This window comes from Arachis hypogaea, chromosome 10 (genome assembly GCF_003086295.3).
Source record: "Arachis hypogaea cultivar Tifrunner chromosome 10, arahy.Tifrunner.gnm2.J5K5, whole genome shotgun sequence".
NCBI lineage: Eukaryota > Viridiplantae > Streptophyta > Magnoliopsida > Fabales > Fabaceae > Arachis > Arachis hypogaea.
The window spans coordinates 2,459,225-2,509,720 of NC_092045.1; the positions used below are offsets into that span (position 1 = coordinate 2,459,225).

General features: G+C 36.4%; 4 protein-coding genes and 1 non-coding gene across 7 annotated transcripts; 2 read left to right on the forward strand and 3 right to left on the reverse strand.

Moving 5' to 3' along the window:
* The first annotated feature begins 21,666 nt into the window (after window positions 1–21,666).
* LOC112714590 (probable ubiquitin-conjugating enzyme E2 24) lies at window positions 21,667–28,067 on the forward strand. 2 transcript variants are annotated; one of them, XM_025766208.3, is made up of 10 exons: window positions 21,667–22,153; window positions 22,686–23,550; window positions 23,740–23,804; window positions 23,911–25,367; window positions 25,705–25,842; window positions 26,037–26,471; window positions 26,556–26,619; window positions 26,865–27,004; window positions 27,135–27,446; window positions 27,554–28,067. In XM_025766208.3, exons 4-10 carry the CDS (start codon window positions 23,922–23,924, stop codon window positions 27,797–27,799), a joined length of 2,781 nt encoding a protein of 926 aa, XP_025621993.1. In that variant the 5' UTR covers window positions 21,667–22,153; window positions 22,686–23,550; window positions 23,740–23,804; window positions 23,911–23,921; the 3' UTR covers window positions 27,800–28,067. The 2 variants fall into 2 exon arrangements, with proteins under 2 accessions (XP_025621993.1, XP_025621994.1); XM_025766209.3 differs by lacking the exon at window positions 23,740–23,804 and having other exon boundaries at window positions 21,694–22,153.
* A 342-nt stretch (window positions 28,068–28,409) lies between these two features.
* Window positions 28,410–31,631, forward strand: LOC112714589 (uncharacterized). The gene is made up of 2 exons (XM_029289532.2): window positions 28,410–29,088; window positions 29,236–31,631. The coding sequence occupies exons 1-2, from the start codon at window positions 28,507–28,509 to the stop codon at window positions 31,366–31,368; spliced, it is 2,715 nt and encodes a 904-aa protein (XP_029145365.1). The 5' UTR covers window positions 28,410–28,506; the 3' UTR covers window positions 31,369–31,631.
* Window positions 31,632–31,824: 193 nt separating this feature from the next.
* Window positions 31,825–38,656, reverse strand: LOC112714588 (callose synthase 11). Of its 2 annotated transcripts, XR_003811951.2 has the most exons (3): window positions 32,971–38,555; window positions 32,465–32,669; window positions 31,825–32,083 (listed from the first exon to the last, which is right to left on the reverse strand). XR_003811951.2 is itself a non-coding variant. In XM_029289531.2 (2 exons), the coding sequence occupies exon 1, from the start codon at window positions 38,293–38,295 to the stop codon at window positions 32,974–32,976; it is 5,322 nt and encodes a 1,773-aa protein (XP_029145364.1). In that variant the 5' UTR covers window positions 38,296–38,656; the 3' UTR covers window positions 32,326–32,669; window positions 32,971–32,973. The 2 variants fall into 2 exon arrangements, 1 of the variants encoding a protein (XP_029145364.1); XM_029289531.2 differs by lacking the exon at window positions 31,825–32,083 and having other exon boundaries at window positions 32,326–32,669; window positions 32,971–38,656.
* LOC112719071 (small nucleolar RNA J33) lies at window positions 35,251–35,333 on the reverse strand. The gene has a single exon (XR_003161389.1). It is a non-coding gene; the product is annotated as a small nucleolar RNA J33 (small nucleolar RNA).
* A 3,559-nt stretch (window positions 38,657–42,215) lies between the features above and the next one.
* LOC112714591 (probable 2-carboxy-D-arabinitol-1-phosphatase) lies at window positions 42,216–44,339 on the reverse strand. Its single transcript, XM_025766210.3, has 7 exons — window positions 44,088–44,339; window positions 43,839–43,996; window positions 43,439–43,558; window positions 43,255–43,354; window positions 42,947–43,086; window positions 42,777–42,856; window positions 42,216–42,621 (listed from the first exon to the last, which is right to left on the reverse strand). The coding sequence occupies exons 1-7, from the start codon at window positions 44,221–44,223 to the stop codon at window positions 42,495–42,497; spliced, it is 861 nt and encodes a 286-aa protein (XP_025621995.1). The 5' UTR covers window positions 44,224–44,339; the 3' UTR covers window positions 42,216–42,494.
* Window positions 44,340–50,496: the final 6,157 nt, after the last annotated feature.

Sequence of the window (50,496 nt, forward strand, 5' to 3'; positions counted from 1 at the left end):
TCTTGCTGCAATATTTCAATCAATATATCTTCCCTTTTCTGAATTGCAATTTGCATGTCACAGATGCACTGATTTTTGTGGGAAAAAATGAAGGAAAAAAAAAATATGGTATAGAATAGTTAAGGTCTTATTATTGTTTATTACAACTATGTCTTCTCTTCTTTTCTTTTATCTTCTTAAATTAATGCAAAGGTTTCCAATATTGTAAGCTCTAACTAACTACTTTATTCTGTTAACACAGAAAAATGTGTGCTTTGCCTGAATGACATTATTGCTTCAAACTTCAAAGCATAATTAAAAAAAAATTCTAAGTTGTCTAATCATCTTTAAAAAAATTATGAAATATTTTTAAAAGAGAAGTGTTAGGAAACAGTAATTTTTGTGTTTTATAACCATCAATTAGCCATCAATAATATTTTTAATAGTGTAATTAAATACAGGCCAATTTTTCAAAAAATTGCTAGTCCTCGAACTTTTCTTTTTTAAAATACTAGTATTTCGGTCATAACAGTTAATTTTAATTAATATTAATAGCTAAAATTATTAGAACTTCAGTATTCTAGTAACATTTAAAATTCTTTATAAGCTATATTATGATCTCCAATCAGTGTTTACAATTTCAGAGTAACATGCCACTGTGGGAGCTGAGTATTATATTCAATTCGGCTGAAGCATAATAAATTATGAAATAAAATAAAGCTAGCTAGCTAGACATTATAATTTATTGACCTAAAATTCTCTCTCTCTCTTTCTCTCTCTCTCTCTCTCTCTCTCTCTCTCTATATATATATATATATATATATATATATATATATTATATTATATTTTTGAAATTTTAAATATATATATATTATTATTCATGACTTAGACGATCTTACCCTAAATTAAACCATTATATATCATTAGGGAGGAATGACATCAAAATTACATGTGAAATGTGATATTTAGAACTTTGAAGACAAAAAGGGTTTTCCAGGTCGCCAGGTAGGGTAGATTATAATGAATGTTTGATTTTATTACACTTTTTAATTTGGTGATGTTTCCCGCACCTAAATAAGCATTAATATATATAATAATGATATTAAAGCATCATGTATTAAGGAAAGCACTTACATAGAAATCGTTTTCTCTACTGCTAAAAATTTCCCAAAATTTTATAATAGAGATAATTTTGATGTGAAATATGTAAATATTTAATATTTTAGTATTTTATATTATTGTGGTAATAATATTGATGTTCTGTAATAAAAAAATTATTTAATTATAAAAATAAAATATCATTGACGTTTTCTACTAAAAAAATATTATTTTAATTAAAAAACACAAAGCATCATTGATGTTTTGTAAATATCTATAATAATATATAACACATAATTTGATTTATCGTTAGAGATTTCACACCTAAAAATTCAATATTAAAAAAAAAGTTCCGCTAACTATAGTTGCACTTTACAAATTTAATTATATTATTCAAAAGAGTGTTTTAATTACATTAATTTTACAACTTTGATTCTTGTTTCTAATAATATTAGTGTTATGATAAAATTATGAAAGAATAGGAAAAGCAAAGAAAGAATTTTTTATTGATTATTGATTGATTGAATTGAACATGTGTTGTAAACTATGAGGGTAAAACTAAATATATATAGAACATTATCCTATGAAAGATAAAAATAAAGATAAGATAAGAAGAGAAGATAACGTAAAGATAAGATAAGATAAAATAATAAAGACTAAAACTAGAACTGAATTTACGTATTCTGTTGGGCTGAATTTGTAAGGCACAAGACTTTTTTATTGTTGTCATGGGCTAATATAGAAGAGTAGTTTAATATGTTATATTAGCAATATAATAAAAAACATTGAGAAAACATATTTCAATTCTAATAAAATCATGCATTAATTAATAACGAATTTAGATCTACATATTAAACATTATTAGTGAATGACATGCATTGTAATGGCGGTGTAATGTTATTAATTAAATATTTTAACAGTAGAATTAGAGACTATATATATAGTTGGATATCCAACTTTCATTCATGGGTGGTTAATGTCTTTGGTGTGACAGAGAGATCGCACAAACACAAAAATGGCACAACTCAAAACAAACAAAACCGACACGTACACTTCCATTTCAGAAAATCTTAATCACTGATTAATGCTGCACACGTGGCTCAAACCACGTTCTTAAGTTTCAGTCATTGTGCCCTTTTACTATGTTCCTTTAAAATTTCCACAAGAATATTCCTCTCAAAGTTTCTATTCTCGTGTATTCTTTCTATATGTACTACTATTACTTTATTAGTATACTATAAATAAATATTTGAGTAAACGAACAAATAAATTTATGAAGATTTATATTTTGAATAAAATAATTTTTGAAAAAATTACAAAAAAAATTTTTTAGTATAAAAAATGTAGATACATTACGTAATTAACTCTTATAATTAGAATAAAAGATTTTAATTTAAATTAATTTATTTATATTTATTATTTTAAAAAATTTTATTAATATTTTTTAGAAATATTTAAAATATAAATTTTAAAAAATTTATTTATTATTTTATTCTAAATATTTATTAGTTATATTTATACTTTTTTTGGAAAGTTAAGAACAGATTTATTTTTGATAATATATCAACTAATTTAAAAAAAATAATGGCGTCAACTTTAAAATTACGGAAGAAATTTTAGTAAATTTTTAATTTCTAATTGATGAGCATTTTATTTTTTTTATTTTTCTTATTAAATTATTATATGATATTATTTTTATAGTAGAACGTTAAAAGTTCTTCATTTCTTTTACACTTAAATTATCTGACTTTGAAAAAAAAATTTAATGACAAAGTTAAAACAATGAATGACAATCATACATTGTGGATCCTTAGGAGCATTTTGATTTATAAAATTCTTGTGGAGTAGATGAATGTTGATGTCAAATCTCCACCCTGCCCAAAACAATTTAGAGATGACCCACCATAAAATCCTATGCAGATTTGACCTAATTTGCGAGCTTAGCTTATAGCATTTACACAAAAACATATTTTTGAAGAGTAGTAAAAGTTGAATTTGGTTTTCCAAATTTTAAGGATATTAGTGTATATTCTCGTACTTTTTATTGGATAATACATAAAATTATATTAAAAATTTTATTAAAAATTAAATAATATATAATAATTATTATTATAAATATTTTATAAAATTATAATTAAAATTAAATTCTTAAAATTTTTAATATTAAAATATTAAAAATAATTAGTATTTATCTTAATCAATTTGAGTTTGTTAAGTGATCATCTTACTCGTCCACTTAAATAACTATTAGGAGTTAGAATCTCGCCTTGTGTATATAACAATCCATTGGTTAGCGATAAACCCTTAATAAAAGGAGTATTAATACATGGTTAGACTTGGCAGGAGTTTTCGAATATGCAGGTACCCGACCCGTCTATACATGGATGAAAAGGATAATAACTTGACTCGAGTCGGGACAGATTTTGCTTAAGACAGGTATCATCGGGTTTAGGGTGTACCCGCCCCGAATATATACATATAAACACTTTTTAGTAATTAAGATTTGCCTCACATCACACATGATTCATAGCTTCAGTCTATATTCTATGGCCATGCAAGATAAACTCAATCCTCACCTAAAATCTTCTTCTCGACTTCTTCACAAAAAAACCACATAGCTCCTGTCATGTTGTTGCTGAGTCCATCGCCGCTTACCTATTCACAACTCCCATCTTCCTTCACAGCCAGAGACGAACCCACGTTTAATATAGAGGGGACATTTGCCCTCACAAATTTTTTTGAAAAAAATTAATACTTATATACATATATACCACTTATTATATTATATTTGTCTCAAAATAAAATATAAATAGTTCTTTTGTATTTTATGTTAAAAAATATTTTGTTAAACTTAACACATAATAATAATTATATTGTTAAATTTGATTTAGTATGAAAAATAAATAAATACACTAAAAAATTAGTGATAATTAATTATATTATATTAGTTAATTAATTAATAATTAAATTGAAATTTAGTTTTCTAATTAAATACAACTTAAATTATTAGTGATTTTTTAAAAATTGTTTAAGATAAAAAAATATATTATCTATGTATTAATATACTGTAATTATTTTGGTTAAAAAATTTATTTATATTATAAAAATTATAATAAATAAATTTGACAATTAAGTAAAATAATTGTTTAAAAATATATATAAAAAATAATATTTAATCACGTTAAAAATAAAAAAGTCCTTATAAATATTTTTTTGTTATTTTAAATATTATACTATGTGTATGAAATTATATTTTTATTATTTTAAATATTATAATAATGATTGTGTATATATTTCTAGTTCTTATCAATATGTATTAGATAGTTCTAATTTTAAATTTTGAATATATCTAAACCAATTTAGATTGATCAAGTGATCAACTTAGTAATCCACTTAAATAAGTATTGAGGGTTCAAATTCTGTCTCGTATGTATAGCAACTCGTTACCGGCTAATTGTAGATTCTTAAATGGAATTCAAATTCATGACGGATTAGTCCTTAACTTGTTGAATATCGTGGGAAGCAAAAAAAATATCTATACCTAAATTTTATTATATTTTTGTCCGCATTACTAAATTTTTCAGAGTCCATCACTATTCACAGTTTATGTTATCATCGCTGCTCATCCCGTTACCGTCGTTGTTGAGCCCGTCGCCACCATTCTTATGCCAAGTTTCTTTTCTCTATGTAAATTTTCCCCTCTCTCTCTCTCATTGTGAGTCTGTTAAGTTCTTCTATTCAAACATTGATATTTAAATTATAAAAAAATTGATTTTCATATTTTATAAAATATCATACTGGCGGTAATTGTAAATATAACGCTACCTAAAATTAAATAAAGTAACATAGATAAAACAAATAAAAAATAAAAAATTACTTAATCTTGTATAAAATTTACCTATAAAATTATGTACTAAAAAATGAATTTAATTTTAGTATATTAATAATATAAAATATTTTATATAATCATTCAATTCAATTAGATTTATCTATTTAGGTCATTATTGAAAATAAATTTAAGATACTAACATACAATTACTTTAAATTAAGCAACACTTATCAATACTATATAAAGGACACACTATTCTACTAAGAATGATTGCCATAAGGAATAATTTCCAATTTTCTATACTAATATTAGAAAGTTTATATAATACTATATAATAATATTATCATTATTAATACTATATGATATCAAGACAAAAAAAATCACCGTGTTAATATAATATTATTAATATTAGGGCAAAAAACCCTAATAAGCCAAGGATAGTTGGGATTTACCTAAATAAGCCAAAGTAAAATTCGTTTCAGCAATGAGCCAGGACTTATCTTTATGTAATTCGAACCAGCATGGTTCGAATTACAATCCTTAGTAAATCGAACCATACCAGCTCGAATTAGGTTGGGAGAACGATGCAAGTAATTCGAACCAATGAGGTTCGAACTCTAATCCTACATAGTTCGAACAAGGCTAGTTCGAATTATGGCTAAGAGTGCAATGTGAGTAAATCGAACCAACCTGGTTCGAACTTCCCTTTGTGTGGAGGCTTAATAATTCGAATCTACCTGGTTCGAATTAGTAGTGATACGGCTATTTAAGGAGTTCGAATCAGCCTCATTCGAACCATTCTTCCTTTCCCCTACCCCACCAAATCTCAGAGAAAACGACCCAGATTCTCTCCGACGAAGACCTGAACGGTATACTCTGCTAATGGGGGACGATCCGGCACGGTTATATCGCTTGGACGGAGTTTCTCATATAGCCGGAGTCATCAACGACGAGGTTAGTACGGAAATAAGTTCGAGCTAGTGGTATATGTGACTTAGTGGTTTTGCATGCGGGCTAGTTGGTGGTTTATCTAGGTGGTTTATGTTAGTGGTTTATGTTAGTGGTTTATCTAGGTGGTTTATGTTAGTGGTTTATGTTAGTGGTTTATGTTAGTGGTTTATGTAGGTGGTTTATCTAGGTGGTTTATGTTAGTGGTTTATGTTAGTGGTTTATCAAGGTGGTTTATGTTAGTGGTTTCATGTAAGTGGTTTCATGTAAGTGGTTTCATGTTAGCTGTTTTATGTTAGTGGTTTGTGGTAGTTGTTTTATGCTAGCCATTTTATGTTAATGGTTTTTCGTTAGCTGTTTTATGTTAGTGTTTCTATTTACGCTGTTTTATGTCAGCGGTTTAGTTGTGCGGTTTAGGAGTTTGTTTTGCATGTGGTTTTGTTCAATGATTTTAATGCGGTTTTATTTAGTACATTGTTTTGTTGATGATTTATCGTGCTGGTTAAACTTGTCGTTGGTTATTAAGCTGGTTCTAACTATGCGGTGCATTTCATGCGCAGCCCCAGCGATGCATCAGGAGCATGCGGCGGCAGCAGGGCATGCGACTCGATGACAGATACGTTCCGTACTTGCAGATGGCCGGTCTTTACCATCTTGCAAGGCTGAATGACAGATGGTTCCGGTTAGACGAGGCCCTTGTCAGTGCATTCGTGGAGCGATGGCGTCCGGAAATGCACACGTTTCACATGCCGTTCGGAGAGTGCACGATCACACTCCAGGACGTGGCATACCAGCTGGGTTTGCCAGTGGACGGGCGTTACGTGAGCGGGTGCCTATCAGAGTTCCATATATACATCCAGGATGGCCGTCCAGCCTGGGTCTAGTTCCAGGAGTTGCTCGGAGTGATACCACCTCCTAGCCAGGTTCAGAAGTACGCAGTGAACTGCAGCTGGTTTCAGGAGACTTTTGGTGAGTGCCCTGAGGATGCCGATGAGGAGATTGTGCGCCGATATGCCCGTGCGTACATCATGATGTTGTTCGGCACGCAGTTGTTTGCGGACAAGTCCGAGAACCGCATTCATATCAGATGGCTGCTGAACGTAGCTAGGCTGGAGGAGATGGGTACCTACAGCTGGGGTTCTGCAGCACTGGCATGGTTGTACCGGTGCATGTGCCGAGTGGCGAACAGACATGTCGTCAAGTTAGCGGGCCCACTTCAGCTACTTCAGTCTTGGATCTTTTGGCGATTTTCGCGGTTTAGGCCTGCAGGGTATGAGACGTTCATCTAGCCATTGGCCTCGAGGTACTCTACTAAGCCTTCTCTATTTCAATTTAACATACATAACTCCGTATTCATTAATAGTGTATCACATACTCTAAACACATATTTCAGTAGATGTAACACATGTGTATGGTGCAGATGGTCAGGTTACAACCCTTCCGGGAGCGAGAAGGGTCCTAGAGTGCAGATGTGGAGGCTCAGGATAGACCGGTTACAGGACAGTGAGGTGAGTATGCTAGTTAATAAGTTTCTTTTTATAATAAAACTTTTCGAGTTGCCCTGACAATGGAGAGTTCTTTGTGCAGTTTATATGGATGCCGTACAGTAGCCCTGATGTACTTCAGGTTGTGCATCCAGAGGTTTTGGAGCCTCGGCATATGGCGTTGTGGCGCTCTGTGACCGCGCTGATCTACTTTGCCGTCATAGAGTGGCATCAGATAGATCGGGTTCTTCCGCAGTTCGGAGGGGTGCAGCCCCCTCTACATCTCGCCCTGAACATCGACTTTCTGATGTCGAAGGACGGGAGAGGCGGCGATCGATGGTCATACAACGTCACCGTGAAGCACCTGGCCGACTTTAAGTTGGCCTCAATAGACTTCACCAAATGCTGACTGAATTGTTGTCCGGTTCCCATCTGGGCCTCAGCCTCTCTCCCCTTGCGAACAAAGAGTTCCGCAAGCCTACCATATGTTGCCTTCACCAGGGATGCTTGACGATTGGATTTTTGATGGTTTAGAATTTCACAAATGAATTCTCGTTGCAAGTATAGTTCCTAAACCAAACAAAAATCCAATCGTCAAAATGGCGCCGTTGTCAGGGAATTTGCAATGGTGTTATGTTATTGGTTATTGTACATATGTGAATATTGTGAATAGGTTTATCTTTTGTTTGTTTCTTAATTTTTGTTAGTTTTATTTTGTTTTTCCATAATGAGTTCTCACTTTGGCTATGAGTTTGGCTCTAATTGTGTTGTAGGGAATGTGAACTTCAATGCTAACATGTACCAAGGATGGAACACTCCAAGATGGGAGGAGCCTCAAGGAATTGATCACTCCCATTGGCATCAACCTCCGGACACTTATAGGTATAATTCTCATCCCAATGCATGTCAACTTAATGGCTATGGTGACTCCTTTTATGATAATCAAACACCACTATATGCCTATGAACCTTATCCTCAACATGAACCTCAACCATACTCACAAGCATCTCCATACCAAACACCTTCCTATAATCCATATCCACCATATGACCAATCGCCCATACCATATTCTTATGACCTTTATGAGCAAGAACTCTTAGAACCACCACAATCCTATCAAGATTACTCCCAAGAACCACCTCAATACTCACCATCTCCATACCTTTACCAAGAAGAACCACCTTTCTACTATGAACCCTCTCTCCAAAATAATGAACCTTCTTACTCACCCCAAGCCCCAATAGACGATTCTCTCACTTTGTTACTTCAAGGACAAGAGGCCATGAAGCGGGATACACTTGAGATTGTGACCAATTTGACCAAGGTGGTGCACACTTTAGCCCACCAATGTTTGAATACTCAAGGTGCTTCCGTAGCCCCATTTGAAAAGTCAAAAGAAGAACAAAGCATGAAGGAGAAATTGGAAAATCCGGTGGAGAAGGAGGAGTCGAATTTTGTGTTGGAACAACTAGAGAAAGCCATGATTGTTGAAGAAAAGGAAGAAGTGGTTGAAGATTTAGGAGATGTTGAAAGTCCAAGGGAATGTAGCATCATGGAGCACTCTTCCAAGAAGCTTGACATTGATGTTGAGGAGGGTGCGCAACCTCCAAGGCATATCATCGTTGGAGACTTGGAAGAGGTTTATCAAGAGATGGATTCAATCATAGATGGATTTTTCTCCATCATGGAATCCTCTCCCATTGGACACGAAGTTGAAATTACGAAAGAGTGTGCGCAACCTCCCAAGGAAAGCGAAAATGGCATGGTGTATATTGAAATTGAAGAGTATGAAGAGGTTGATCAAGAGATGAACTCACTCATCAATGAATTTCTATCCAAAATTGAATTACCTCTCATTAGACAAGATGAAGTTCTTGAAGACAACGCCAAGCCAAGTGGAAAAAGGGAAAAGGTTGAAATTGAAGAAGCTTGTAAAGAGGTGGAGACAACTAAAGAAGAGCACAAGGAGGTAGACCTTGCATTGTCTAAGTGTGGGGAAGCCTCCCTTCCTAAGTTACCATCCAACACAACATTTAAGTGGGTAAAATCTCTATCTCTAAGCTTTAATTTCTCACTTAAATATGGTTTGATTGAAAATGATGGTCAACTTAGAACTCTTTGTGGAATTAAAAGTAAGAATGAGTTGTGTAGTGGTTGGGAAGTTGGTGTTAAGCTTATCAAGGTCAAGGCTCCACGGTATAGGGATGATGATGGGACAAGAATCACTTCGTATGGGTCTAGAAGGAAGCTTTGGTGGAGTAAAGAGAATTCCATGTGTCAATCACCCTTAGGTCAACCACCCATCCGCCAAAATCGTGAAATTCAACTAACGGATGGATGTGAAGATAAGATATGGGATCCCGGTTCGCTATGTGAAGGCCAACTAGGGGAATTCATATCTTGGGTAGAACTTTGCCCAAGCTTAATAAAAATGGTTGGAAATTCTGTCAACCAATTGAGGAGCAAAGATCCTTGGAGATTCAAGGATGAGTACAAACATAGGCCACCATGACGACAAGCATCTCAAAATGTCCAACTTAAGGACTTAAACTAAAAGTGCTAGGTGGGAGACACCCCACCATGGTACACTCTTTCCATTCTCTTTTAAATTTACTTAATAAGTGATTTGAGTTACCATTGTAGATAGATGTTTCATACAAATTTGTTTGTACAACTTAATTGTTAGCTTAGTCACATGCATGTTGTGTTTAGTAGTAGATGAATAATATCAAAATTGTATTTTTGTGAATTGTGTGATGGTTGAATGAATAAGAGTTGTGAATACTATGGGGAACACCCAGCATAATTTTTCTGAAAAAAAAAAAGAGAGAGGGGATGGACGCGTGCGCACGAAGTACGCGCACGCGCCCCTGTGCGGATGCAACATTGCCTACATTACCCGAGAGTTGGGCCTCTCTTGGGCAAACATTATGCCCTGAGCCCAACCTGACCCACGCGGACGCGCTCTACGTGCGTGCGCGCCGTTGATGCGAAAGTGGTCATTTGCGCGACGCGCACACGCCGCGTGCGCGCCCGTATGCCAAAAATTGAACACGACGCGGACGCACATTTGCCCCGCGCGCGTCCTTGCGTGCTGCGACCAATCTAGGCCACGAACCCGCGAGTTGGGCGTGCCTCAAGCCGATTCTAAGCCTCAGGCCCAATCTAATGTACGCGTGCGCGCATTGCACGCGCACGCGCCTCTGCCTAATATGCCATCCCACGTTAGCGCGCACTGCACGCTCGCGCATGATTCCCCATTTTCCCCAATGAGCGCGGACGCGCACATGCCGCGTGCGCGCCGGTCTGGTAGCGCGACTTCTAGGCCAATCTCCAGAGAGTTAGGCCTGAGTTGGGCCAACTCTAAGCCCCTAGCCCAACTCCATGCACGCGCGCGCGCAGCGTACGCGCGCGCGTCCTTTTCCATTTTGCTCATCCACGCTTCAGCACGCTGTACGCGCACGCGTAGGTCCCAAGTTTTCTCGATGGGCGCGGACGCGCAGGGTGCGCGCGCGCGCCGATTCAAAAATAGGGATAACCCTAATGCGCGACGCACACTGCGCAGTCGCGCACTTTCCCTCCCCAACCTCCATTTCCGCTTCTTCTTCCTCTTCTCTCCCCCAACTTCCGTCGCAGCAGCAGCGCCGGCCGCCGCCGCACTACCTACCTCCGTCACCATCCTTGACCATCATTTCTCTTCCCCTCTCACCACCACCCGTTCTCTCCCCCCTCTCACTCCTCTCACCCATCTCACCGTGACCAACCCCTCCGCCGCTACCCCGTCATCACTGCCGGCGGCTCGCCCCCTCTCTTCCCTTCCTGCACATTCCCCTCTCATTCTCCTCTTTAACCATCACCGTCCCTCCTCCCCTCAGTTTCTCATTCTTCCGACCGAACCACCGCGCCGGCCGTCTTCACCGCCACCGTTCACGGCGGTGCCAGTTTCTGTCTCTGCTGCCCCTGCCCTATCCTAGTCCCCCTTACCATTCTCAGTTCTTCCCAGCTCCCAGGTTCCTGCCCCATTTCTATTATATTTTTTTTCTGTTTTCTGTTTTTCTTTTTTTTTTATTATTCGTTTATGTTAATTACTATAATTGCATGTTAGTTAGTTCAATTCAATTTTTGCATGTTAGGTTAGATAGAAATAACTGCGGTTAGGTAGCTAAGGCTGGATAGCGGATTCTAGGCCTGATAATTGCTCCGTATGTGCATATTTGCTGCTTGCTTCCTTAGGTACTGTATGTTGGTTTTGGGTTGCTATTTCATGCGATATGTGTTGCTCAATAATATCTGTTTGCTGCTGTGCGTAATTGATGTTGTTTTCTGTGCTGTTTGTGCTAATTTGCTATCCGGGAATGTCCGATTTTAAGCCGGAATGCTGCCCGATTTTCAAGGAAATTAGTTTTATTTTGATCTTTTCAGTTTTGGGCAAATTTCCATTTCCTTTTGACTTCCCGGACTTGCACAATCATTGTGAACATAAACCACAATTTCTCCTTTAATTGCGCCGAAATATCATCATATCACTAATCCACTTTTCTTACTCACTAATTTCTTTAACCATCTAACTTCCACTCACCTTTAACCCTCTTTAACAATTCTTTCAAAAATATGATGATATTATTGTCTTTTGAATATGAGTTGTTGACTTTAATGAAGCTTGCATTCTTGGTTTACTCGTTCACTTTTGCATATTCTTTGCAACATCATGATTGTTTTTTGTCATTTGTATCCTGAACATGCCTTCTTTGTTACATGCTAAATGTTCCATATATTCTGCCATATTTTTCAGGATGTCGGATAAAGGCAAAGCCATAGCCACTGCTTCCAAGAAAAGAAAACTCTCTACACCCTCCATTCCGGCCATCTACAAGCATTATGCCAAGAATCCTTTGAATGATGAGGAAAAAGAAAACCAATTATTGCCTTCCACCAACCCAGACAAATTCTCCAACCTCTACTGTGAGCTTCGGTTTTCTAGATATCGAACAACAAAGCTGAATACTGAGAAGAAGTTTCTCCTACCTAATGATGTGAGACGGTCCATTACCGGTTGGATCCTTGACTTGGGTATCGACTTTGTTGACCGAGAGTTGGGGGATATCAATATATCATGGGTGAAGGAATTCTACTGCAACTTCTTCCGCCCGACTTTGGATTCGGTTCAGGTGAGGGGTAGAGAGGTCACGGTTACTGAGACTGCTATTGAGGAGGTGCTACAGTGCCGACATGTCCCTGATGAGCTGTGTGCCCATCAGCATGCTGAGTTGGCCATACACAGCATGACTTTTGATTATGAGGCACTCAGGAGTGTCATTGGGTTACCAGATGCCACATGGGTTATGGATGCAAACAATACTAAGCCGAAATGGATGCTCTTTACTCATCTGACTCGTGAGGCCAAGACTTGGCAGATGATATTCGCATGCTATGTCTTACCCACCACCCACTTTTCTGAGATCCCTATGGAGATGCTCCTACTGATTGGATGCGTCATGGAGGGGAAGGATGTCTCTTTCCCTAGACTTATCAGACAGTGCATGTGGCGGGCGCATATTCGTGGCCTACTTCCATTTCCTACCTTGGTCACGAGTATGGCGGCCCTAGCTGAGGTCCCATGGCTGGATGATGATGTGCGACCACCGCCACCTGATGCAGATGACAGGGAGGTTACTATCCCCTGGGGTGGTTGGGTGCATGAAAGATCACCTGCTAGACGCCGCTCTCGGGCTAGAGCTGTCGTGGGGACACCTCCACCATCAGCCCCTACAGCTGCCCCATCATCCTCTACAGCCACAGCCCCCTCATCATCTATAGATCCTCCAGCAGCCCCTGAGCCGACCTATCTCCTGGTCCAGCGTCTTTTCCGGTTTTTAGAGCGCGAGCGACGCCACGTCAAACGCCATTTAGATCGGATGGACCAGACACTTATTTCTCTGGGTGCTGAGCTACCTCCGCTCCCCGATTCTCCAGCCTCCGATGAGCAGGATCATCAGGAGGAGGTTGCGGAGGCACCAGTTCAGCAGGATGCCCCTGACACTACAGAGCCACCACAGACTCATGAGGAGCCGGTCCCACAGCCACAGCCACAGCCAGAGCCTATCGTTGTACCTCCCACTGATCCTCCGGTTTAGCATCGAGGACGATGCTTGATTTTAAGTGTGGGGAGGGCACCGGTAGCATTATTTGGGAACCGGTGAACTTTTCGGCCTAGTATCTTATTTTGCACATCTTTGTATATATTTTGATGCATTTCTAGTTTGCTGTGGATACTTTTATTGCTTATTTTGGATTTTAGATATGCTTATTTTGGATTTTAGATATTTTGATGCTTTTGGATATTTTTAGATGATTTGGATGATAGACTCCGTACTTCTAGTTGGATTTATACATTTTTTGTTTATCTTTATTTTTAGTTGTGGTTGTGATTAGAAATTATACTTTGAATTGCAAATATTTAGTCACCCTTTTTGCATAATATATTGGTTTTACGTGAAAAAAAAAAAGAAAGGGTGAACTAAGAAAATTTTTGGATTTTTCAATCACAACAATGCTTAGTCAAATATTGAAATTTTCCAAGAAGTTTAAATATAGAGCATTAACCCAATTGATTGAAAGAAAATTTTTGGTGAAACTTGCTTGAATTTCATACCTTGTGAAGCATGTATTGAACTAAGAACACAAGCTTGTGAGACTTGAGCCATTGATGTGGTTACATTTTATAACCACTTATTTTCCATTCTTGTGTGAAATTGCTCTCTTTCTATGATTGTGACCCTTGACTTGCTTGATTCTATATATCCATTTAATTCTTGTATTTATGCATTTATATGATTGAGGCCATTACTTCATTAGCCCACTTACCCAAATAGCCAACCTTTTACTCTCCATTGTTAGCCAATTTTGAGCCTATGCTTAAACAACTTGTTCTTCTTTTAGCACATTACAAGCCAAGGCAAAAAACCAATGAAAAGTCCTTGTTGCAAATGAATTCTCGTTGCAAGTATAGTTCCTAAACCAAACAAAAATCCTTTCATACAAAAGATTGTTTGTCACAAGTAACAAACCCCTAATTTTATAAACCGAAGTATTCAAACCTCGGGTCGTTCTCCCTAGGAATTACAATAAAGTGTCTTGTTATTGGTTGTGATATGTTTTGGGGTTTTGGATAGGAAGCATGAAAAGTAAATGGCAATGAAAATAAACTAACAACTAACAAAGCTCTTGGCAAGATATGAGAACTAGAAGTTCTATCCTAGTTATCCTTCTCAATTGTGATGAGTATTGTTCATTGCTACCACTTAGTTAACCCTTACTAAAGAAAGGAAAGTCAAGTGGATGAATCAATTTGATTCCTCATGTTCTAATCAACTCCCAAGGAAAGACTAGCTTTAGTGCACCCCAAACCAATTAGCAATCTCTCCAATTATCAATCAACAAAGGAGTTAGATAACTCAAGAGTTACTAACTACTCTACCTAGGCCAAGAGGAACAAAACCTACACTAAAATCCAACCAAGCATTTCATCAAACACTTGGAAGGCATAAAAGAAAAGCATAGTAAATTGACAACAAGAATAGAATCTAACTACAATTATTGCAAAGATTTAACAACAACAATCAAGGAAATCACAATTATCATGAATTACCTCAAATTGCATTATTGACGGGGAACAAAGGAACAACAATCCATCCAAAACAAAATGAAGAATTACAATTATTAAAGCACATAACTAGAAAGAGAGAGATGAGAAGATTAAGAATTGATAAAGGAAAATTGAATCAAAGCATGAATTAAACCTAGATCTAAGAAGAGAGATTAACCTAAACCTAATCCTAATTCTAGAGAGAAGTGAGAGCTTCTCTCTCTAGAAACTAACTCTAAAACTAATCCTAGTGAGTGTGTATTATTGCCTCCTTGATTCTCTATTTCTCCCCCTTAATCCTTCATCCTTATATTCCTCCTCCTTAGCATTTGGCGCCAAAATGGGTTCAGAGACCCTCTCAAATCGCTAGGCACGTGTTGCATTAGAGAGGTCATGTGCCATCATCGGCGCGTGCGCGCACGGTATGCGTGCGCGTCCTTGGCCTGTTTCGCACTGTGCGCGCGAGCGCCTTGTGCGCGTACGTGTGCATGGCCTGGATCAATTCTTTGACTTTTTATGCTTATCTCCACTTGCATGCTTCCTTCCTTGCTTCCTTTGATCCATGCCTAGCCTATTCCAATCCTGGAATTACTAGCAAACACATCAAGGCATCTTGTGGAATCAAAGAGAAACTAGAATTCATCAAAATAAGGCTTAAAAAGCATGTTTTTACACTTAAGCACAAATATGGGAAAGATAACAAAACCATGCTAATTCATAGGCTAAATGTGAGAAAAGGTTATCAAAATACCCTAAATTCAATACAAAACAAACCGTCAAATTGGGGTTTGTCAATGCTACATGGAGATTTCTGACCCCCTTGAGGATTGAGTTCACACACTCGGAGATGTTCGTCGTCATGTGACCGAATCTCCGCCCCGCATCACGATGCTGAATCCACAACGAATAATCAATCCGGTTCGCCCACTCACACATCGCCGGGTCTTCAGACCGCAGAATATCAAACCAGTAATCAAATTCAACCTCGGTCTTTGCATACACCGCATTCACTAGAAGCCTCCTTGCGTCTTTGCCCTTGAACGTAAGGGCAAAATTAGCCGCTACGTGTCGAATGCAGAATGCACGGTACGCAGATGGAGGTAACCAACCTCCGTCACGGGCCTCAAGGGCAGCCTTGATGCCGTTATGCCTGTCCGATATAACCAGCAGACCCGGCTGGGGTGTCACGTGTTGTCGAAGGTGCAAGAGAAAGAATGTCCAGGACTCTGCATTCTCACGCTCTACTAGTGCAAATGCAACAGGTAGAATGTTGGAGTTTCCGTCCTGTGCAATCGCGATGAGCAATGTTCCCCCATACTTCCCATACAGATGTGTGCCGTCAATGCTGACTAGCGGCTTGCAATGACGAAATGCCTCGATGCACGGTGGAAAAGTCCAGAAAAGTATGTGAAAATACGCTTGAGACTCGTCCACCTGTCCTCCAACTCGAACGGGGCTCGTCCTTAGGACTTCAACAGTACCATGCATCGTCAGCTGGACACCCAACACCCACCTAGGTATCTCGTTGTATGACTCATCCCAGTCTCCGTAGATGACGGCAATAGCCTTCTGCTTTGCCATCCAGACCCTCCTGTAAGTCGGCCTAAACCCGAAGTGTGCTGCCGTGGCGTTCAGGAGCTCCTTTATGCTGACGGATGCATCAGCTCTAACCATTGGCATAATGAACGCCGAAATCACATGATAATCCAAACTCCCGTGGTCACTCGAGATGGATGTGGCCAGGCAAGTGTGAGGTCCATTATACCGTTTGACCTCCCAAATGCCCTTGCACTTCCGGAGACTCAGTCGAATCAACCATGTGCACCCATTCCCAAACTCGGAACACTTGCCCACATACCGGCGGTGATCGGACTCCACTACCTTGTACTGTACCCCTCGCCGGATGCTGTAAGTCTTCACACTTAGAAGGGCCTCATCTTTATCCTGGAATTGCTGACCAACCTGGAACTCTATCAGACCAGCAGTCCCTTCCGCATCTCTCGCTCCGAATCCAACAGAGTGCCCAGAAACCCCCTCCTGCCTCATGGCATCCAAGTTCAAGGAGGAAAAATGTGGTGGATACTGCTGTGTGCCAGTGCTAGAACCACCCGCCGCCAATGCAGGCTCACTCGCTCAAATATCATCGCCGCTGTCATCGTCAATCATATCCGGCTCGATGTCATCCTCATCTGGATCACCCAACACTCCGTCTCCAACGCCAAGCGGTGCAACGCCAAGTAAATCATCTGGCAGAGTTTCCCTTGAACGTACGTCGTCACCTACGCTGCCATTGAGATCAACAGCAAAAGACGGGGAGGCGACAGCTTGGACCACTGGCTGGTAAACAGGGACGAAGGAAGAAGCAACGGCAGGCCGGGAACTAGAACCGGCTGGTGTGGCTAAAGTGGTGGTATTCCGGTTCGAACCCCCTGAGCTGGATACCACATCAACCAGCTTTGCCAACAACTCTGGAGTCCTGACCTCCGGAAACTGCTGCCGACAAAGAAACATTACCTGCAAGTCTTCATCACTACTAATCGTGAAACAATCATACTTCACGGTATCCTGGAGTACCGTGACTGGAATGCGATAGAAAAACTTCTTCACCCGCTTCGCATCTTCCAGACCGAGCTTCATCAGTACAGATCTAACAAGGTCATCATAGCTCGTTCGAGGAGTAACGACAATACAGAGAAGATCTTTATCTGTGAACTTCACTCCGGAACGAGTTTTCCTCTTAATGGATCCTCTGTGGTGAACCAAAACAACAAAACTCTCCTCACTAGCCATCTTACTTCCTCTAATAAGACCAACTCACGTTTACACCGGTTAAATAGAGCTCTGACTGCCACTAATTCGAACCGGCCCGGTTCGATTTATGGTTTGTTTAATTCGAACCAGCCTGGTTCGAAATACTATGGCCGGCCTCTCTCTCTTTAATTCGAACCTCCCTGGTTCGAATTAGTTGCAATCGTAGTTCGAACCACCTTGGTTCGATTTATGAAGAAAAGTCAACTCGTAATTCGAACTGCTCTGTTTCGAATTACTCTCATATGCAGTTCGAACCATATCGGTTCGAATTATATAAAAATAGGATCCGGCGCATTACTGAAACGATTTTCAGTTTGGCTTATATACGTCAATTATAGATTGTATTGGCTTAAAATGGTTTTTTACCCTTAATATTATATAAATCATCTTCGTATTTATTTTTTTTGTGCGTATATAATATTTAATTAACACATTAAGACATATATAATATTTTATTAATACATATATAATATAAAGTGATTTACAAATTATTATTAATTCGTATATAATGTATAATTAAATTTAATGAATTCAATTAGAATAAACAATAAATTATTTATTTTATTTCAGATTTTATAAATAAATAAATTAATTAACTAATATAACAAATTATAATTAATGTAGTAAAATTAATTAAGTAATATATATTATAATAAATTATATTAATATTTAAATATCTAATCAAATCAATTAGCTGATATAATTAAGTCATGGTAATAAATTGTATTGAATGAGTTAAAATAATTAAATCGGAAAATACTCTCCAGAGCATGCCACATCAGCTCCATCATTAAGTGCAGACATCCAATTTTTATATAACAGAATAGATAGATTTCAATTTATTTTCTAAATTTTTTAAACTAAGAATTCAATATTTAAAATTATATTTTATATGTGATGCTAATTTTTAGTGAATAAATCTATCATTACTACTTTATCATCTTTTTGTACATTTTTAATTAATAATATTATATTCTACCTGGTACTAAATGATAATATGACACATTATAATATTGTATGCAATGGCATGTTAAATTATCATTTAAAATATTAAATTTGTAAAGTAATTAAGTATTTTGATTATTAAATATGATATACTCAAATTTTATAGAAACTAAAATAAGTATAAGTTGAGTCAGTTTGGTAGTTAGCTCATTAGTTTGTTTAAGTAAGTGTTTGGTGTTCGAATTTTGCCTTATATATGCAGTAGATCCTTAAATAGAGCTCTGATCCGTAACGGATTAGTATTTAACTTATCAGATTGAAAAATATCGTAAGAAAACAAAAAAAAATAGGTGAAAACTCAGGTGCAGTTGACTTCACGTGAAGTTAATAGTTGAGAGCCGTTAGATGAAAATTTAGTCAAATAAGTCAAATTATCTAACAGCTCTCAGTTATCAACTTCACGTGAAGTCGACTGCACCTAAGTTTCTATAAAAAAAAAATAAGTATATATTGTAGCTTAGAATGATAACAAATCAAGAACTTCTATGATGTTATATCTTAGAGAATGAAAAGAAACATGAATGATTGAGTTGAAACCAAGAAAGCTGATGAATGCTTCGCTTTCTTTCCTTTGGCATGGCAACTTTAGATGCATTCATTAGGGATAGAACCAAACTTGTGGATAAACTAGAACATCAAGAATCCAAAACATTTTCACCAAGTGTTACTTTTAAATGATTGTTTAATTTGTCCCATAGGAAAAAAAAGGGAAAGAACCCTTCATATCTCCCAAAAAAAAAAATGGTCATAAGTAATCATCAAAGGGTCATTGGAATTGTGAATGAAATCTAGGGCACATGGACAATAAAGGTACAAAAGGAATAGTTAAATCAGAAATCCACCCAACAAAAAGAGAAAAAAAGAAAAGAGTTTAATACTTCACATATGGTCATAGGAAGTGAAAAAAAGTTGTTAGGAAATTGTCATTTTCAATTAGTAGTGTCTTAGATAGTGCTGTTAGGGACAAGTCACATTCTTTTCAACATTGGCAACTTGTAAAGGAAAATGCTTATTCTAACATACACAATACAACCAAATTCATTGGTTCCTAATATCTTCTCTCTGTTTGTTATCTTTTATTAGGAATTAAAAAAGAGAATTAAGCACTTGCTTGTTTCTTCAAACATTCCTAAAGAGAGTGTGTTCCTTTGTCTTGTGGTCTTTTCTAATGCAAGCTTCATATAGCAGTTCATGTTAAATCATCCCACTTAGTTTTGGATAATCAAGAATATTCATTTTGGCCATAGAAAAGTAGCATGTGTTTAATAGGATATCCAAGGGAATAAACCTGAGATAATCTTTGCTTAATGGCTAACCAAAAATTGTTAATAACTCTTACTGTTGAGTAGTGCTTAATTATATCACTCAGTTTTATAAATAAACCTGAATGTTTTTGCTCTTGGTGTTAAGACCTCAAATGAAATAATAGACTTTAATTTCCTTTATTTTCATTTTTTCAATATCTCTTCATTTGAAGCTTAAGTTACTCAAATGTCACAATTGTTTGGAATAAAGTTACGATGCCCGGACCCTGACACGGGACGCAATATGATACGGGATATACAATATGATACGGGATATACAGACACACGAATTTTAAAATTATATAAGACACGGGGACATGACATATATATAAAATATAAGTATTTTTTAGATAAATTACAATGAATTTTTGATATTTTAATTGTTATTAAAATATAAAATAATTTTTTTAGTTATTTTTAATATTTTTTAACTATATAAAGATATCTAAAATATTTTTTGTTTTAATAAATAATAATATATATTATTTCTAAACTCATTTCAACAATACATGTTAAGAATAAGGATGGATATGCTGACACATGATAGTATTTAATTAGGTATGTCTAAGTATGTCGGATGAGTGTCAATGAATATTGTATCCAATACATAAATATGACAACTCAACGAAGTGATCGTACTTCATAAGAATAAAATGATAAATGAACTTTGTTCAGAGGAATAACACCAAGATAAAGCAGTTCTTAAATAGAGTTTAAAGACATTGATTTCCAAAAAGAACTTGTTAAGGGCCACTCTTTTTTCACAAAAGATCTTTACAAAAGAAGAAAATATAGAATATACTTGGTTAATTAATTTCTCTATTTTTTTTCTATATTGACTATATGTTAATTATAAAATTGTTTGTGAGCGTGTAATATTATCTATTGTAAAATAAAACTAAATATTTATTAAGTTTTTTGTTTGTTTCATTTTTATTAATTAGCATGCAATGCAAAATTATCTATAAAGATTTTCTCCCTATTATTAAAAAAAAAAACTAATTTCGTTTTTAATAAAAGTAAAATAAAAATTGAACTTTAGTGTCTCTTAAAACCGTTCATAGTGTATCTTTCACTTTTATAGCAGTATAGTAATATTGTTGATTATTATGATAGTATGATATTTTTTTTTTGGAATAGAAAATAGTTTAAGTTTGTATAGACATCAAACAAAATAAAAACTAAATTATAAAAATAAAAAAAATCAAAACTTAAAGATGATAACTTATTTGTACATTTGAAAATAAAAGATATTACATATACAATAAAAATCAGTTACCAAATTAATTAATACATATTTATGTTTATTTATATATATTGATTTAATATATTTTTTAATTAAATAATTAATCACCAAAAAGTTAAACACATTATAGTGGATGAATAATCAAATTTATTTACTGTCACAAAAAAAATTAAACTTACTTACAGTATTATAATTAAAAAATCTTATAAAAGATCAAAACTATATTTTTATATATATAATAACTGATTCATAAATATTATTTTTGATGAATAGATAACATAATTATTTTAAAGTGAAATTACTAAAAAGTATAGTTTAAAGTGGTTAAATAGGGTAAGTGTAGTGTCTAGTTGTAGAGCAACAGTATCTGTGTGTCTCATCCTGTTGGTTAGGTTTGGTGTATTCTAATTTCTTTCCCTGATTGGTTATTCAATAGGAAAAAAGGTCCCATCTTTGTATGAATTTTTAAGTGCAAACTCCAAACTAACCAAACAAAGAAACAAAGTTGCCAATTTGCCATATTCTCTCTGCATGTGTCTCTGAAAAATGAAAATGGTTCCAAAGTTGGGTGGTAGAGTTGAGGGTGGTGGAACTGGCTATGGAACCAGTCCTATCTGAATTTCAATATATAACTGCTTCAACGAAATTCATGGCTGCCAACAACTAACCAACAAACCAACCCTCTTCCAATCTTTGGTGAAGTTCATTCCTTTTTGAGTTATTACTATGGCCCTTTTTGTCTCTTGTGCTGTAACCGTCATGGCTTATATGGGTTCAACTTCAATCTTGTGGCTTCTTTCAATGGTACAGTTTCTTCTTCTTTCCCCTGCAAAGTTTCATCCTTTCTTATAGATTCCAGATTTTTCTATGTCTGAACTCTTTCGGATGGTTTTTGTATCTTATTCTGTGAAATTCAGTACCCAAAGGATTGTTTGTTTGTTTGTTTGTTTGTGTTGTTCTTTTCTTCCAGGTATATAGGAGCAGCTAGTTGTGGCTTATTCAATAATAAAAAAATTATAAATTGGTTCATGTATGATAAATATCACTCCTTTTCTGTGGATATTGTTGATCCCCTTCCAAAAAGAAATTGGAAATTGCGGCAGAATTTGTTTTATTTTTTATTATCAAAATTCAAAACACAGTGAGGTTGCATATCTTTGATGTGCAATTTAGAATATTGACTCATTGAAAATAGTTGATTAAATTAATCAATTCCCAGCCTGTTTCTAGGCTCCTGAATTAGATGTTATATTTTCAGATAATAAGATTAACTGTTTATCATTATTTTGTTGTTTCTCATATGCTTTTCATATTTGTCCTAATCATGGTGCTGCAGGTTTAAACGATATGATCTGGTGACAACCTCTTTTGACTTTCAGCAATGATGGATTGGCAATTATGGTTCAGTTTTGACTAAGTTCTTTCAGACGGGTCATCTGAGCAGATATTTGTATTCAATTTCACCTTATCTGTTGAATGTTCTAAACCCTTTCGTGCTTTAGAATCTGTAGTGTATGTGTTTTAGATAGTAATTGATATCCTTGGTTCTAAATAGACTTGTGGGGCAAATCTCCTTTGGCAATATAGCTTCCAATCTTGGAAAGAAGCAAACTTATTATCCTTCCAAAAGAAGTTGTTTATGTTTGAAGACTCTGCTCTGTTGGGCATTGGGCAAATCTCCTTTGGCAAAAGTTACTTAATTTCCTTTGGCTTGGAACAATTTCTGTCATCTCAAGAAAAAGATTACTATTCTGATGTAATTCCACTATCCACTAGGAACTATTTTCACTAGGGCAAATCTTCTTTGGCAACGTTTCGTTACCTTACCTGCTTCCTCTAATTTCCCAAGTAGTTTCTTCCCGAAAACCAGAAAAAAAAAAAGATACTTTCAGTCTTTGAAACTTCTTGAGTTTCTGTTTAAATTTCCAGTTCAAAAACTGGGCAAATCTCCTTTGGCATTTTGGGGTCCTTAGTTGACACAGGTTATCCTGTTAGGCTAAGCTCCTTTGGTATCTAATCATCAGTTCCAGACTTTCAGTGATCAAGATATTCCTTTTAAGAAACTGAGTTTCTATCTGAAAGAAATAGCAGTATCAATCAGGCATTATACACGGCTCTCCTTGAAGTCAAGATCAACGTAGCTGTTGTGAATTGCTATATATACAGACACTAGGGTTTGATGATTCTATTTGGTTGAGAAGGTAATGATCTTATTGAATTCCTACTTATTGTTAATTTTCCTATATGAATATGTAGAAAAATTGTCTGTCTAGTATGATCAATTGTCTGCTAAAGGCTTTGGTTAGTAAGGAAAGGAGACTACTATGCTTTGCTCTGTCAAAGAGAATAAATAAATAAATAATAAAGAAACTCTACATTTTCATTACCAGGTTGTGTTCCTTTCCACAAGATATTACTGATTGCAGATTACTTCTGAATCTTATATTTCTGAGTGGTGAGAACTCCTCTGCATTGACTACCAACTCTATCTTTTCCTATTGTTGTGTTATTATATTCTTGTGATTTTGCCATTGATGTTACAATGGACACATTTATGACAGACATCTGGTTGATGGATTCACACATTGCTGATTCGGACTGGGAGACCTCCAGTGACAGCAGCAGCAGCGATGATCAAGAGGATATTGATTTTTTATATGGTGGGAAAGCTTGCAGCATATTATCCAGTTTAGAAGAAAGCATTGAAAAAATTGATGATTTTCTCTCATTTGAGAGGGCATTTGCTCATGGGGATGTGGTCTGCTCGTTGTCAGATCCATCTGGACAGATGGGTAGGGTTGTAAGTGTTGATATGTCTGTCGATTTGGAAAATGTTCAGGGAAACATACTGAAAAATGTAAACTCCAAGAAACTTCTGAAGATTCGCTCCATTTCAGAAGGTGATTTTGTGGTCAAGGGACCATGGCTTGGTCAAGTTCAAAAGGTGGTGGATAGAGTGACTGTATTGTTTGATGATGGAGCAAAATGTGAGATTATCGCATTGGAAAAAGAGAAGATTTTACCAATCAGTCAAAGTTTTCTTGAGGATTCACAGTATCCATACTATCCAGGACAAAGAGTAAAGGTTAAGTCTTCCACTGTTTCTAAATCGGCTAGATGGCTTTGTGGCACTTGGAGAGACAATCAAGATGAAGGAACTGTATATGCTGTGGATGCTGGTCTTGTTTATGTTAAATGGATCGCTTCTGTTCTTGGATTCAATTCTAATGTCAATGTCAATGCTCCCACCTGCTGGCAAGATTCCAAAAACTTGACCTTGCTGTCGTGTTTTTCGCATGTAAACTGGCAGCTTGGTGATTGGTGCATGCTCCCTATCGCAGACCAAAAGAAAGAGATGTTTCAAGATTCTTCTACGAGTGATATTTCTGCTGAACATAGTATGGCAAGAGGATATAAGAGAAGAAACCTCAACTCTAGTATTGGGGAAATATTCATAGTTGGGAAGATAAAGACTAAAGTGGATGTTGTGTGGCAAAATGGGGAACATACTTTGGGATTAGACCCACAGAACTTAGTCCCAGTTAATGTCATAAACACTCATGAGTTTTGGCCTCAGCAGTTTGTAATGGAGAAAGGAGCTTCTGATGATCCTCTTAAGCCTAGCAGTCAAAGATGGGGTGTTGTTCAATCTGTCGATGCAAAAGAGCGTACGGTAACAGTACAATGGAAAACTGTTCCCATATCTGAGGTAGATAATCTGGCTGGAGAAACAATGATTGAAACTGTAAGTGCCTACGAACTTGTGGAGCACCCAGATTATTCCTGCTGTTTTGGTGATATTGTGTTCAAGGCTCAGAAACAGATTGATTCCCAAGCTGATGAGGATAATGCGAAGTCAGTGACTGACTTGAATGGAGATGATCCTCTGAGAGGCAAGGATGAAATCAGTGATCAGAATAAGTTCCCTGATGACTTCTACCTGTCTTGTTTTGGTAATGTTGTAGGTTTCGAAGATGGTGATGTTGAGGTGAAATGGGCTACTGGTTTAACAACCAAGGTATGAAATCAAACTTTTTGTTCTCAATATTTTGTAGTTAATGATGCTACTGGTCTGTGGTGAGATCAAACTTATGAAGTTTATGTTTATGCTTATCAAGATGAAAATTTCGTTGTGCTTCTTAGGTATCTAAGCTGAAGTCAGGGTAGAGTTTGGTGAGATTAGGATGATTATTTCAACTCTTTTGTGATAGAATAGATAAATTATTCCTTTCATTGTCAGAATCCTTATATTTGATGAGCCGTGGAACTGAGATGGAACCATGTTAGACTTCGTTATATTACTTCACTTTGTAGCCTTTCATCTACGGGAAGTCCTTATAATTTTCCCCTCACAGGTTGTACCTTATGAAATTTTTCGCATTGATAAACATGAAGATTCAACTGCAACCCCTGTTCCTAATGAAGTAAATGTTGAGGAGTTATCTCATGAGATGATTGTACATGAAAGTCTTCCTTCTGACCAGAAGGGAAAGGTAAGGGCAATAACTTCTCGAATTATGCTTCATATTACTATCACTTTTTTTTTGTGTGTGAGATGCTTAATTGGGACATCGAGATATAGAGGTCTCACGTTAGAAATCAATAATCGTAATCTTTTTATTAGATTGATTAAGTTTTCCAAGGTGATTGTCCAATCATGAGCTGAGTTTCATGTTTTCATTATCAGGACTTATTAAATTGTGATAGTGGTAGAGGGAATCATGAAAAGCATCCAGGAGAGTGCAGTTCCTTTTCTATTCCTCAAGCTGCAATTGAACTTTTTTCAAGCATTAAAACCAGCATATTCCAAACATTTGGTGTAACTTCACTTTATGGAGCAGTTTCCCGAGTCCCTACATTTGAAGAGGAAAAAGGAACCAATTTTCTTGAAAAGAAAGATTTCGAAACTTGTGGTCCCTTCCCCGAGTCAACTCCAGTGAGTGGGTTGGAGACAAATGAAGACAAACTTCCATATTTTGAGTTCGTTAAGATTCATGAGAGAAATGATTCTCCAGTTTCTTTAGATAGCAATAGTTCTGATCAGTTAAAGCAGTTTGATATGATAGATAATTGCTCAGACCACCACTTTTTTGATAAGGGAAAAGGGTTGGCGATATCTCAGGTTAGAAATTTGCATCAGCAATTACAGCGACATATAATTACAATGAAAACCTTAATTTTATTCATCCCTTTTGTTTCATTGTAGGTAAAAAGAGATTGGGTGAAAAAGGTTCAGCAAGAATGGAGCATCCTGGAGAAAAATCTTCCTGGTTTGCATTTCATCTCATTTGTTTTGAAAACATGTTTTATATTATACAGTGCTTAAACTCAGAATATAAGTTCATAGTGTTTCCAATTCCTTTGCACATTGTAATTAATAGAGAAGATTAAGTTTGAGACCAGCTTCATTTTTAGGAAGACCAGGACCATTAGATTTGGTGGTAGTTACTGAAAACTTTTACTTTAGAAATCAAAGTCTCTGCAAATTCACTTAGTATATTTTTTGGTCAAACAGAAACTATTTATGTCCGTGTTTTCGAAGAAAGAATGGATCTCATGAGAGCAGCCATTGTGGGTGCGTCTGGGACGCCTTATCATGATGGGCTCTTCTTCTTTGACATATGTTTTCCTCGAGAGTATCCCAGTGAACCACCTGTAAGCTTTCGGATTTAGGTTTGCTGTGCTTGTTGAATTATTTTCATGTTTATTCATGCATAGAAAAACTGCATATTGGTTTATGAATATGCTCTAATGCAGTCAATTTGGCCATGTAAACTCCATGCAGATGGTGCACTACCATTCTGGTGGGCTCAGATTAAATCCTAATTTGTACGAATCGGGGAAAGTGTGTCTGAGTCTCCTGAATACATGGACCGGCACGGCCAGCGAAGTGTGGAACCCTGCATCCTCCACAATCCTTCAAGTCCTTCTCTCCCTGCAGGCCCTTGTCCTTAATGAGAAACCTTATTTCAATGAGGCCGGATATGATCAACAAATTGGAAGAGCCGAAGGAGAGAAAAACTCGGTCAGTTACAATGAAAATGCTTTTCTTGTTACCTGCAAATCGATGTTGTATCTGTTGAGAAAGCCACCCAAGGTAAAATAAATACTACTTAGTACTTAAGCTTGGTTTTCCTTTATTATTGTGAAATAGTGTTGGACATTTATTCATGTAAAACATGCATGCAATGTTGCCTGTTGCAGCATTTTGAGGCACTGGTGGAAGAGCACTTTAGACAACGCTCGTGTCATATACTTTCTGCCTGTAAGGCATATCTCGAAGGCGCTCCCATCGGAGGAACTTTTGGTTCTGGAAAATCCGAGGATGAAAACCAGAAGGGGACTTCTACAGGATTCAAAATTATGCTGGCTAAGCTCTTCCCCAAGCTTGTTGAGGCATTTTCTGATAAGGGAATTGATTGCAGCCAGTATATTGAGCTGCAAAAATAAGCTAGTCCTAAGTAGTGAGTAATCCTGCTAGGACATTCCAACCTTATGTATAATTAATTTGTTTTCATGGGATCTGTAAAATATGTTAAAACACCCATCTATGCTATGTTCACTACAACCACGGTTTGGTATGAAATGTCAATGATGTACCCCAAAAAGAAAAAAAAAAAACTTATGGTGTCTGTGTATCATATTTGATTGCATATGTGAAATATAATGAAAATGAAATAAGAAGCATTGCATTGATTGCTTTGCTTTATGCCTTAAATGTGTCTTTTCATGTTTCATGCACAATGATTTGATGTTATATAGCAGCAACTAGCAAATTAGCAATATCTAAGTATGGTTCCTAATCAAAGTATTGCTTATCTTGGATAATCATGGTAAGAAACAAACATGTTGGGATCCTTGCATTCTAAATTATGACCAGTTTCAGAATAAAATGAAGCAAATGCAAACAATGCTTTGGTGAAGAACTGAAGATTGAGAACAAAACTACCATAAAAAAGGGTATAGACCTTAATTTATACCTTGCTGCAACTAATGAGAGAGTAAGTTTAAAAAACAAAAGAGATTGATCACCTTTTTTTATTAATAATTACATCATTACACAGAGTTCAGAAATAAAAAAAGGATTTGTTGACTTTTGTTTTAACCAAACGAACACAACGACCAACGGAAGGGAGCAAGAAACAGAAGTTTCAGCAATGGACTCCATTTCTTCTTCTTTTTCTTTTCTTCATCCATTGCTTCTAAACCCTTCAAAAACCCGCAATTCTCCATCGAACCCTAAATTTGTTATCTTTTTGTTCTTCTTTTTCTTCTTCTCCTTCTTCACGTTCTCCTTTTCAGCCTCAGATTCTCCGTTTCAATCCACTTACATTCGCCTCTGCGACAACCTAGTCACCGCATTCCCGATCCGCCCCAATGCCGCCGCAACCTCCTCCGCTGCAATCGCCGACTCCCTCCGCTTCCAAACTGGCTACTTCACCAGCGCCCACCGCCTCTTCAACCGATCCGCCGCCTCCGACTACTCCAAGCGCCTCAATTTCCGCGTCACCTCCATTCGCATTACCCAAAACGACGACGTTTTCGAGCTCCGAGGCCAAATCCTTCTTCAGCAGCGTCGGCCCAACATGAATTATAGAAGGTCGCTGAGGAAGGTTTACCGAGGTCACAGAGTTACGAATTGGGGAGTTTCACAGTGGATTCGAGCTACTCTCAGGGGGTTCTGGTCACGTTCTTCTGGTAAGCTTTGCATGCTTGGAACAGGATCTTATGGTTACAAGGTGACTGATGCTAATGTTGTTCTTAAGCTTAGTTACCCTTTGGATTTGAATGTTTTGGATCCTTTGGTTAGTGGAACCCTAGAAAGCTTTGATGACAAGAGTAGCTTGAATTACTTTGAACCTATTTCAATATTGGCTTTGTCTCAGGGTTCGGATTATAGGTTTACACTAGTTGGGAATGAGAATGGTGGTTGTGTTGGTGGATCTGATGGGGAGAATTTGCCCCTTGGAGACCTTAGCAAAGGAGCCTGCACTGTGTTTCGCGGACGGATGGATCAGTTTGAATTGGAATATGGTAGTCACTGTGGTGATGTTAATTGCAACCCTATTGGTTCCGGTGCCCAGAAGTTGCCGGATTTCTTGTATTTTTATGGTAGCAGATGTGTGACAAGACGAAGGGTTCAAATGTTGTTGGGTTTTCCTGACACCAGTTACCATGGTTTTATGTTTCCATTTTATCCTAATACAACGTTGATATCCGAGGGTGTGTGGGATGAGAAGGAGAATCGGCTTTGCGCATCTGCGTGCCGGATATTGAACTTCACAGGAGATTTAGGTAATCCTTATGTTGGAGATTGCTCGATTAAGCTTGCACTGAGATTTCCTGCGGTTTTGTCGTTGAGAAACAGGAGTTCTGCTTTGGGCCAGATTTGGAGTGACAAAGGGATTGGTGATTCTGGTTACTTCGGGAAAGTTGGATTTAAGAGCTCCTTCAAGTCTGCAAGGGGTCTTCAAGGTTTCCAATATGTGTATACTGAGATTGAAAGGGTAAGAAAATATTGTGGAGGAAAGATGAATGATAGGGGGAAGGGAAGAAAGAAGTATCCAGATGGATATTCTTCTGATATGCGATTTAGCATGACTGTTAGAAGCAACAAGGGACAAGTAGCTCCTGGTTACTCATCACCACTATTTGTTGGGGAAGAGAGCTATGAAGGAAGGCTATATGGGGTTCCAACAAAGATGGGAAAGCTGAAATCACCAAGGACTGGATCAGATAATTATAGCAGTTTGTTGAACGTCAGCTATACAATGAGCTTTAACCCTCCACCTGATTTCAACCTCAGTGGTCAAATCTCTTCAGGTGAAGTTAAAATTAGTGCTGAAGGAATCTACAATAGGAATACTGGAAATCTGTGTATGACAGGGTGTAGGAATTTGAGATCAAATGGCAAAATACTGATGAAGAATGAGTCAATGGACTGTGAAATAGTAATTAATGTCCAGTTTTCTGCATTGAATGCAAAGCGACGTGACTCTGTTAAAGGAACAATAGAGAGCACTAGACTAAAGTCTGATCCTTACTATTTTGGTCCTCTTCAGCTGTCTTCAAGTTCCATTTACACGAGTCAGGCAGATGCATCAATCTGGAGAATGGATTTTGAGATTGTTATGTTGTTGATATCAAATACACTTGCATGTTTACTTGTAGGATTGCAACTCCTACATGTGAGAAAACACCCAGAAGTGCTTCCTTACATTTCGGTTGTGATGTTGCTTGTTATTACTCTAGGTCACATGATTCCCCTGATTTTGAACTTCGGAACCTTGTTTAGCCACAGCCAGCAGACTGTGTTTCTTGGGAGTGAAGGTTGGTTTCAAGTGAATGAAGTAGTTGTGAGGATGGTGACAATGATTGCTTTCCTTCTCGAGCTGCGTCTTCTCCATTTGACCTGGGCTTCAAGACAGCATGAAGGAAGCCAGCCAGGTTTGTGGGTTTCGGAGAAAAAGGTTCTTTGTATGACTCTACCATTGTACATTGGTGGCACACTTGTTGCTTGGTTCGTGCATATATGGAAGAGTGGTCACAAGAAAGGATCTAGATCATTTCGGCTATCACGCCACAGGTTTAAGTTTCCTCTTGGTCAAGCTTACCAGTCTCCTTCCATCTTGGAAGACTTAAAATCCTATGCCGGTTTGCTCCTCGACGGTTTTCTGCTCCCACAAATAATATTTAACATAACATCCAAAGCAGAAGGGAATACTCTGGCATCTTCTTTTTATGTGGGGACAACCATTGTTCGGATACTGCCCCATGCATATGATCTTTACAGGTCTCACACTACTGCATGGTTCCTTGATTCATCATATATCTATGCAAACCACAGAATGGGTTTTTACTCCACTGCGTGGGACATTGTAATACCATGCGGTGGTGTTCTGTTTGCAGTCCTTGTATACTTACAACAGAGATTTGGCAGCAGGTGCATTCTTCCAAAGAGGTTTAGAGAGAGTTCTGTATATGAGAAAGTACCTGCTATTGGTAATGATGAATTGTGATAGCTTAAACTGGTATCATATTATTGATTGCATTATGTATAATGATTTGTAGCCTCCAAATTTTTGAGCTATGGATGGCATAGATTGCAGTGTCACATACACAGTTCACATTATAGCAACAGAGGATTTTTTGGCCCAGCAGGCGGCTAATCATATCTTGTTACACAAATTTTGCCCCGTTATTATTACTATTTTTTCTTTAGCTTCCTTGATCTCGAAGGATGTATCACTGCAAAAGAAAGAAAGCTTTTATTTTTCTCTCATTTGTTATCCCCTAATCAAACACCAGAGTCAACATCAATCTGTAATGTTGTCGTTTCTTTTCTTGGTCTGGAATTTCTAATGTTATCTGATCTTCACATCACTTCACACGGGCAGGAACCTTTATTTATTTAAAATAAATAATAAATAAATTCAAAATGTTATCTGATACTAGAGGTTCAAACTTCATGGTCATTAGCAAAAGGTTAAGAATTTGAGATTTATATATAATAATTTTAACGTGTCCAATATTTGCAGCAGCTGTCAAACGAAAGTAGAAGAGCCTAGAAAATCAATGAAGACGTGACAATGTATATAGTTAGATAAGGTTGCGCTCTAACAAGATGTACAGCAAGTTGATTGATAATTATAATACTCTACAGAATATTGGGTGATTGTACATAAGCTATCACTATTCCGGAGAGAAGGCTAAGCCGGTTTGAGAAAGCACAACCTGAAAAATAAATGCCAAGTTTTGAATTAGAATTCTGTTAAGAACTGTTAGAAGAAGTATTTTATTAGAGCAATATTTTATGTTCATTTCGTATGTTTGCAGGTAAGTTTCATATACCATCAACTAATAACAATCATGTAAGACATAACTTCAGGTAGAAAAAAGCGCATAAAAAATCAATCATGCAGTTTCTTCCGTGAATATTGTAGCAATTAGCAAAGAGAATTGAAGGAGAATTTAGATGGCCCAAAACGGAGTATTTATTCATTCAATAAAACAATGGCCTTCACATTCAACAGAAGCTACATGACTTGTTGCTTAACTGAAATTGATTGAAAATGAAGCTATGAAAAGAATCTAGTGCTTTTGGTCTGTACATACATGGGTTTATATGTAGGCATCCGTTCATCATGGTTACAAACAGTCAAAGTCGCCACCTGATGCTAGTGTCTAGTTGTTCATAACCTTCTCTCTATTTCTTTTACAGGTCCAATAACATGTTACAGGATTCTTGACAAAACTACGTGGGAAACTACAGAAACCCATCTCTCACCAGCAAGGCCGTAACCTTTGTCTTTGGTGTGACCTGCAAATGCATATTATCAAACTAACATAAGCAAAACATACATATTAGTATATTACTATCTAAATACCAAAACTTCCAAGTTACAATTTTGTAGTTCATGCTTTCAGGGCTAGTTTCAGTTTAATTGGTATGATTCAACTTCAGAGTACTACTACAAATTAGCATAGACAGATATCACACTGTTCATATCCAAGTATCCAGACAGAATACTACTAAAAGACAAAATTAACGAATGAGGATACAAATTTCACTAAGTATAAAAATGATTTGGACGGAAAAAAAAGATATCTCATCACATTACATTTTAAGCAGACTTCTTGCCAGTAAGTATTCTAGATATCTGAAGACCCCTGCTGAAGGCTTCATTGAAGAGAATCCTAGTTTGCATTGATTGAAATCCAGGTAACCATGAAAGCACTGCCACAGGAGCCATAACAATAATCCCAAACATCAAATCATACAGCCGGGCTAGGGAAACCACAGTCTCCCATATCATAGTAGACTGTAGAAATGGTCTGAGCACCAGAGCAATTGAAATCATTCCCCAGCCAGTGGGAATGAACGCCATCATGCTTGTGATAAGATCAACAAATTTGAATTTAGTGAACTCTAGTAAGAGAACAAGTACAAGAACTGTGACCACGATCACTAGAAACTGAACCAGTCGATAATATATGTGCTCCTTTGTAGCATATTTATCCCGTGCATATGCCATGATAATATAAATACCAACAACCACAACCATGTATATCCACGACAGCAAGTAGACACTTATACTGGTATCGCCATTTGCAATACCTAGCTGATAAACAATACCATACTGAAAGAAGAAGAATCGAATATCTAAGATGATTTCCAACAGCTTTCCCCAGATACCTGTTGTTCTCAAATGGTCTTGTTCTTCATACCACCATGTTTCCCAGCTATATTCTGCCTTCTTGAATGGGCCACCTGGATACCATATCCAATTCATAAAATCCTCAAAGTCATATACTGTCTTCAACCAATCAAACCCAGAAGGATTAAAAACAAAGGGGGACATTATCCAGGAAACTACAAGAAACCAACTTGAGATCGTCATTGCTATGTACACGAAAGTATTCTTGGCCAATGGACTATGAGATGCATATACAATTAAAATAACTCCAAGTTCAATAGCCTTCACAAAATGGCTTCGTGCATATAACCGATAGTTCTCAGCAAAACTTTTGTGCTCCACCACAAAACCACGACCAGTGGCCCGGTACTTTGCACCCCCATGAAGTATAGTGCGACCAAAGTAATGGGAACGGGTTCCCAAGGAAAATGTATAGAATAATGATGCAAGCTGCAACTGCATCGTCAAGAAATCCCACACAGCTGGAAGGAATCCATGCTCAAGAGTGTTCTCCACGATCATTGGCAGAGCAGTGAAAAGACCAAGCTGGATTATAAACTGCTGATTTATGACAGCACCAAGGGCTTTATTGTTGGTAGCATTATTCATGGCTTCCCCCTCAATGCCACTGAGAGCCATATAAAGGCGGCCCCAAAGGAAGGCATAGACTGTCAGTACAATAACCATGGAGTTGAAATAAAATCCTACAGTTGTGTAGAACACTGAGAGCATGCGAAAGAAGTCCAATCTATGGCCCAGCCGGTAAACATCTCTGCTTAGAATTTGCTCACCGTTGCCACTAGAAACCTTTGCTTCAAACATGGATATCTGATTCAAACCAACATCTCTTCCTTTGCCTACCTGTATATATTCATGATGTGTTACATTGCCACCGCGCAGTGTACAATTGAATCCAGCAAAAATATCTTCACTGATATTGATGACTCTAGAGGCCTTGCTCACTCCACCCCGACCTAAGAACCAGAATCTATCAAACACATCCGGGTGACCATAGTGCATTCTTACTTTCAAGGGGTTTGCTAAAACACGCTGGCCTAGTGTCACAAAACTTGTCTCTTGTGCTGACATGAACCAAGCAAGAGATGAAACAGAACCAGTGAAGATATTCTCTCGGACCCCCAAAATTGTTGGCTTCCTAATACCATAGTGGATGTTAAACTCCTCCAACAAATTTCGCATTTTGAGAGCCTCCTCAAAATAATTGTCCTGGTTCATATCAATGGTCTGAACTGCATCACCCCGTGTAAAGATTATTGCATGATTCTGATTCTCTGGCTTCCCTTCTCCGAGTTTCAAAGGTCCAGGCAATCTGATCCGATAAATTTCAACCTCCCTCTGCAATTGCTGATCATATTTAACAAGAACAGAGTAATATTCAGTTTCATCCCTCCCCAAAGAAACCTCATCAACATATGCCACCCGAAGGGCCTCATTATTTTGCATCAAATACAATATCTCTTCAGCACGGGGATTTTTTTCTGCCTTCTGGCGCCCATACAGCTGGCAGGCCAGCACATATGAGAATTTCATTAAAGCACTCCCATATTCATGTCCCTTGAACAACAGGGCCACACTGCTATCTGCCCTCCTGAGATTCCGTGCAGATGGAGGCCTATTTGAGGATAGGTCATTCAAACTGCTGTTATGATTTGTTGGATTATGTGAACCAATATGTTCTGATCCCTGTCTTATGTCCATCTCAGAGGCTGAATCAAGAAAGGAAAGCATCTTCAGGGCCCTATAATAATACATCATGCCCCGGACTGTGCGAGATAATGTTTGACCTCTATAAGATACCCAAAGGCGAAGGTCCCTTGCTTTAGCTGTCCAGATATCATCCTCATCTTCCAAGCCTTCTCTATGCATCCTTTCAATAAAATTTCTCCATTCATCCTCATAAATCCTCTGCAAATAGTATAAGGTAGTGACGCCGTCCTCGTTCTCCTTGCGGAGAGACTCTTTGCTATAGACAACTTCCTCATCATAATATGGGGTCAAAATACTGAAAGCCATCATTTTTTCAACTTTGGGAGCACGGGGCATGTTCATAAACAAGGAATTGCTAAAGAAAGCAATCCGTCGTCTTGCCTCAAGATTCAAAGGAACATTGTGCATCGAGTCTCTGGAAGTAAGAATTGTATGCAACCGTCTGAGCTGCTTAATGAAAACTGTATCTTCAGCATCTGGAAACTGAATAGCATTCTCAAAGAGCAATTCTGGATCCTCAGGAACCAGACCTTCCTCCTTCAGTTGGGGGATGGACTTCTTCACCCTCGGGAATGATCTCACACACAGCTCATACAAGGCTTGCAACAAATTTACAGCTCTATCCAGATTGATCTCTGGTTTCAGCAATAGCTGAACAAAATCGCTCACCTTTTCATGTATCCTTGGTAACAGAGACATTCTGTAAGCGTCTGTTAACTTGCCCATCTGAATGTAGGTTTCTATCTCCCCAAATATATTATTCACAATGACGGACTCTCTTTCAGCTTTAATAATTGCACGAAACAAATATTTAATGCTATCATAAGCTTCAATGACAGCACACCGGCGATACTCATTCTTGCATATCCTCAACCAAAGGGACGTATCAGACTCATTTTCCAGCTCCTTTGCCTGACTGAGTGCCAGCAGAAGTTCATTGCAGAGAAGGAAACAAGGCCACCGAATAACTCTAATATTCCAGCAATTTGGCGGCAGTTCCAAGAGCTCAAATTCTCTATCACTGATGAGATCTTCCTCCCTGAAAGTAATGATAATCTCATTCCATATTAAGGCAAATCTAGTAGCCTCCACTTGGCTTGATTCAATCTTGGTGTAGGGTCCACCAAGTCCATAACGCAGTCTGAACCGGTGGACGGCATCACGAAGCTTCTTTATGGGTGATGCTTTTTGACTTAGAAGCCTCTCCTCTGGCATCAGATTGAACTGCAATGCACTTGCGAAGAACTGGAACCTAAGTCTGAGTTGTGAGATATTCCGAATTTCACCCAGATGTGAGAACAGACCAATGGTGGCACCGTACAAGGAAGAGAAAATAGAATACCATATCTGCAGATCCATGAAGTAAACCAGCACAACAGGTAACCAAAGCAAAACAACCGCTGTTCTGTTGGTTTTACTGAAAAACTCATGCCATTTGTAATGTTTCATCCTAAGCTTCAATAGAGCCTTTGTTGGTGCAACTAAAGGTTTAATCTGAATAAAATAACTGAAGGAAAACTTTGAAACCAATACAAGAACCCAGAAACAAGTATACTTTATATTATCTACAAGCCCTTGTCTCACACCACGACCCACAAAAATCCGAGTATGAAACCACCATGTCAACAAGTATACAATACTCCAGTCTAATTCCTCGATGAAGTTGCGTAACCATGGAACTATGAAGAGTACCAAGGCCAACAGTTCTGGGATGAGAAAGAAAAGGACAGCCTTGAGAAATGTAATGATCCTCTGATTTGCCTCATCTGGCCAACCTCGATTAGAACCCTTTGCAATCCAAATCATTGCATAAAAGACAGAGAACAAAACAGTCCAAGTTATGGCAGCCATGCCCTTCAGTACCATCCTAACTCCAAGCCACTTAGTCTCCCTAGTAACCATGCTATACTGAGTCCCAGCATCAAGCACCGACTGAAGCAACCTTAGCACACTCCAAGTGATAAACAAGGTCAACATCTTTACCTGAACATCCCTCCTCTCCAATGCATCCCACGGATACTCAGTCCCCTCCCAAGCAACAATGATTGCAGCCTGCAAGAACAGAATGAGCATGACCCAAAGCCTATCAAAGCTCTTATAAACATTCCAGAATGACCTCTGCTCCACAAAGCCGGTCTTCCCGACGCGCTTGTTCTTCGGAGTAGTCCCAAAGAAATTGCACTCCAAATTCAATGGCCACTGAAGCTTCTTCAAGCACCTCTTGCTCCAAAAGTACTCATTAATATCATCATAGTTCCTCCATGCAGAGTGAGGAGCTTTTCCATTCCTACTGCTATCAACCTCGGTCTTAACAGTATAGTAAATAGGCATAACAACAGACTTCAAAAAGGCACAATCACCAGAAATAGAAGGTAAAAATGGACGACCAGTGTCAGGGTCTATGTGCTCATCAAGAACATAGTTAAGCTCTTTTGCCATGAAATGAAAGATATAAGAAATACACTCGGGAGCAAAACGAAGGTTACCGGACTCTCCCCAAACAAGGAGGAAGAGGCAGACATAGAGAAGCTCACGGCGGAAGAGATCGTCGGGGGTGCGGCGCCGGGGGAAGATCACGTTCGATTTCATGCCGAGGTAGGAGCACCATGCTGAGTAGTTGCGGAGGAGCTTCCGCCGGAACTTCTTCAGAACGCCGTTGTCGAGAGCGTCGACGGCGGCAGGCGGCGGCTCCAACCGCATCTGCGAGTTGGCGAGGTGGAGAACAAGGTGCTCCCTCTGGTTCCGAGCGTTGTCGTTTTGGAACCCGAAGAACAACCTTAGCCAGTCGAAGAGGTCCATCTGCGGCTCCCATGGATTGTACGGGTGCTTCGGTAGGTCGCCAACGGCACGGAGAGCCGCTGCGGCGGCGCGAACTTCCGGCGACCTCTGGGAAGGGTGGTCAGCAAGGACGTCGTGCACCGGAATAATGTTGTAAACTGAATTCACCGGTGGAGGTGAAGGCGGCGGTGCGTAGTTCACGCCACCGCCGCGCACGGCGGAGGGACGCTGTCGTAATTGCATTGGAAGCTAGGAAGTAGCAAACCTGTCTAAACTACACCGTTTTTGAAGTCATTTCTCGTTTCCTCGAAAGAGTTAGTTCAACTTCTTCTCTCCAATATCTCGTGGTTTTTGAGTTTCACTATTTTCCCGTTAGCTATGGCGGAAGGAGTAGAGTGAGCGAGTGTGCGAGGAAGGAGAAGTAGACGTACACGAAAAAAAACTGATCCTCTTTTTTTACTTTTTCTTAATCTGACACCTTCACGCGGCGGTGAGCCGCGGTGATTTCCACGCTCCCGTTGCGGTGGTTGGTTTATACTGTATTACTGGGGGGTTTTAGTTTCTAGTGGGACCCGTCAGCACCATCATTAAAAGTTGCTGAAACGGTTTATCTATCTAGTAAGTAGTAATTAGTAACAATGAGTTATGTTATGTGGGATCCTGAATGAGATTCGAGTCATGGCTGTGATGATTAGGAAATGGACGGCCCTGATGAAAGCGTTTGAAAATGCGACGTTATAGGTGGTGGCGTGGGGAATTGAATTGAGAGTAGAGAGTACAGTGTTTATGTTACCAACAGAGACAGGGACCGAGGGAATCTCTGCCTTTGAGTTTGAGATTATGGGTAATTTTGTATTTTTTCATATTGATATATTGCGTTTGTTCTTGGCACGTGCGACACGTGGGGAGCTGCATCAGCATCTCTCTGATTTTTCGTCTCAAATAAATGCATGATCATCGTTCAATGTCCATAGAGTTCTTTTTGATAAATATGTCAATGAATGTTAATTAATAATAAAGAGCCTTGGGTTCACTTATCTGGCTCATTAGTAGGGGCCTTTTTTTTTGTCACGTTACCACTTGGACTTGCTCATATTATATTATCATTATGACAAGTTTGGTCTTAATCTCTTCAAAGACATCCTTGAACCGCTTTTAAAAATTATAATGGAGTGCTTTGCTGAAATCGAATATGTGCCAAAAGCATATCATAGCGATATCTTCTTTTGAGTAATTAGTCTTGTTTTGTTTCAAATGGAATATTTTGTTTGGCCCTACCAAAACTCACGACTGTAGATAATTAGGCAGAAAATTAAAATCGAATCTGCTCAGATGTCTTTGTGAGACAAGGAAGAAAAGGGTTAAAAATATGGTTTACCTAGCGTGCTAATATTAAGTAGAGTAAAGTATCGTTTTTGTTCTCAATATTTGGAATAAATCTCAAAGTTGTTCCTAATATTTCAATCGTTATATTTAAGTCCCTAACGTTTCAAAATTGACTCAATGTTGTCCTGCCGTTAGGGATCCGTTAACAGAATTGACAGTGGGACAAAATTGAGACGATTTTGAAACGTTAGGGACTTAAATAGGACGAAAACGTTAGGGATAAAAACGATACATAAAAATAAATTTTAATTTAATTTTATCTTTTAATAATATTAATTTTTTACTGTACTAGTATTCAATTATTTTTTAATTACATCTAAATAAATTATACTTAATCACATTACTTTCATTTTAAATAAATTTATTTTTTTATAATTTTAAAGAATTTTGATACATTAGAGACAAAAGGTATCATTTATATTTTATTGTATATATATTTTTTTTCTGCAAGTTTATATATTAGTGATTCTACAAACATTTCATGATAACTAAAAATCTTTAAATGTAAAATTATAAAAAAATAATTTATTTAAAATAAAAGTAATATGATTAAGTGTAATTTACTTACACAAATGTGATTAAAAAATAATTGAATACTATGTATAGTAAAAAATTGATATTATTGAAGGATAAAATTAAAATTTATTTCTATGTATCATTTTTGTCCCCAACGTTTTCGTCCTCTTTAAATTTCTAACGTTTCAAAATCGTCTCTATTGAACCTAGTTTGATTTTGGATTATATTATGATGACAAACATTGTTTTAGGTTAAAAGCCCAATATTGTTTAATGAGAGTGTTAGTGATACAGGCCCAAAGTATCCAAGTTCACATTGCTTCAGTCCAAGTCCAACAAGTGCTTCAGCAAAGAGCCAAAGCTCATCCTCATAGCAACGTCCATTATGTTATATGTTTTACTAAAAGCTAAAGGAAGACAGCTGGAAAGGGAAAAGGACAAGTGTTGGTATAATAAAGCAACAAGGACAGCTGGTACACTCTCATCACTCCAAGGACACAAGGGAACAACCACTAACTCAAAGACATCAGCTGAGCACTGCTAAGGATCGTGGTTGAGCAAAACACCATCGAGCAAGAACACACAGAAGCAGCAAGGAAATGGAGCAGAATGGAAAAGAGAAACATGCCAAGGGAGAAAGAAACATCAAGGACAACGGAGGTAGTGGTGAAGCTCCTCGGATAGCAGGAAAAGTGGAGCATAATGAAGAAAGGACTGCATGCCAGCTGAGACAGCTCCAACATGCAGCTGGTACAAGGAAATAGAAGAGGCAAAAATGAAGGAAATGTTGAAGATATATAAGAAGCTTCATTCCATCTTTTCAAGTCAAGAAAGAGAGCACACAAATTCAGAGCACCATCTCTAACATAGAGCTAGAATCTCTTTCTTCTACTCAAGCTTAATTCTGATTTTAAGTTATGGCTGTCTTGCGTTATTTTCTGTTTTGAGAAAAGGCAAATATGTGAGGATCAAAAGTCAAGAGAGAAAAGGCAAGAGTGATGCAAAATAGCCACTGTTTTTCTGATGTAATTTGGGTGAATGAACTAGGATTAGTTCCCCTTGCCAAGTTGGGTTAGCACTTGGTGAGAATTGAATCTGTGTAGATTCCCCTTCCAAGTTGGGATAGCACTTTGGGATTGCTAGGCTTTGGTGAAGAAAGCTTAGGGGTAGATACTAGTTGGATTAGGAATTAATTCAATAGTATTGGTGTATGTAATCTGAGAATTATAGTGGAAATTCCACCATGGTTTGTGGTGGAGACTGTATGTAGGATTCATGGCACTAAGAATCCGAACCAGGATACATGCTGGCCCCTTTCTCCTCTTCTCTCTTCTTTTAATGTTCTGCATATGAGACTATTTTAAATAATCTCCTGCTACTCGAGCAACAGCAAAAACAGAACAAGAAAATTGTGTTTTTAAGCCAACTTGATTCAACCCCCCTTCTCAAGTTCAACTAGAACCATCAGTCTCAATTTTGTCCCGCCGTCAATTCTGTTAACGGATCCCTAACGGTAGGATAACATTGAGTCAGTTTTGAAACGTTATGAATTTAAATAGGACGATTGAAAGACAATTTTAAAACTTACTTTAGAGACAAAAATGATATTTTACTCTATTAAGTATTAACAGTCAATATTTCTAATGATGCAATTATATAGTCCATTAAGTGCACTTAGTTATACTATATAAATTTACAATGGATCAAAGTCTCAACACGGAGCCCACCTCCCAAAAATAAAATTAGAAAAGAGATAGGAGCTCAACATTGCACATGCATGTGTAAGTAACATTGGAGCATTTTTATTTACACACACCATTCTCAATTATTCAGCTACTATCAAACAAAAAATAAGAATTTGCTTCAAACAGGCCGACACATGCTCTAAACGCAAAAGATTAACATGTTACTGGTTAATTCTTCCGTTATCTAGCACTAGAAGGCCTGATCTAATCTAATGATAATTATGTTTGTCTTATTAGAAAGGGTGTCTATTTCAAATTCAAATCTTAATTATAACTAAGAAGTTGATATATAAAATCGGTAAGAAGGAAGCTGTGTGTTAGATGTAATTCACCAAAAGAAATTCTAGCATGTTGTAACAAAAGATTTTATATGTACTCCGTTAGTTTTATATTGTAACATTTCTTCTTTTCATTTTAAAAGCAAAATAGAAAATATATTTACTACTGCACTATTGTTAGCACTCAATGTAATGCCAATCTGTTGTCATATTAAATGTTAAATTTATAGAGCATCAATGACAAGTAATACCACCTTTAACTTTTGTTTATTTTTACTCATGATTACAGTGAATCTAATAAGCTTGCAATGAACATCATTAATTTGTACAAACTATTCTTTAATTCCTCTATACATTAATATACATCAAAGAGAATGGTTACATTTGTGATTAACTCAGCTATCGAAAAAAATTCCAACATCAAAGGCTCGGTGATCTTGGTTCAATACTTCAATGAGTGGATTGCAGCGTGGGATAGAACATAATTGCTATTTTTTTGCCATTGCAGTAAATGATTTCAGCCATTATAGACATGATCACTGTACATGTGAGCAGTAATATTTAGACCCTCAAGCATTGCTTCTCCTCTGGTGTTGAAGTTGAATACACATATTCCACCATTGTTGATATCAATAGAACGAAACCTAAATATTTTTATCAATACCTAATAGTCAATATAATTGAATAATGTTGATGTACTACAAAAAATTTTAGGCAACCGATGATTGAGAAAAATTAGCAATACTTTTTTCACTAAACTTAAAGTTTAAATGTGTAATTACACGATCAATAATCTTACCTCTCGGGACCAAGGCCTAAAGCATTGCAAGTTAATGCTCTCAATATAGATTTGTGAGTTATGATCAGAAAACTTTCTCCCTGAATAATAAGGCAGATTTTTTTAATACTCTGTCATTTTTAAATCAATACTTGCACAACGGAATAACATTAAAAATGAAAATCTCTTACAGGTGACAACAAGATTTCCTTCCAACAAGCTCTTGCAGCTCCCCATAGATCTCGCACTGGATATCTACCATTCATGACAAAATTAGCTGGATCTTCTCTCCAGGTTATGTACTCTTTCGGATATATTCGCTTTGCATCCACTGCCTCCAAATTATGAACATATTGATTTAGCTTAGACACAAAGAATAGTAGGTAGTCAACAATGTTAAAAAGATATTATTATGCAGCTTTTAATTGTTGAGAACCATGTCAAAAAAATTGACGAAATAATAATAAATAGATTTAGTTGCATAGAGAGGTAGTCACACCATTTTTCATGCCTTCAAGGTGATATAGAGATATCTCTCTAAGCGAATCAAGGTAAACCAATGGTTTCTCTCTCTCTTGCCATATAATTTCAGCAGTTTGCTACATCAAACAACACCAAGAGTTATTAATAAACTCAGTATCAGAATTACCATAATTGAGAATTGAATTTCATTGGCACCTAACTTTAGCGCGAGAGATTGGACTTGCAAAACACTGGTCAAAGTACAAATTTTTCAAGGCTTTCTTGCACCTCTCTGCTTGCTTCTCCCCGTCTTCAGTGAGTACAGACAAATCTGAACTCCCCTGAACAATTGAATATACATGATTAATTTATTGACGACACTCTCAGATGCAACAAAAGAATGTTCCACCTAAAGCATCTAATCAAGCATCTAATCAACAAGCTCAAATATTTCACAAAAATACTTTAGAATTACTCTGCATCAAATACTGATATGATAAACTTACTAAATGTGTAACTATTCTCCTATACATAGTGATACAAAATCAAGACACAATGAACAGAAAATTAATCTATGCATTGAAAAGTGAAAACCAATAAACTCAAAAGTAGAAGACAAACCTGAATCCTACTTTCTGCATTCCAAGTACTAAGACCATGTCTTAGAATCATGACTTTCTTTGGCGAAGCTATTAATTCGTTTGTTAGGGAAGTTGTTCCTTTGATAAAATCATAAGCACCGCCAGTTAAAGACAAATTAATTCTAGTTGGAAGTTTCTCTGCAACAATGACACATGTTGTATTAGAGGTAATTAGAAATTGCAAGTTACAAGCGTACAAGAGTGAAAAAGAGACTATTTGAGGTGTCACCTGAAGGAGTAACCTCATGACTTGAACAACGAATTGGAAAAGATGAGATTGGAGGAGTGCGAAGAGGCTGAACTTTGAAAGAAGAAGAGAAAGGAGAACTCAACACAAATCCAGCACTGAGCATTTCCATTTCCATTTTCGGTCACACTTCAGAAGTTTTGCGGACCATAAAATTTCAATTTCTTTGGGATATATCCCAAAAATATCTCCCTTCCAATGTATAATATCTCGGATATGTTTTTCCTATTATTTCTCTCTTTTTTTTTTGTTTGACATCGTACAATTTTATAATTGTTATTCATGTGTATTAGGTTTATTATGGTTATGTTTTTATAATATGAATTATTAATTTATTAGGTAAAATAAATTAAATAAAAATAATTAATTATAAATAATATAATAATAATAGTAAAATATTATAACATATTAAAAAAATTTAAAAATATTAAAAAATATATTATATAAAAAATACTAAAAATTTAGAAAAAATAACATGTTTAATAAAATAATGGTCTCATTAGATAGAATAAATTAAACAAAATAACTAACCATAAATAATAATAATAAATTATAATGTACTAAAAAAGTACTAAAATAGTAAAAAAATATTATATAAAAAAATTAAATATACTTAAAAAGATAATATATTTAATAAAATAATTTTATGTATATAACTAAGATTTATATATTCTTTTAATAGAAATAACAGTATATATCTTTATCTACTAATTTTGTAGAGTGTTTATATACTTTATTAGAGTTTTATAATTTAATTTAATATTATTTATATTAATATGTTAAATTATTAGTTTATTTGTATATTATTTTCTATTGATGTAAAATATTTTTGTTATTTTTTATATATTATTTTTATAAATTTAAAAAAAAAGTTAAACTCCAGTAATTTTAAAAAATGACAAATTAATACTAATATTACAAAATAAGACTATTTTTTATGATCCCGTAATAATGTATGTCAACTCATTAAGTAGTTAATCTATAAAATAAAAGCCTTTTGTGAGTTTCTAGATTTTTTTTGAACTAACCAATCTGTACATCCGTTTCTCTTTTTATAAAGAATTTTAATTTCTATTTCATTAAGAAAACACTTTAATATATCATATAAGTTTAGCAATATTATCCAGGTATTCTGCCAATTTTTTTTGTTATGTCATTTCTATCATAAGTAACCACAACGAATATCAAATCTATATTTATATATAGTTTAATTTAATTTTAATATATATTTTATATTAATAACTAATTTTTGTGTATATATAATATAATCAATTTTTAATTATTAATTTTTTAAAAATCTTAAACGATTTTGAGCCCATATAAGACTTTCCAAAGCTTCACATGAAATGCACTACAAATTCTCATATTAGCTATGTACTTTATAGTGTGTTTTTTTTTGTTTTTGTGTCAAAGGATAAAAAAAAGGAAACACACTAAACATATAAACATTCCACTGCAACAACATTATTAAATTTTTTCAAGGCTCATCCTTTTTTTTAATTATTGTATGCAATTGGATGTTGCATATTTAGCCAGAATTTAAATCTTTTAAATTTTAGATTTTTATTTTAGAATATAGAGTGAGATCTCTTATTATTAAATATTTTTTTTCATGTTTTCTTTTGATCTCACCTATAAAATAAATAGTGATAGATCATATTTTATTTTCTAAAGTAAAGTTTAAAATTTAGAGGATCCAAATCCATTTAACCAAGGCATCAACAACTTAGTTGACATTTCTTTGAATTAGATTGATCACTATCTCCAATTTCAGCCTAAAACATTTTTGACTTTAGTCACCAAATCATTATTAGAACTTTGTACTTGGCTGTCCTATTATTAACAAGAATAAAAGCATTTAAATAATTCATCTCACATGTAACCTCTCTAAATCCAGCTTCCCATACTAGAATTATTCCTCTATAGATTTCAAAAAGCTCGCTTCGAAAAATAGTAGCTGGTGGTAAAGAACTAGCACAAGCCACACAACTAAGAGCCATTACAGTCATGCAACATGTAACACCCTATCACCTTAAACCTTACCTTTAGCCGTAAAGTAAAAGATGACAAAGTATCACGACAATTATAAAGCTCCATACAATAGTATATAATCAACGAATATTAAAATTAGAAGGCTGATGAAGAAATAAAAACTCAAAGACGCAGAAAAAGAGATACAAAAGCGCTAAGCATTTACACACGATAACTAAAGCGTAAAGGTAAGAAAAAGATATTATAGATACAAGATAAACAAGGTGTGTGTGTGTGTGTGTGTGTGTGTGTCCAAAAGATATCTACTCACAGTTCGCAGAGTTTAGGCCGACTAGTTAAAATAGGTACAACAGAGTTTTGAAAGTTAAAACAGATACATCCTGTCTCTCAAAATTTGTCTCTAAAACAACAAGTACAATAATCAAAGTGAGAGAATAACTACAGCAAAATAAACAAAAGACAAAAGTGACTCATCATCCGCTCTGGGTCACTATCCGCAAACTCACCGAGGTGGGTTGCGACCTGCATCCGAAAAATAACAACAACATATGGTATGAGAACTGGAGGTTCTCAGTATGGTAACAGCGCTTAATAAATAAGATATAAGGTTTCGGGAAGCCAAATGCAATCCTAAAGCTTCCCACATGCATATGATTCAAACTTAAAAACATTTTAATAAAAATTCCATAAAAGTTATCTAATCTTAAGGATTTTCTAAACTAACAGATCATCGCTGTCCCACAACCTTCGCCAACATATCCTCCATGCAATCTCATCGCCACCGTCTACCAAGCCTCTTCAATCTTAGCAGAAAACACAGATAGTGCAATCAAGTAAAACACAAGTAATATACATATATAGCATGTAATTCAATTAGCAATTGAACATGTTATACAAGTTGGCACAATGCAAGTAAATAAAGCAAACAAACACATAAGAATGCATATAATGAATGCCTGTCCTATTGGCCGTGATATCATTTGTCGGTTCAACTACCAATCCGACACATCCCCTTGGGATGTCGCCTTTCAGTTACGAAAATAATTAGCTCCCAAGGGATGTAGTGCCCGGCACATTATCTAGGGATATAACGCTTGGCATACTCTTGTGACTCGAAAGGATGCGAGCGGGATACTCTGCCTCAGACCTCATATCTCAACATAAGCAAGATTAACCACTGTTCTTACGCCAGTGCCGTAACTTCGACAAGCAGAATTAACCACCTCCCTTGCCAGGTGCATAGCAACTTACCAATCATAGTATATCAATCATAGGTTATTTAGTCTCAGTGATCGCTTCTCATTCTCGTCAGTTTCAACAACCTCAATCATTCATTTTTCTCAATTCATTATCAACGCAACACTCCATCAATCCATTATGATCTGTCCATCCACAGTTCATCCCAAGTCTAAGTTACCATCTTTAACTCATAACAGAAAATACCCATTTAAATTTACTTATTGTGCTCTCCCTTATTTCAAAGCCTAAATACTAGTTAGGAGATCTTAAACAAGTGTAACAAAAATTTACAAGCTTGTCGGGCAAGTCAAACAGTTAAAAACAGGATTTTTGGTGAAAAACAGGACTTGTGCATACGCACGAGTCGCAACACACGCTCTGGTATGTGCGTGCGCACGATCGTGTGTGCATGCACACAAACCAGAGTTACTGGTTCTCTGCAACACACTAGATTCAGTCTTTTATACCTAACTTTCGACGTTCATTACTTTCTTTACAAAATTTCAATTTTCCTCATCTTTATACCATTTTAAAGCTCTCACAACCATCTTTAGTTTTAAATAAATTTCACTCAATTTCAAACTCCATGAACCAAGTTATGATCCGCCGAAGTTAGTTAAAAACAAGATTTTACCACATTTGTCAAATCTTCAAAATACCAAATCTCTCAAACCAAACCAATTTAATCACAGCCTAAACAATCCAAAAATTCATATCAAATATTTCTCAATCATTTCTCAATCATTCAACTATCTAAACCATTCAATTCTCACCTCATCAACCGATTCAAAGTCCTCAATTCAACATAATTTATATCAATACTAAATAATTTTCCTAAATCCTCATCAACATCATTGCCAACATAATCATCAACAAACACCATCAACCATTAACCATATCCATTCATTTTATAGCATTATACTCATTATCATTCCACAACAAACATATCACCTCCATTCACAAATTCACATACCACACATACACTTAATCAATAATTCAATCATTCATACGAATTTAGCCTATCTTAAGGCAATTAGCCTAAGTCTCGCACAATATTACATATTAACTAAATGAAGTCAAAATCATACCTTAACCGATATTCTACAGACTTAAAACACCAAGTTCAAATTCAAGTACTCCAAATAGCCAAGTCAACTTCAATAATACCAATTATCAATCTAATATCATATAATTCATCAAAATCAAATTAGGATTCATAAAGTTGACAAATCACAAGGGTTAAGTGAAATCTTACTTTACCCACTATGAATTGGCATAAGACACAATCATTTTCTAATGCTAGATTACATATAAACAACCAAAACCACAATTTTTTTCAATAACCAAATTCAAAAATTCAAAAATGTATAGAGCAGAGAAATGGAGTATTGATTTTGAGATTCTTACTACTTTGTTTAAATAAAATCGAAGAGCTCGGCGAGAATTTTGCGTGGTTGCAAACGGCACACAAATCAGAGCTCTGTAACTCAATATATGAGCAATTGAAGAGAAAAATGAATAATGTTATTCCTCTCTTATGTTCCCTCTCTTCAGCTACACTAACCTTATATTTGTGGTGAAATGAGCTGAATGCTCATCAATTGAAGCTTTTATATGTTGGCTTGGGCCCAACTCGAGTCTAATCCAATTAGTTAGTGTTTTAGGTTTGTTTGACCTAACTTTGAGCCAAAACTTTTAGAATAAGTGACCGGTTTTCAATTTTAAATATTTTTCTAACTTTTTCTGCAATTTTTATTTTCTCATAAACAACAGTACTAGATAGACTTATGTCAATACTGTTGGCTAAATTGCCGGTACGTATTTTTACACTTTTTCCACTTGAAAAAATTCACTGAATCTAAATCTCACATTTTGATTCTCAAATTAATATTTCTAAATTTTTCAATCTATTCCAGACAATTAAAATTTTATTTTATTTTAATTAAACAGTTAATTAAATTTCGATTCTTACACAACACACATTCAAAACCAGCAGATTCACTAAATTTACTAGCATTACAGTTTAATTTAACCAAAAATTGAGTAAGTAGAGACCAATAAAATAGCAAATAAGAAGGAGTAGATACATAATGCATAGATAAGAACTTATTAAGTTTAAATTGAGAAGCATGCATAAGAATTATAACTTTATCCATTCTCCGTGGATTAGCAGGATTAAAAACATCATTATTATAATATTTCCAAATCCACCAAATAGTCGTTGAGAAGAGGAAGGCATTATAATTTATCCCTGCGCAATCAGCAATTTAACTGTTGAACGTTAACTTCCAAATTCAAACTATGCCAGATAATTTTGGCCTTGGGACACTCACAAAAACAGTAAAAAATCGTTTTAGGTTCAGTATTACACCAAAGGCGCAAATTGGAGCTTCCCAAAATATTATGAAAACAAAAAGCAACAACGAAAATTGCATCATGAATACATAGCCAAATGAGAATTTTATACTTTTTGAAAACTCGGATTTGCCATAATCAAAGCCAATTGGTATGCTCCTCCCAACCAAAAATACGTTTACAAAATCACAAGTAGCCATTTCTAGAAAAATAAATATTAGAAGGAGTTGTTGATCACTTTCAACGAACCCCCTCGCCCATTTCACAATCTGAATCATAAAAAGAATACTCTATTTAACAAGGTCAAGTAAGGAAGTATAGTATCTCTCAAATTTTTACTGTCCATTCACCAAAAAAATCATTGATATTACTTTCAAAATCAGAAATATAAATATACGGCACTTTCTTGGCCAAGGGATCTTTCATCCTTCATTTTTCAAACCAAAAGAATTAGTTAAGAAGACCAAATGACCAATATTCTACGTGAAACTATTCCTTAACAGATTAAAGGACTTACAAATATTCCTCCATACATCATTGTACTTTATAATATTTACTAATTATCTACTTTCATAATTTGTAGAATAAATCCACACATCCTAAATTTCTTAATGTCTTGAACTCTTAAAGAGTCTCTATTAAAAGTGAAGACTCGATCAGACTCAAAATTCAGTTTGAATTCGAGACAAATTTTGTTAAATTTAAGTTTATTATCTTTATTCGACGGATGGAATTTAGATTATTTTTTTGATTATTTGGTCCCTTTTGAAATACAGTAAAAATTATAAATTTTAAAATAAAATAA

Bases quoted from the DNA above. Each gene is read 5' to 3' on its own strand.
- LOC112714590 (XM_025766208.3), top strand. From the start codon at position 23,922: ATGGATTCACACATTGCTGATTCGGACTGGGAGACCTCCAGTGACAGC. The intron at 25,843-26,036 runs GTAAGGGCAATA...TTTCATTATCAG, and splicing joins CTTCTGACCAGAAGGGAAAG to GACTTATTAAATTGTGATAG. The intron at 27,447-27,553 runs GTAAAATAAATA...TGCCTGTTGCAG, and splicing joins TGTTGAGAAAGCCACCCAAG to CATTTTGAGGCACTGGTGGA.
- LOC112714589 (XM_029289532.2), top strand. From the start codon at position 28,507: ATGGACTCCATTTCTTCTTCTTTTTCTTTTCTTCATCCATTGCTTCTA. The intron at 29,089-29,235 runs GTGACTGATGCT...GCTTTGTCTCAG, and splicing joins CAGGATCTTATGGTTACAAG to GGTTCGGATTATAGGTTTAC.
- LOC112714591 (XM_025766210.3), bottom strand. From the start codon at position 44,223: ATGGAAATGGAAATGCTCAGTGCTGGATTTGTGTTGAGTTCTCCTTTC. The intron at 43,559-43,838 runs GTTTGTCTTCTA...TCAATTGTTCAG, and splicing joins ATGCAGAAAGTAGGATTCAG to GGGAGTTCAGATTTGTCTGT. The intron at 42,857-42,946 runs GTAAGAGATTTT...CTTATTATTCAG, and splicing joins AGGAAATCTTGTTGTCACCT to GGAGAAAGTTTTCTGATCAT.
- LOC112714588 (XM_029289531.2), bottom strand. From the start codon at position 38,295: ATGCAATTACGACAGCGTCCCTCCGCCGTGCGCGGCGGTGGCGTGAAC.